The sequence below is a fragment of the Cervus elaphus genome, chromosome 5 (genome assembly GCF_910594005.1).
Source record: "Cervus elaphus chromosome 5, mCerEla1.1, whole genome shotgun sequence".
NCBI classification, from domain to species: Eukaryota; Metazoa; Chordata; class Mammalia; order Artiodactyla; family Cervidae; genus Cervus; species Cervus elaphus.
Window position 1 is genome coordinate 6,264,891 of NC_057819.1, and position 71,712 is coordinate 6,336,602.

Sequence of the window (71,712 nt, forward strand, 5' to 3'; positions counted from 1 at the left end):
ACAGGGCCAGCTGCAGAGGCCTTTCTGGAAGAGGCGAATAATGTGAGAAGCCAAGGTGAAAAGCCTAACTGGGAGCTGTTGGTGGAAGTGGGGGTTTTGAAGAGGAAAAAAAAGTGAAAGTATTAGTCGCTCTTTGCAACCCCATGGACTGTAGCCCGCCAGGCTCCTGGCAAGAAGACTGGAGTGGGTTGCCATTTCCTTCTCCAGGGGATCTTCCCGACTCAGGGATCGAACCTGGGTCTCCTGCACTGGCGGGCGGATTCTTTACCACTGAACCACCAGGGAGGGCCTTCCCAATTCCAGTCTCTGCTGGGAAGCTCCGGAAGCCACGGGGGATCTCAGACACCACAGTTTCAAAGCTACCAAAGAGATATCTCTGTGTATCCCCCAGGTCTGATCTCCTGTGAGCTTAGAAACATCCTCCGTCCTCCTCCGAGCCCCATTGTGAAGAGGGTGCGCCCAAGGGAATGGTCTCAAATCTCCAGAGTCAACAGAGACGCCAGTGTGGGATCTCAAGGCTGCTCCTGGGGAGTCCCTCCTGCCCTGACTGGTGACTTGCGTGCCTCCTTTTCATCTCCATTGCCTCTGCTCTCTCCCTCTCATCCCCTTCCCTCTTTGTCTGCCTGACAAGTAGCTGGTTGTGGGGGTGAAGATGGGAAACCAATCACCGAACTTAGAAAATAAAAACACCCTGGTCGGCTTTATTAATCTCCTGAAATATGTTCTCCAATTGCTGCTGAGCCAAAAGGGCTCATGTTTTCCCCAAGAACATCGTAAAAAAAAATTTTTTTTTAAGTAGAAATGTTTACAAGGATGGCTGGGAAGAAGTGCAGTAGATCTTCCTGGTAATGTACAAGGTGATGCAGTAATTGCTATGGAAACTAGTCATTATAATTCAATAAAAAGGGAGGGGGAAAAAGTTAACTTCATTGTGTTACCTATGACTCTATAGTCATGTTCTTTACATATATTAGCATAAAATCAAGCCCCACTTTTATTCTCAGGGTTTTCACTAGCTCTGCCTTCACAAAAGGGTGTGTAGGATTCACCACAGATGAAGCCTTAAAGAGGAGATGAAAACTCACTTTGCAAGAAATCTCTCTCTATTTTATTCCCCTGGGTACAATATTTAATGTTTCTGCATAATGTGTGTGCAGGTTCTGGAAGAGAATACAGCCGGTACATGAGGAGTTTTGCCCAGTGCATTAGAGGAAGCCCCTTCTCTCTCTACAGGCTCTGAGATGTGACAGAAGGGGAATTCTTCTTCTAGGAGAGACGCAACTTGAAAACCATCCGCACTGTCCCCCAGGAGCTTGCAAATCTCTCTGTAATTGGGAGTCCAGGAACAGGGCACCAGAGTTAGAAGGCAGGGGGCGCTCGTCCAGCTCCGGACAAGTCGCTTGGTGACTTGGTTCTTCTCTCTGAGCAGCCCACAGGGTACAGGCTATTAAACTATCATCTCTCCCCTCCACACCTGCCCGTCCGTCCTCTGCCTTCTGGGGCCAGAGCTGGAGGCTGCACGCCGCACTTCTGCTTTGCCTGCTGGACTGATGATAGCCTCTGCCCATAAGGGGCGCCAGTGAGAAATGGTCAGCGGGAAAGTGAAAGTCGCTCAGTCGCATCTGACTCTTTGCGACCCCATGGACTATACAGTCCAAAATTCTCCAGGCCAGAATACTGGAGTGGGTAGCCATTCCCTTTTCCAGGGGATCTTCCCAAGCCAGGGTTCGAACCCAGGTCTCCCACATTGTGGGTGGATTCTTCACCAGCTGAGCCACCAGGGAAGCCCAAGAATACTGCAGCGGGTAGCCTGTCCCTTCTCCAGGGGATCTTCCTGACCCAGGGATCCACCCGGGGTCGCCTGCATTGCAGGTGGATTCTCTACCAGCTGAGCTACCAGGGAAGCCCTCACCTCAGTGGTGGTTCCAGGGCAGGTCTTCCTCACAGTGATAACCACCAGCTTCTTATCCCCTTAGGCAGCTAAGTCTGTGCCCACGCTCTGCCTGGTCCCTCCCAAGAGCAGAGTTCTGGTCCCTCCTCCAAGTTTTTGGGGTTTTTTTCCCCCCAACTTTTCCCCTTGCTCCCTGAGCTCAAGGATGATTGACAGCCGCTTCCTGCAATCACTGCCTCTGCATTTCTTCAGGGTCCCCTTTCTGCCTTTCCAGTTTATCAATGCCAGATTGACTGATTTTCTATACTCGGTTCTCTCTGCTACAATACCTGGCACGGTTTTTGTCTCTAGCTTTAGATCTTGCCCTTCCTAAATCCAGCCTCCGTTTGGTCGTCCAAATGAACTCTCTTCCCATGACTTTGATCAGGATACTGCTTGGAGGGGGTGAATTCCTGGCCTTGAGGCTGTCAGAGGCTATACTCGATCCACAGCAGAAACCCTCTGCCAATCACATTTCTCCTGAGCATGGACACACCCTCAGAATCCTTCTTAACAGTTCGCGTCAGGACAGTACTAATCATGGTTCAAAGTGTGTGGAAGTGAAGGTGTTAGTCGCTCAGCCGTGTCCGACTCTTTGTGACCTCGTGGACTGTAGCCCTCTAGGCTCCTCTGTCCATGGAATTCTCCAGGTAGGAAGGTGGAGTGGGTCTCCATGCCCTTCTCCAGGGAATCTTCCCAACCCAGGGCTTGAATTTGGGCCTCCTGCATTACAGGTAGATTCTTTACTGTCTGAGCCACTAGGGAAGCCCCTTCACGGCTCAAAACTGGCATGTAACATGAAATCTGACCTTGAAGGGTACGTCCCATCTCTGAGATATGAGCCATATGAATAACGTGTTACTTTATCTCACATTTATAGAGTGCTTGTTATCAGGCATTCTCCATCGCCATGTAGATTCTTCAAAGAGAAATTCATCCAGTTAATGTAATCTCTGATAAGAGTAGTTTTATATCTGTTTTTAATCCAGAAGGACCCACCTTGCATACTTGGATCCACTGTAATAGCCAGACAAATCTTTAACTGAGACTTAATAAAGTCACCACAAAGAATTCTTTGAGAATGACTGAATCTCCTCCCTGGAAGGGGAACTCTACTGACAATTTCATAATTACACATAACAAACTGTAAGTCACATACAGTAGAATTCTGATATGAATTGCTAATTGTGTCCACATTAGGGCATAGATGGAAATCCTTATCTGTTTGTGGCTAAGGGTCACAGGCTCTCTTTTGGGTAACCTGGAGTCTTTTCCCCAGGTTCTGCATTTGGCAATGTTTGAGGACATTTTTGATTGTTGAAATCGAGGGTGGAGTGCTTTTAGCATCTAGCGGCTAGAGACCAGGGATCCAGGGATATTGCCCACAATGTAGAGGCCAGTCTACAGCAAAGAATTATCTGGCCCCAAATGTCAACAGTGCTGACAGTGAGGACTTCCCTCCAATTTTGACCCATGTGCTGGCTGTGGCTTCCTGGTGTCAGGATCCCCCCTTTTTGTGTATCTATAGGGAAACTTCCCTATTTATGGATGCAATGGCCAAAAGTTGGCACAGAGTATTTGCAGTGACAAAGCTGATAGGAAGTGTTCCCTCCAATGCACTGTGCAGAATGTCTGCCCCTCGGTGCCCGAGGGCGTACTTTCACTCTCAGCCCCGCCACCTTCTCTCTCTCCAGCTTGGCACTCTGTCCCTAGCCAGCTGCTTCTGTGGCCCATCCATGCCAGGCCTAAAGGCACTGGGGAGAGTCACCTCCAACTTCAGACTGAACTGGAAATCTGTCTCCTGGTGGCCTGACTCATGGATACCATGACCTTTCCAATGTCATGCTCAAAGGTGAAATGAAATCCTCTCATGCCCCAAATCCTTCCTTCCACATCCCTCATCCTGAGGTCACACTGCCTGTAATCTATTCAGACTTTCTGTTCAACACAGGTTCTCTTTCATTAAATACAACCCGAAGAAAGGATGAGTATAAGGTTAACAAACACACAATCCCTACAGTTTGTTTCTAAACTCGGGGTATTTACATATTGGCTTTGTTCAAAATGAGACGGAGACTTCCACATCTCCTTCTTGGTGGCACCGATCTTATTAGGAAAACGAAGCAGCAGTCACATCAGATTAACTGGTGGAAGGAAAAGCCCCAACCCGCCTTGTAACAGGACGACAACCAGACCGCCTCATTAGTCAACTATTGTTCGGTTAACTGTTGATTAGCTTCTCCCTGACTTTGCAGGGTAGATAGTGACCGGATCATGGAATCACGAGGTCTTGGCACTAGGGAGCCATAGCATTCCAGTGCTCTTCCTTCTCAGCAGACTTGTCCTCCCCTCGCTTATCCACGAGGGACAGACAGCCAGAGAACGTCTGAAACCACAGGTAGCACTGAGCCCTACATATGCTATGGTTTTCCTAAAAAACAGGCGGGGCAGGTAGCATGTGTAGCATAGACACGCTGGACAAAGAGATAACCACATCCGGGATGAAGTAAATTTTCATCACACTCTTCAGAAAGGCACACAGTTTAAAACTTACGAATTGTTTCTTTCTGAAACTTCCCATTTAATGTTTTCACATGGTGGCTGACCATGGGTAACTGAAACTCGGGAAACCAAACCACAGATAAGAAGGGACCACTGCATCCCATTTTCTAGAAAGTGAGTACACTTGAATCATGAGATTTTGGGATCACAGAAACATTGCAATAGTTTGAGTTTGAAAGGCATGAAATACTAGAATTTAGAAGAGGTCTTAGAACTATCATCTACTTGGATCGCAAAATCTCAGAATTTCATAATTATAAATTTGCTTTCAAATTTGATATTTTTCAATCACAGCTTTTTGGAATTATCAGTGGAGGACCGTGGAAATCCAAAGCTGACAGAAGCTTACTCTAAGCTCATCTCAAGGGCCTGACTTACCTCTAGATTCCTTTGTTCTATCCCCTCCCATAAAATTAATTGTTCCTTCCACCTATGGTGCTACCCACAGAGGGGACCCTGCCTAGAAAACCACAAGAAGGAAGACTTCTGCCTCCATAAACAAATTCTTGCCAGCCCCAGTGTTAGTCATTCAGTTGTGTCCAACTCTTTGAGATCCCATGGACTATAGCCCACCAAGCTCCTCTGTCCGTGGAGTTCTCCAGGCAAGAACACTGGAGTGGGTTGCTGTGCCCTTCTCCCTTGGGGATCTTCCCAATCCAGGGATCAAACCTGGGTCTCCTGCACTGCAGGCAGATTCTTTACCAACTGAGTCATCAGGGAAGCCCCCCCATTTTCTCTTCTTTTTTTTTTAGTTACACATGTGAACGCTTAGTTGCAGCACACAGGACCTAGTTCCCTGACCAGGGATCCTGCCTGGGTCCCCTACATCGGGAGGAAGGAGTCTTAGCCACTGGACCACCAGGGAAGTACCACCCACAGGAAGGGGCCAAAGGTTGAGATTCCCCAGGGGCTAGGCAGGTGATGTTTGTGAGGGCAATGGGTGGATGTAGTAAAACAATACGGAAATGGACTCTGAACGTCTGTGTCAGGAAGACAATAGGGAGCGGTGTGGACTGGAGTGGATGGGGGATCTTTGTCATGTAGGTACAAGAGCTTGTCTTCACCAAAGCATCTGCCAGATGTTGGAACTCTATGTTTTCCTGTAGAATTCCCGAGGTTCTTTTTCAGCATTGGCAACTGATTCCATTTCAAACACAGGGCAGCCTGACCCTGTGTAGAAATACCAGTCAAAAATGCTCTGTGGGCTGATTTTGGCCTGCCCTTGATGTTGTACTTCCTCTAGAAGGAGACATCAAAGAACTAGACACAGCCTGGGCAGAGTTTAGGAGCCAGGACTCAGCAGCCAGAAGGTGAAGTTCAAACTCTTTCTCTGCTGTGTTCTGGCTGTGCAACCTTGGCCAAGTTGCTTGGCCTCTCTGGGCTTCTTATTTCTCCCATCTGTAAAATGGGGGTGTCTATAGTAGTACGTCCCTCGTGAGGTTATTGTGAGGTTTAAATGAATGAGAATATGCAAAGCCTTTGGTAAGCATACATTAGTTTTGATAAAGAACTTATGTAAAGAGCCTGATACACGCAAGCAATAGGCAAGTCTTATCTGTTATTCTTGCTGGGCTGTGTTAGGTCACTTCAGTCATGTCCAGCTCTTTGCCGCCCCGTGGACCATAGCCCGCCAGGCTCCTCTGTCCATGGGATTCTCCAGGCAAGAATACTGCAGTGGGTCACCGTGCCCTCCTCCAGGGGATCTTCCCAACCCAGGGATTGAACCCCCATCTCTTATGCCTCCTGCATTGGCAGGTGGGTTCTTTACCATTAGCGCCATCTGGGAAGCTCATTTATTATTCTCAGTGTTTTGCAGATCCTCATTTTTCTTAAAACTTAGGTCTTCCCCAGAAGTCTTGCCAGGACAGGAGAAGCAGGGAATGAGGCTGGCATTAATATCTCCATTTTGCAGATGAGAAAACTGAGGCAGAGAAGGGTCCTACTCACTTGCCCCAAGGCCCACACACAGCAAACACACGACAGGATCTGGCTCAGGAACCAGCTCTCTGATTCTGACTTTATCGCCTGTGACACTGTCTGCCGTCGGAGCCCAAGGCCTGGCCTGGCCTGGCCGCGGATGCCACCCCCTCCCAACCAGCCAGCCACTCTGCTACATTGCCAGATGTCCCTTGCCACACTCCAGACGCAAGATGACAATGAAGTGGGGTTTAAAAAAAAAAAGAAAGAGAGAGAGAGAAGAGAGCAGAGGGTGGGAGAAAACTGTTCTCATCACAAATTTCTCTCTGGCCCTCTTCCCAGATTTGAAGATTCTGGCACGGCTGGCAAAATCGGGAGCAGGAGAGGAGAGACTGCTGGCTGGCAGCGGGGTGGCTAAGGGTCCAGAGCGGGCTGCCCCAACTTCTCCGTCAGACCCGCCCCCAAGGACAAGCTGCATGATTGCAACGCAGATACGCAATAAAAAGGCGGGACCCCTTGGGCAAAAATTATTAAGGATTTTCAGAGGGTACGAGTCAAGCATAAAGCCAAGCGCGGGGCCCTTCTGAGCACAGGGTCCGGTGTGGCTGCAGAGGTCACGTGCCCTGGACACCTCCCCCCTCATCCAAGGGATGCCCCAGTGTTACACAGCAGGGGTGCAAAGAGGGTTAACAGGCACCTCCCCTCTCTCTGTGTCCTGGTGAGATAAAACCACCATTGGGAGACCCAGGACAATTTTTATATAGGATTAGAAAACAAAAATCAATATTTAATTATCTGTAAGCTTTTTGTGTCACTGAATCTTTAGCACCCTAACGGGGAACACAGGCTGCCACGGCAAGAGTAAGTCATTAAAGACGCAACGTGGCTGGACATCCCTTTTTAGAGTCGGGCCATAAATAGAGTACATTATCGGTCCTCCCATGCTGGTATTGTTATTTATCTTTACAATCTCTATTTACCTCTATTTATAGCAGATTTCCCCCATATATTACGAAGCCAGGTTAACTTTAACGGACTTCATGAAAAGAGGTACTTAAAACTTTGGAACATGCTTATGTGGACAGATGGTGAGGTTTTCAGAAGCTATGGGGCCCAGAAGGCCGATTTGAAGGGTGTTGATTTTTTTTTTTTTTTTTCTTCTTTTCTCATTGCCTATGCTCTTTCCCATGCAGGCTGCTCAGAGTCCTCCATCCCCAGCTTGGTAGCCGCATCCAGGGTGCAAAAGGAAAGGAAATAAGGGGAGCTGGAAAATCCTGGCCCTGGACCTCCAGGTCTTACCTGTAAACGGGTTTTTTAATTTCCCGGGCTGACAGCAAAGCCATCTTTCCAGAAACTGGAAGCCTTTGCTTTGCCAGGGAAACCCTCACCAGGGTTTGGACTTCACCATCATATTTTAGCCTTTGCTAAATACCGGATTATAATCTTCTGTTCAACGACCTGCCTCCTCCATTAGACTGCCATCTCCTCTGGGCAGAGACAGAGTCAGGGCCACCTGGGGATCCCCACACCCTAGCACAATTTCCAGCACAGAGTAGAGCAGAAGAAATGTGAGCAATTGCCACGCAAGAGAAGCAGCCAAGTTAGAGCTGAAAGCACCACTAGGCTAACCCGGGTTGAATGTCTTCTCTGAAACTTAACTACCTAGGGGATTTGGGGCAAGTTAATCAGCCTCTCTGAGCCTCAGTTTCTTCATCTGTAATGTGGGGCTAAAAAGAGTGCCTAGGGACTTCCCTGTGGTCCAGTGGTCAAGAATCCACTTGCAATGGGGAGGACGTGGGTTTGATCCCAGGTTGGGGAACTAAGAATGGGGATTCTTTGGTGCTCAGCTTTCTTTATAGTCCAACTCTCACATCCATATTTGACTACTGAAAAAATCATAGCTTTGACTAGACGGACCTTTGTCAGCAAGGTAATGTCTCTGCTTTTTAATATGCTATCTATGTTGGTCATAGCTTTTCTTCCAAGGAGCAAGCACCTTTTAATTTCAAGGCTGCAGTCACCATCTGCAGTGATTTTAGAGCCCAAGAAATTAAATTCTGTCACTGTTTCCATTGTTTCCCCATCTATTTGCCATGAAGCAATGGGACCAGATGCCATGATCTTAGTTTTCTGAATGCTGAGCTTTAAGCCAACTTTTTCACTCTCCTCTTTCACTTTCATCATGAGGCTCTTTAGTTCTTCTTCACTTTCTGCCATAATGGTGGTGTCATCTGCGTATCTGAGGTTACTAATAGACTGGTTCCAAATTGGGAAAGAAGTACGTCAGGGCTGTATATTATCACCCTGCTTATTTAACTTCTATGCAGACTTCAGTTCAGTTGCTCAGTCAAGTCCATCTGTTTGTGATCCCATGGACTGCAGCACATTTTACCTGTCTTTCCCTGTCCTTCCCTGTCCTCAGAGATTACTAAAACTCATGTCCATTGAGTCAGTGATGCCATCCAACCATCTCATCTTCTATGCAGAGTGCATCATGCAAAATGCCAGGCTGGATGAAGCACAAGCTGGAATCAGTATTGCTGGGAGAAATATCAATAACCTCAGGAGCCAGTGAGCCACAGCTAAAGAGTCTGTGTGCCACAACTAAAGTACTCACATGATGCAACCAAGACCTGATGCAGCAAATAAACAAATAAATGAAAATATTTTAAAAAATTAAAAAATAAAAGGAGCGCCTACTTCAAAGTAGTCACGTATGGATGTGAGAGTTGGACTATAAAGAAAAACAGCACCAAAGAATTGATGCTTTTGAACTGTGGTGGTGGAGAAGACTCTTGAGAGTCCCTTGAACTGCAAGGAGATCCAACCAGTCCATCCTAAAGGAGATCAGTCCTGGGTGTTCACTGGAAGGACTGAAGTTGAAGCTGAAATGCCAAATCTTTGGCCACCTGATGCGAAGAGTTGACTCATTGGAAAAGACCCTGATGCTGGGAAAGATCGAAGGCAGGAGAAGGGGACGACAGAGGACGAGATGGTTGGATGGCATCACCGACTTGATGGACATGGGTTTGGATGGACTCTGGGAGTTGGTGATGGACAGGGGGCCTGGCGTGCTGTGGTTCATGGGGTCACAAAGAGTCGGACACGACTGAGTGACTGAACTGAACTGAACTGCTTCACAGGATTGTTGGGAGAAGTCAGTGCATTGGAGCAGGTAGCCTGCAGAGCTTCGTATGACTGTGTGTCATGAATCCTGGGACTGACACACCTGTTTAGAACTCATGGGAAAGAGTGAAAGTGTGTGAGTGTACGTCCAGATGGATGAACGAGTGAGTGAAGAGGGAAGGGCCTTCCTCAGAAGCAGAGCTGAGACCAGGAAATGTAACCGAGGGAAGGTTAGAGGCATTTCTGCTTATTGATCTAAAAGACAAGACGATCTAGGAACACACGAGGATTTGTAAAAAATGTGCACATACTTGTCATGCAGTTGCTAAGTTGGGTCCAGCTCTTTGTGACCCCATGGACTACAGCGCAACCAGGCTTCCCTGTCCTTCACCATCTCCTAGAGTTTGCTCAAACTTGTGTCCGTTGAGTCGGTGATGCCATCCAACCATCTCATTCTCTGTCACCCTCTTCTCCTCACACATGTACTACAGGTAGCTTTACAACTCAGTTGGGAAAAGACTGTCCCACAAACAGTGTTTGTATGATTGTTTGACCATAAGAGGACAAAATTAGAGTTAAATTGTTGCTTCACAGCCATTCAGCAAAATCAATCCCTGATGGATTGAAGTTAATAGTAAAACATAAAACTCTATGACCCCCCAAATAAAAATGTGGATTAGCAATCTGTGACCTTAAGCAGAGAGAATGCTTTTAAGTATTAAAAACAAAATAATGAGCTATAATAGAAAACATAGATTGATTAAACTCCATAAAAATGAAAATATTTACAGTTTCAAAAAATACAAGACATAAAATACACTGGGAAAAATTACTTGCTTCATATACACTGGGCAAAGGGTTAATAGACAGATTTTACAAAGAGTTCTTGGATGCTATTAAGGAAACAAAGAACAAAAGTAAATAGGGGGAAAAATGGAGCTACGTATGTAAATGTGAAATTAATCAAAGAAGGCACAGCGATGGCCAAATAGGCACATAACACAAGCTAAACTTCACTCACAATAAAATAAAATTTACAAGAACAGAGACAATTTTAAATGGTCTGATCAGCACATTTTTCCTTAATGATAACACCCATTGCCTGTGAGGATGTTGCAAAACAGGCACTTTTGAACACTCTGGGTATCATCTTTATAGTGCATAAGAGTAAATACTTTTGTTGGGAAGCCTTAGGATTCTGTGGTCATTTATTATGCAGTATCTGTGTGTGAGTGCTGAGAGATATGGTTTTGACACAGTTTCCCTGTATCAATTTATTCTCACTGGGAGTATACATGGATGACTTCGCTTTTCTCAGAGAACACTTGGCAGCACACATCGAATTTTTAAATAAGGTCCACCCTGTGAGCAATACTTGCACAGATGCTAAGAGGCTCGTCTTCAGTGAGGTCCACTGCAATATTGTTAAGTGCAGCCTGGAAGAAAACTGGGGGAAAGCCTGATTACCCATCAAGAAAGGTTCAGTAAGCCAGAATGGCTATTCATGGAAGGCAAAAATGGTGGCATGTCTACAATTTCAACTGAATTCATCTAATATTCTTCTAATAGAACATAATGCAGCCATTAAAAAGAATGAGACAGTGTAACGGGTGTGGTATCACAGGGAAGCGTTTGTTGTAAATTGTCAAGAGAAAAAAGTTATTTCTAGAAAGCGTATAACATCGTGCTCTAAGCTATGTGGCTACCTTACTGATGTACGTTACAAAGGCCTCAGACAGGGTGGCTTAGGGAGGTGTCTCCTTTGACTCTGGATCTCTGCAGTAGTTAACTTCAGGCTTCATTTCATTAGCATTAGCTACAGTGTCTTGTGCGCCTGCCTGCCCAGCCAAGTTCCTGTGGGTCAGCCTGTGTTTCTGAACACAACCTCAGCAAACACCCTTTGAGGACATGCGGGGTCATCAGGGCATCACTGCACAGCTCAGCCTGCTGGTGAGGCCGCCTGTGTGCTGGCCCCTACGTCTCACCTGTGCCTCTGCCTCCGGCCGAGCCCCATATCAATAGTTTTCCACATTTTCACGTTGTCTGTGGCTCCAAACTGTCCCCACGCTGTACCCTCTACCTGGAATGCCCTCCCTTGCCTTGCCCACCTGGAAATTTCCATGGAGACTCGGGTAGCATCTTTAATGGGAAGTCTTGCTTAATGTTCTAGTCTGTGGTGTGTAACCCACCGGAGTGATTTATTTTCTTTAATCAAGATGAAATTTACGTAGCATAAAATTAACCAGGTTAAAGTGTCTGGTTCAGTAGCATTTGTAACATCTAGATTCCCAAGCCTTGACCTAAACTGTCCACATTGAAAGCTCTGGTGTTGGCACCAGCAATCTATATTTTTAATAAAGTTCCCAGATAATTCTTGCACACCTCGAAGTTTAATAACCACTGTCGTGCTGTCCTCCTATCAGCAAAGGACTGTTTGTTTTCCTGCCTGTTAATTTATAAGCCAGAAACTGAGAATCTGCATAAGGATGTCGATAGAGCAATAGACAGATATATGTGTAGATATGTGTTGAAAAAAATATGTATATGTAATTATTATTATGAGGGCTTCTGTGGTGTCTCAGTAGCAAAGAAGCCTCCTGCAATGGAGAAGATGTGGGTTTGATCCCTGGGTCTGGAGGATCCCCTGCGGAAGGAACTGGCAACCCACTCCAGTATTCTTGCCAGAACTGGGAAATCCCATGGACAGAGGGGCCTGTCGGGCTGCAGTCTATGGGGCTGCAAAGAGTCAGACACGGCTGAGTGACTGAGCACACACACGCGCAAGGGTTATTATGACGATACTGAGTACACCGTACTGGATCCCCATAATAACAAGTTTCGCAAACTATAAAGCTCTATCCAGGTAGAAGGAGGAGGCAGGAAAAATGCCGCTGCCTCTTACCCCACTGTCAAAGTGAGCCTGGAGCCAGCAACCAGTGCCTCGGCCCTCTCAGAAACCTGAGACACACTCTCAGCTGAGATGTGTTCCTCCCTCTCCCTGGCACCGGATGGTGATGCCTGTTGCCAGGAAGAAACGGTCTCGGGCAACCCCGCGGCCCTGGCTCCAGAAGATCAGAGCTATGCCTTAGGTGTGGGGGCGTCTGCTTTCACTGCTTTCCAAAATCCCATGCAGGGATGCGGCTGAGCTGAGCCTGGAGGCCCGGGATGTTGGCAGATCCGGCGTGGCTCCCTGGACAGAGGGACCGGGACTGTCTCTGATGTGGAGGCTCACTCTCCATCTCAGGAGCCTGTCCATCTGGCTGCTCTCCACCCTCAGCCAAGGACCCGCTGCCTTCTGGGGGCCTTCGGGGTACGAGTCAGAGAAGCAGAGGAAGGTGACAGCTGGGAATGGGCCGGGGCGGGGGGTGGAGATGGGGCCCCTCTCCAAGAGCCACTGATTCATCTTGAAACTGGGATGCTTTCGTTTCGCTGCAAACTGGGGCTCCATGTATAGGGAACTTCGGCATGCACAACGTGGGCAGGAGGGCATCGTGCATAAGAGCATCGGACCCAGGCAGGATCGGGTTTGGATCCCAGCTGTACCACTTCCTGGCTGTGTTATCTGGGGTGACTAACCTGCCCCCCGAGTCCTCTCTTTGTCCATGAAATACACCGCGCAGAATTTCTTTGTAAGGTTTAAATTACAAAATATCGGTGAAAGGTTTTGTGCAGTGCTTGGGGGAAAAAAAAGAAAAAGAAAACAGCCAGATCGATACATGCTAATTATCTTCGGGAGCATCTCTCTCCTTGAAAGCACGGCTTTGTCTTACAAGACGGTGAAATGCCCAAGCAAGACAACGCGGAAGCAGCTCTGAAGGCTGAATCAGAGACCTGGGCTCCGACTCTGGACGTGCGCTGCCACCCGCGGCAAGTGCTTTCCATTCCTCCTTCTGTAAACGCAAGGAAGAATCCAGTGTGGCAAGGAGGACCACAGGCCAGTGTCTTTCAAGGGTCAGATCTACTTGCTTTTAAACCCCCTCCTGGCATTTTAGCCCCACTTCCCAGATGGGTGCCCTGAGCCTCAGAGGCGAAGTTAGTCGCGTAAAGCGAGGTGACACCAGAAGCAACTGGGATTCCGCCCGGGAGTGTCATCAGGGTCAGGAGTCATCTTTCATCCTCGCTCTTTGAACCTCCGTCCCTTCCATCTTTCAGGGATGATGACAATCATCTCTACCATGCTGATAGCACTTTACCTGTGTTCAGCGTTGTTTTAAAAGACTTTGTTCATCTTCTTTCATTGCCACAAGCCTGTGAGTCAGTCTCTGTGTTTCCCCACTTCCTAGATAAGGACATGGAGGCTCAGCCTCTGAGGAGGGGCAGGATTTGAACCCAGGTCTGAGTCTGTGTCCAGAAAGGTCACCCTGTATTCATTTCTCTCCTCTACTTCTCCTGCCCCTACTGACTCACCAGCTGTTAACACAGCACCCAACATGCTGAGTGAGTCAATCCAGGCAAGAAGTAGCTGCATCTCCCATCCTTTCTGCAGACAGGGAGGGAGAGCAAAGTGCCTGTGGAGAGAAACACGCACCTTATCACATGCTGGCCGCGGCCTTGACTTTTTTCTTCTTTAACCAGCCACTTCTCTCGTGCTCCCCCGGTCATCCCAGTCAGGAACGACCACCAGAAGCTTACACCATAAATAAGTCGCACAAATTTCACAGACGCCCCCCCAGGAAACTCGAGCTGGGAAATGGCTCAGCATATGTCTAAACGGTTAATTGACTTAATTGCTGGGAGCTGGGCGATTAGCTCACTTGATCCACCCCAGTGGCCACAAAACGCCGTTAATGCCGCTCAGTTTATTTGTATGTTAAGCTCTAGTTACTATTATGGGGAACTTTTCTGTTGCTGATTACCCCATAAATATATAATGTGCTTGTAGGATGGAGGCAGTCTGGCAGCCTTGCATGAAAGGCTCTTCAGGGAACCAAGGAGGGCACTCTTCTTTCACTCACTTGACAGGTACTTATTGAGCACCTACTGTGTGCCGACTCCTCCGCGAGGCCCAGGAGGTGGAGTCCTGAGCAAACCAGACAAAACCACTGCCCTCACTGGGTATACATTTCAGCAGGAGGACACATGGAGTAACCAAGTAAATACGTACACACCTACAATAATTCTGCGCTTCCCTGCCGGCAATGCAGGAGATCCAGGTTCAACCCCTGGGTCGGGAAGATCCCCTGGAGGAGGGCATGGCAACCCACTCCAGTATTCTTACCTGGAGAATCCCCAAAGACAGAGAAGCCTGGTGGGCTACCGTCCACGGGGTCGCAAAGAGCTGGACACGACCGAAGCAACTTAGCCCGAGCACACAGGAAGAAAATAAAACCAAATAATGGGGTCGGATGAGCCAGGAAAGACTGCTTGAGTGAGGGTGGTCAAAGAAAGTCTTGCTAAGTTTGGCTAAGACATAAACGAGAAGTAGATGCTTTATCAAGACACGTGGCAACAGTGCTGGAGGCGGGTTTGGGGGGGGTCAGTGAGAGCAAAGACCCTGAGGTTGGAAGGGGCTTATCTTGCCTGAGGACTAGAAGTGAGGCCCGCCTGCCTGGAGCCCAGCGTGTGAAGGTGAGCCTGGCACAGGCGAGAAGCGGAGACGGAGGCAGAGGCCAGGCATGCGGGGTCATAGCAAGGAATTTGGATTTTTTTTTCTAAGTGCAACGGAAGGGCATCGCGTGATTTATGTCTTAAACGTTCCCTCTGGCTGCTGGGGTGAAGGGTGGATTATGAGCCGGGGCAGGGAGAGGCAAAAAGGGAAGAGGAAGGACCAGAAAGGAAGCTGGCAGCCAGCGGGAGAGCATCTTCAGCTCCCCAGGTGACAGAAGACGACTTGGAAGCAGGACAGACTGCAGTCAAAGGAGAACCGAGGCTGTTTGTGGGAAGGGATGTCTGGGACTGGGTTTGGAATACACAGAGCCTCCGGGGATTTTAGCTGATGCCTTGGGATACTGGTGGAGGAAGAAATGGCAATCCACTCCAGTATTCTTGCCTGGAGAAACCCATGGACGGAGGAGCCTGGTGGGCTACAGTCCATGGGATCGCAAAGAGTCAGATACGACTGAGCAACTTCACTTTCACTTTGGGATACCGGTGGTGCCATTTAGCTAGACACTGAACACCTGGGAAGGAGCGGTCAGGCAGAAAGATTCATGTTTTCCGAAAGATTCATTTGGTCCCAGCCAAAGGAAATATACCGGAGTCCAGGAGACCAGGGGAGAAATATCGCTGAGATGCAGACGAGAAGAGAGGGCAGGGTGGGCCGGGCCCAGTGTGGAATGGTGGGTTTTCACCACTTGGAGATTTAACCTAACACGGGCTGGAAGGTCTGCAGTCCAATCTGTGCAGTACAAGATCTGCAAGTAGAAACCTCGATTCTGTCACAGCCCCAACGATCAGCTGTGGCCCCATCTTAATCCTTCGTGAAGTTGGGTGGAGGTGAGGGGAGGGTGGATCAAAATTAGAATTATATCAAGCAGAAAATAATCTTCGGTCTGGGTTGCACTGATAAAAAAAAAAAAAACTAGGCAGAATTCATAATTACCATGTGAAACTGTTTATGTTTGTGATTATATGTTACTGCCACCTCCAGGTCCCGGCAGCAAATGACTTAATTGCTTTAGGCTGGAGCTGGGGCGCGGGGAGCAGCAGGAGGGCAAGCAGGATGGGCGGAGCAATCTTCCAGTCTCTACTTCCCGCCCCCCGCACCCCCCAGGGGGTCCTGGGTGTGGCCCTGGTTTCTGGGGGAGCCCCTGTCCAACGGGGGTCACTGCTGCCTTGGTCCTGGTGACCTTGTCAAAAGGCTGCTGCCCTGGGGCTTCTTGGAGTTGAGTGAGATGTCAGGTTCTGGGCTGAGAAGAGAAGGAAAAAGATGCTGGTCCCAATGCAGTAGGACATCAGGAACAGGCTCTTTAGATCATCATGTGTCGCAGTTGCCAGTGGTCCAGCCCTGGAGCCCGGGCGCCCTAAGAGGACCAGATCTCACCAGTTTGCTCACCAGCCTGTGTTGGTGCCTAGTGCCTGGCACAGGGGGCATGCCTGAGTTTGAGTATCCCTAGAGACAGCCCTGAGACAATGGCCCGAGTGCACGTGGGTGATTCCAGGAGGCACCTGCCTGGGAGTGGGGAGATGGAACAGGATGAAAAGGACCCCACAAGGGGGTTACCCCGGGAGCCCAACCATGCTGGGGACCTCTGGGAGACAGCATGGAACTGGGTGAAGAAGAGAGTAATTCTCAAACTGTGGGGTGAAGGCAGGGGCAGAGGAGGAGGGCTTGTTAATCCCTCATCCCCACATTCACGGGCAGAGAAAGCCTCAGTGCCCAGAGAAACCCTTGAGCAAAGAGACACACATGTTGGCAGTTGGAAATTGGGCTGGAATGCCCTGGAAAGGTCAAGCCACAGAGACCCAGGCAGGACAGCAGCTGCAGCTCCAACATAGCCTAATAAACAGTATTAAATTAAATGAGGGGACGGGAATAAGTGAACACCCTGTGAGTTTGGGACCATCCAACAATACCGCACCTAGTTAACTTATCTTTGGCAGCGCTGACTCCTAGAAGTCCCCACCTTTGGGCCCTTGGGGACATCTTTCAGCCTCTGTGCCTCAATTTCCCCGTTGTCAAAACGGTGGTTTTAGTGTTCACTTTATATGATCGTTAAGGACGTTCAGTAGGAGATGCCATTTCACTCATTCGTGAGTGTGACCCATTCCTTTTTATCATTAAACAACATTCCGTTGTACGAAAAGACCACGGTTTGTTTATCCATTCATCAGCTGACGGACATGTGAGCTGTTTCCACCTTTTGGCTACAGTGAAGAGTGCCGCTGCGAACATTCCCGTCGACGTCTGGAGATGGATCTGTGTCGTCATTTCTGTTGGGTGGATTCCCAGAAGTGGAATTGCTGGGCCATGTGGTAAGGTTAAGGTTGATATCCTGAGGAAATGCCAGGCTGCCTTACAAAGGGCTGTGCCATTCTACATTCCCACCAGCCGCATATGAGTGTTCCGATTTCTCTGCATCCTCACCAGCACTTAGGATTGTCTGCCTCTTGGATCACGGCCATCTTCATGGTTTTGATTTGTATTTTCCTACTGACTAATAATGCTGAGTATCTTCTCATGGTCTCACTGGCCATTTGGCTATGTTCTTTGGGAAAATGCCTATTCAAATCTTTTGCTCATTTTTCAATTAGATTGTCTTTTTCTCATGGAAGTTTTAAGCATTTTTACATATGCTAGATATAGATTCCTTATCAGACATATGATTTGCAACGAACTTCTTCCCTCTATGAATTACATTTTCACTTTATTTTTTTTCTGTTGCATTTCTTTTTTTTAATTGAGGTATCATTGACATAGCATTATGTTAGTTTCAGGTGTAAAACGGAGTGGTTCAATGTTGGTATAGATTGCAAAATGATCATGACAGTAAGTTTAGTTAACATCCATCACCATCTTTCTTGATAGTATAAAGGTCTTATGTAGTATATACTACATTTGTAGTATAAAGGTTCCAGTCTTGATGAAGTTTAATTTGTCTATTTTTAATTTTATCTCTTGTGCTTTTAGCATCCTAAGAAACAACTGCCTTGTCCAGGGTTATCAAGACTTACTTCTATATTTTCTCCTAGGCATTTTATAATTTTGAATCTTAAATTTAGGTCTATGATCCATTTTGAGTTAAGTTTTATTCTTTTGCATGTATATATCCATTTGTCCGAAAAGACTCCTTTCCACATTTAGTTTTCTTGGCATCTTTGTCAGATATAAATTGACCGTCAATGTTTATTTCAGGGCTCTCATTTCTATTCCATTGATCAATATATGCATCCTTGTGCCAGTACCATACTTTTCATATCTCTTTTTTTTTTTTCCTTTGGCCACACCGCACAGCACGTGGGATCTTCATTTCCCAACCAGGGATCAAACCTGTGCTCCCTGCATTGGAAGTACAGAGTCTTAACCAGCGAACCATCGGGAAAGGCTCCACCCTTTTTAAGTGGTGTCAGATCCTACCTCCAAACACTATTTTGCATGCCAGGATTTGAGCACTCAAATTAGACCATGAACGGGCTTCCCTGGTTGCCTGCAACGTGGGAGACCTGGGTTCGATCCCTGGGTCGGGAAGATCCCCTGGAGAAGGAAATGGCAACCCACTCCAGTACTCTTACCTGGAAAATTCCACGGGTGGAGGAGCCTTAGTAAGCTACAGTCCATGGGATCGCAAAGAGTCGGACACGACTGAGCAACTTCACTGGTTGCCCCCATGCAGGAGTATGATTGTCTTGGTCGTGAGTCATGATCTAGCTTCTCAGATGCTGGGTGACTCTGGGTCGTTTCCCTAACCTCTCTGAAACTGTGTTTCGCCGAGCTTTGTTTGTAAAAATAAGAATAGTGCCAGCTTCCTTCCTGCCTCTCATCCCTCTTCCTCCCTTCCCTCTCCCACCTCCGGAGGCAGAGTCTCTGCCTCATTTATCACTGTATCAGCTCAGTGTCTGACAGAGTAAACACCGAGGGCTCTTTCACAGAGTGAGCCAGTCCTCCCTCGTGCTGGGGAAGTGGGAGGACACGGTTTCCACTTTACTCACACCACTGGTTCTAAATAAACATAGACTTGGTGGCAGCTGAGAGACCGGGCTTCCTGCTCCTGCTGTCTTGTTCGCAAAGCATTAACCTCCCTCATGCATGTCTCAGTCCTGGATGGAGGCTCAGAGCTGCCTGCCTCCTTCCCTCCAAGCTTAGAGCCTTCTCTCGTGGAGCAGAGGTTCTTAGACTTTCTGGGTTTCCAGCAGTCTGAGTGTTCCAAATTGTTTCACCAAAAGAAAACCCTCCACCTTCTGTTTATTAGGTATTTAGGTGCAAACTTAATGAGCATGTATGTCCTAACTACTTAGCAGCAGTTTGAAAAAACAATTCATATAAGTTGATAGAAGAATAATATTTTTATTTCAGTCTTACATAAGCACAGTTACTTACTATTGAAATGTATATGCCTGTTGGGCTCTGCACAGCTTCTGAATCCTCGGAATCAGATTGGACTCTGGCAACCTCATTTCCTGTTCCACGCTGATTTTGGCCCAGTCTTTGCTTTTTATCACAAAACCCAGGGTCACAGAGATATGACATCATCAAAAGGAATGTGGCTTGCTCTAATGCTGGAACTGGGAATGACCTCAAGATAGTAGTCTACATGACATTGGAGAGGTGCCAAGTATTGCAAGGATGACCTAGACAATTAAAGATATCATGCAGCATATCTTGCAGCATGGTTGGGAGACAGCAGGGGCACCTAGGGTGCCTCAGTTCACTGTTTGGGAACTGCAGTCCCAGAGCAAAGAGTAGGGGAATTGGTTTTTGGTAATTTCCCTGGGATTTTAGCTCTGCTAGTGATTCCCTGGTGTGATCTTGAGCCAGTCACTTCCCATTTGGACTTCAGTTACCCTCCTTCCCTGCAAAACCAGACCTCTACCAGCTCCAGTACCTCATCATCATCACCAACATCCCCTCACCATCATCAGGGTAACCTTTAATGATGAGCTCTCAGTGTGTGTCAGGAAACTTCCTCCTCACGATCACTCTGAGGGAATCCCTCTCACTGACCCTGTTTTACAGATGAGGAACTGAGACTCCGGGGGTTTCAGGAACCCTGGCATCACAGCAGAAAGTGGTACCTTTTGTTTCCCTCTCCGCTGCCTGTCTTGGAAACTCTTCTCTGCCACAACGGGTAGGAAACACTTTAAGAGGAGGAATCCGAGTGACTCTACAACTTAAGACAAATTACATGTTACATATTGATACTCCAGAGGTGCAAACACATCCATCAATATTCAAGTCTGTGTTGCCTGTTCTGTGCTTTGAGATGAAGTTCTCAGAGACCAGAGCCTATATGTGAACTGAAAATTAAATCCCGTTCAGAACAGATTAGCTAATAATTGGATACTAGTATGGGTGGTTCACCCTTGTGTTCATCTGCAAAGACTAAATTGTTACTTTTTTTCCTTTCATTTGATTACATTAAAAACCTCCAGGACAAAGTGAAAACTCTTGTGTGTAATTACAAATCAGTCATCCACCTTTATCTCTTATCACAGTCTACACCCCATGCCCACCTCCTGCTTTTTTATAATTGGATCTTCTTCCTTATGAAACACCAATTGAGCCCAGGCCCTATGACAGGCACTGTTCTAGGCACCGGGGTTGTGGCAGGAAGCAAAAAAAAGATGCAGGATCTGCCCTCGTAGAGTCTGTAATCTAAGAGGGAAAGAGAGAGAGTGAAAAAGAAGATTCCAGAAGGGACACTCATTGCGTGATATTGAGAGTAATTCACGTAATCTCACAAGTCACTCCAGCATCCTAACTGTGAAGAATCGCATGGAAAAGAAGCACAGGGGCAGTGAGGTCTGAGCATGTCCCCATGGGCCTTGTCCCAACCTTGTCACTTTGCATAGTAATTGCCTTTTCAACTAGGCAACAACACATGTCTTGATCATCCTTGCACCCTCAGCACAGGACTGGCACATAATAGGCGCTCAAAAACACAAGCACCAAATGAGTAGATACTCAGTGTAGAGGCAACACAAAAGAGAAAAAAGAACTTTGCAACCTTGCCCCTCCCCTTCCCACATCCCTATGAGATATCACTTTCCTGCATTTATCATTTGCACTGGCAAACTTACTTTCTCTTTTGAAGAACTAGTTTATGCTGCACTTACCATCATGTTTCTTTCTGCTCAGTTTATATCATGAGCATTTCCTCATGTAACGCATTCAGTCTGATGTGCCAGTTCCCATCTGCCGATAGTATCTGGCTGGCGTGCTTTACTGGAAAAGACGCAAAGAGGGTAGTCAGGCTGTGATTGATTAATGATGTCTGCCGTGGGCAGGAAAGTAGGGCATTTCAGGGTGGAGATTTGCTTTTCGAGACAAGGCTAAGAGTTTAGCTAACAGCAGCTTGTGCGACACGACCAAGCAGAAGCAAGAGCAAAGGCTGGAAACCACTTCTCTGATAGTTTGGCACACAGTTCTGTCATGTTCAGTGGTGGCCTCAGAGCTGGAGGGACTGCGGCATTTACCCACCTCAGCCTTGTCTCCAGGCAGGGACTTAACTCGCTGGCACCTCCAGCCTGTCCTCTGTCGGGCAATGCAGGCTGCCAAGGCCAGGGCAGCAGTCAGAAGCAGAGAATCATGGGCATTCACAGCAAGGAGTATGAGAGTGGACAGGACTTGGGGAGGTGCTGACAATTTCAGTTCGCAGTGACCCTGCTCACTTTCTTATAGTAAATCCCCAACAGCAAAGAAGTTTTCCTGTAAAGGGATAGAATGTAAATATTTTGGGCTCTGCAAGCCATTCGGTCTCTGCTACAGCTGCTCAACTCTGCCCATGCGGTGCAAAAACAGCCAGAGATGATATGTAAATGAAGGAGCATGGATGTGTTCTAATAAAACTTTATTAACAAAAAGAAGTAGAGGGCCAGGCACAGCTCACATAGTTGGATGATTGATCCCTAAACTAAGGCTGGGATGGTGTCTGTTTATAACTTGGGTGCCAGTTTCAATTACATGTGTGTAAGTGCCAGGAGCAAAGAATCTTTCTCGGGCTCAGTACAAAAGAGGATAGTGCTCACTTAGTGATGTCTGTCTTGGCCCAGTGTGGGATTCAAGAGAACACATACTGCACATTTTGCATCCCTGTTCTCAGGAAACCTCAGCAATTAGAAAGAGCTCAAGCAATGTGGCACAAATAGCCTCTATTATTATGGAGAGGCCTCATCTGGGAAGCCTGGCCTCTGTCTAGACAGGTGGCAAACTTCTGGGACCTTCAGAATCTGTACCTTTGCCGAGACTGCTCCGTCAGCCCTCCAGACCATGAACAACTTGACGGTAGAAACCGTGACTTTGTTTCTCCAGGCCTAACAGAGGTTGGCATAGTGTTTAGTGAATGCCTCTGATGTTAATAAATGAATAAATGAAGTGGAGATTCAACAGAGGCACCTACTATATTAACAGGTTAAGACACTGCATACCTACTATCACATCTCCAACACAAGAATCACACAAAGCAGAAATCACCAAATCTGTTTTCCAGACTAAATGGCTTTCTGTATTATGACATCTTCATACCACTTACATTCACGGACTGGACATTGTGCCATGCATTTTACTTACATCATTAAATGAAACCTGTGAGAGAAGAGATGTCTTTAACTCTTGTTCCTTTTTTTAAAAATGTGTTTGTTCATTTATTTGGCTTCATTGCATCTTAGTTGTGACTCTTGGGCTGTCCCACAGCATGTGGGATCTTAGTTCCCCAACCAGGGATTGAACCCACATCCCCTGCATTAGAAGGTGGATCCTTAACCACTGGCCACCAGGGAAGTCCCTTTAACTCTCATTTTGTAGATGGAGAAACCAAGGCTCCAATGGGAAAGGCTTGCCTGAGACGAAGCCGTGAAATGTTACTGAGCCAAAATGTTGGCAGCACGTCCAACCTGTCTGCCTTTGAGGCTCGTGATCACGGCATTGATTCCAAGTGCTGCCTGCCTGCTGGGTCTCGCGTGCATCGATGGAGGGGGCTCTGCAGGAATGGCCTGGGTCCCGCTTCGGCTGGGACGGGTCACAGGCTTGAGCAGGACAGGGCAGCAGGGGCGGGCAAGTGTGGGCAGGGGCTGGCTGCCACCCCGCCTGCCGGGGTCCTGCCCCCCGCTCCTCTGCAGTGGCGGGCTGGGAGCCCTGGTGAGCCCTGTGCCCCGTGATTGGCGGCCTGCAGATGGCGGGGGTGCCCTGGATTTTATTATCCAAGCATGCCTTCCTGAGGGTGCCTCGCTGCCTGACACTGCTTTATCGGAAAGCTGGGAATGGTTAGCCGAGCCCATCTGTTAACCAAAGAGGGGAGCTCGGTGGGTGGGAAGGTCTGCAGCGTCATTTAAAAGGAATTTCTCTGATGCGGAGGCCAGGGTGGAAGGTTATCTGCCCGTGGGCCCGTGGGCTGCCTGGTTTGGAGGCTTTAGGGAGTGGTGCGTCTGGGTTGGGTAAAGGGGCTCTCCTTCCTCCTTCTCAAGCAAAAATTCCTGGGGTCCTTCCTCCTCCCGAGCAGCAACTTTAACCTGTGAGGCCTCATAGCTGAAACCCTCCACATTAGCATTGTCGGTGTCTCAGTGATGAATCTGGGACAGATGGGGATAAATGCGACAATCTGAATTAATACCGGGGTCGCTAATGAATCTGGGAGCTGGGAAATAATTAGGAGAAGTTACCGCTCCCGCCAGGGTGATGCTGTGTTGGCTGCTTTCTCCTCTGCCGCCTCCCCCCAGCCAGGGTGCCCCGGAAGAGAGCCGTGCCGCCACCCAGGGCACGTGGGTCTCAAGACTTGACCTTGAGCTTGATTTCTGGTGTGTCTCTGACAGGCTGGTAAACAGCAGGAGGAGGGTAGCTCTCCCCGGGACATGCAAAGTTCATCAGAGCTGGGACAAAGTGCTTCAGTAACAGCTGGGAGACCTGGGTTCAAGTGCGGACTCTTGGTGAGTGACCTTGGGGCAGACGGTTCCCCTCTTCTCAACAGACAAACCATCATTGAGGGTGACGCGAACCACTTGCCGACCTGCGCTGGACCCACACTAGGAGGTTCCACTGGCAGCATCTCATTTAATCCGCCCCTGTATCCCTAGAGCTCTGTTAGTCCTCATTCTTCCCGGGGAAACTGCATCCGCAACGTGTCCCAGCATCTACCGTGGACAGTAGAGTTGGTTTCAAACCCAGAAATCCAGCTCAGAGGTCGGAGCCCCAGATCACACCACTTCATGGCCTTTGGCCATGGAGATCAGGATGATCTTTGATATTTCTTCCAATGCCTGACATTTCTTAGGCCTGTAGGACTCGAAGGGCTTGCAAATATCTGCTTTGCAATATGGAGAGAGAGAGAAAGAAAGAGAGAGTTGTATTTTCATAATTGACTGTTTGTCAAGACCCGGGCCCTTTTTCTATGTGATCAGATGCTTACTCCTTCTTTCTGAAGCTTAGCACAATGGCAACTGAATACTTGAGTATTTAATTTTTTAATGGCTATCTACCCTGCTAGACTGGAGATTCCACGAAGAGGTCACCTGTTTTGCTGCTATATCCCAGCTACCGAGAAGCATGGCAGGCATGTCACATTTTTTTCAATGAGTATGAAATGAATGAATGAAGCTGGAAGGTCAGGCTCGACCCTTGTGAGCAGAAGCCTACTGATGCTGCTAACCCGTGGTGGCCAGTTCAACTCTCGAGAGCAGCTGCTTCCTGCTCAGGGAGCTCAGAAGCAGTCTTAGCATCCAGCATCCTTGCCAGGGCAGCGGGCTGCCAGGGGCTCCTCTGGTCTGGCGTGAGGGACCGTGTCCAAGGCTGACTCCAGCCCCCGCCTGTCCCCCTCATGGGAGCCGAGCTCACCAGAGCCGCTTCACATGGATATGCTTGAACAGCCACCAGGGCTGTCTGGGCGTCACATGACCACCACCCCCGGCTGCCAGGGGGGCTGGAGGCGGCCGGGGGTTCGGGGGTCACCCCCACAGTTAAGTCGTGTACCTGGCGGAGACTGTGTTTGTGGAGAACATTTCAAGGAACAAAGCGTTCTTCATTTTTCTTTTCTTCCCCCTTTTCTTCTCTTTTCTTGGCTGTCTGGACTCAGAATATTTCCATGCGGGGTGGCCAAGGTGAGAGGAGCTTTTGGGCAAGAGGAGGAGGAGGAGGATCTGCTTCCTGACCCTTAGGGCAGGACGTCTTATGGCTGAGAGCCGAGATGCTGAACTGGGAGTTCCGAGGTTCAAACTGTGGTTTCTCCCTGACTGGGCATGGAGAATGACCTCGAGCTACTTAATCAACCCCTCTGAGCTTTACTTTCCTCGTCTGTTAGGCGAAAGGCATGGTGGCTCCGAGGTTGTTTCAAGGATTCGAGAGAGAGTTCAGAGGAAATACTCAGTGCATCCTTCTCTCCCAGTTCAGTTAATGCAGCTAATAGAACAACAATAACCGTCATAACGTTAGCTGTGGAAACAGTAAACTAGTCCTGAGGTTTCTTCTTGCCAAGGATGCATGCAAATCAGACAGGAGACAGTGGCGCTTTTGCCACTGGCTTTTCCAGACCAGGGAGCAAAGAGGGATGAGTTGAAGCAGATGCTCCCGGGTCTTTACAATTATCCGTCCACAGCTTGAGCCTAGAAGATTCCTAGAGGTCACAGAGTTTAAGCCCCTGGAGATGCTGAGGACCAGAGGGGAAGGGACATGCCCAAGGTCACATAGCAGCAGATGGGCAAAGACTGGACTTCTCTTTCCTGAATTAATTAACTCAGTCTAGTTCTTCTGACACAATGTCAGCCTATGCTCTCAGCAGACGTGAGTGACTGGCTGGCCATGCTTGATGGAGACCAGGGGTAATGGTCACCACCTTCCACGCACCCAGCATGTTTACAGGCAAGCAGGTGGTCTGGTCCTTGTCCTTTCGAGAGGTGAGCACTGGCATACCGATCAGTAGTTTCAAAGTGGGGTCTCCACAAGTGTGCTGCTTGACCCAGGGTGGTATGTAAGTGGCCGGCTGGGTTGGTGGACGGAGCTGAGTCCCCTGCACATCACATAGGGTCCTCCAGGCAGGAAGAGCCCTCTCCTCCCAAGACCCACACGACCTTATATTTTGGTGTCTAGCAATGACTGACCTTGACCTTCTGCTCTTTGGGCCTCAGTGTTCTCATCTGTAAAACGGGAGACCCACAGTGTCTACCACACTGGCGGTCCTCTTTCAGATTAAATGAGTCCATTAATTTAAAGCTCTTAGCACAGCCTCTGGCACGTAGTAATAAACATGGCCCACTAAGTCGCCTAGATGTCACAACTCAGGCAAGGGGGTGATGCCACTCCCTTCTGAGGCTAGCACACAGGAATGCAAGGTGCATGACCCTCGGTCATGGACTCCATGGACGTGTGGTCATTCTCAGGTACGAGTGGTGAATGAGCACTGTGGTGACGTCTTGTGCCCAGATCCAAAGGCAGAAACAAGTCAGAGGCTTCTGCAAATGTCTGCCTGGTGCCCACAAATGAGGACCAGTGGCATCCAAACGCCTGGGCTTGGGGCCACAAGCACGTGCTGACCCTTCTTTCCTCAGGCCCACTGGCAAGTGGTCAGAGATGTCTCCAGATTCTCCCAGGACGTGGAGGCCAACTCTCTGCTTGTCAATAGAAGTTTCTGGGGAAAAGGGGGCTCCCCACCCCTTCCCCCTGGGAGAAGCGTCTGCTCTGGAGGGGAGGACAGACATACCCGATTAGAATCCCATCAAGGCCGCTGACCAGCTGTGTGATCCCAGCCAAGCCCCTTCACCTCTCTGAGCCTCGGTTGCCTTTGGGGCTTCCTTGAGAATTTAATGGGATGGGCTTCCTCCCGGTGGGTCATGCTTTGCGTAGAGCTAACCCCTTAGTGCCAAGCACAAAGCTTCACGCCAAAGGAAGGCTTAGCAAGCTGGTGGCAAATGGGTTATTAACAGCACATGGATCAAGAGCTTAACAAGAAGCCCGCCACTGTTCTAAAGCCTTCCCATATATCAGTTCTTTTAATTTTTATGGTGACCATCATGACCCTTGTCTCACAGGTGAGCACCCTGAGACTAGGCAAGAAGAAAAAAAAAACTGAATTGCTTCTCCGAGTTCGCCCAACTGCTAAGTGGCCGACCCAGGACTTGAACCCAGATGATCTGAAACTAGAGCCTGAGCTTATAAACACCGGGCCTCAGCTGAAGAGGAAGCAGGGGTCCAAAGGTGCGGGGGACGTGCCGATCGCTCCGAGTGGCACACCCCTGAGGGGCCATCTGTATCTGCAAAGCCTGTGCTTTCACTAAAAGCAGAGAAAGCATCTGACTGTCGCTTCTGCTTCCCATCTGCGAGCAGCGAGCAGCGTCTCCGGCATTCAGGGATGCAGAGAGGGCCCCGACCACAGGGAACAGAGACACCCCAGTTGGGACCCAGAGAGTCGGCGACTCTCCGGGAGACGCGTCTGGCAGAGGCCCCCACCAGTGGTTCTCTCACTCAGGCCGGCCCTCTGCACGGTGGCGTGGCCTGCGTAGAATGTTTAAAGAAATATCTGAAATGGTTTCCAGAATTTAAACAATGGGAGATTTCATATTAAAAAAAAAATCCATATTCCTGGTGTGGAAAATTGTTCTCCCTTTGGCTCTGTGCTGGCCACATTTTTTATTGGATGTTTCTGGCCTGCCACACCCCCCGCCCCGCCCCCACCCCAGGGACATCTGAGTTTGCATCTCCTAGAGGACAGGACTGTGGGATGCTGGAGACAGGGGCACGACCTCGCGGGCTGACGGCTCAGAGAGAGGCCCAGGCCTGGGAGGGCTTTCTTGTCCTCACTCGAGAGAGAGATGACTCAGGGGGCCGGCGTGGGCCTCGTGCAGAGCCAGCTCTCCTCCCCTGCTTTGTTTTTGTAAAGCAGAAATAGAAGTTTCCACAGCGTGGTGTGACTCCACCCAGCCCTGGCAGGCCTGGGGAGTCACTGCTGTTTGCGAGCGTCCAAGGCAGAGCTGGGGTTGGCAGCCTGCTGTGGCTCCTGGGTTCACAAGCTTCATAGTGGGACAGCATGTGCTTATCTGCAAGCCGGCGCCCCCTCCCTGGAAGACAGGGACTCCCCACTGGGTCCTCCCTGGGGGGGATCAAGGTCAAGGGGTCATGAGAGACAGGGGGAGGCAGGAGAACCAGAGACCTAGGCCAGCTTCTATAAGCCATCTATGCATTCATCTATCCACCCGTCCATTCACCCTTCCTCCCTTCCTTCCTTCCTTCTTTTTTTCCTTCCTTCCTCCATCCACCCATTCGAGGACTCTGAGAACTTGATGTACTCTAGACCTTCCATGCTATACTCCCAAGATAGAGAAATAGACAAAACACAAAAACAGCTCCGTCCACACAAAGCCTACATTCACTTCAGAGAGACAGGCATCCAAAAGGTAGTGACAGATGAAGAGTAGGAAAAGGGTCCTGGATAGATCTAGTTTGGCTCATCCCAGAATGGGACACCTTGCAGCCCCTTAAAGGAAGTCGGTGCCTATATAGTGACACAGAGCATCCTCTAGGTGAAAAGATCCAGGGCTTGGATAGTGATTACGGTGTGTCCATCCTTAAAGGACAGAGTCCTTGGCTGGGCTTCCGTGAACTTGGACTTGCCAAAAAAATCTCTGAGGGAATCCACGAGGAGTCGGGGACAACAGATGCCTCGGGGATAAAGCTAGGTGCTAGGATACAAGGAGGTGTGAGAGCTTCGGTGCGGAGTAAACATTTGCTTCTCTGAATGTGTAGCTTTTTTCTCCCCACTAAAAACGGCTGGGAAATGTAAGGTAGGTGGATGGATAGATTCACAGATGCATGAGAAGAGAGAGAGGGAAGAGGAATGGGAAGAAAGATGGGGAGGAGGAAGAAAGGGGAGCCAGGAGAAAAGAAAGACTCTTTACAAGTTTGGTGGTTTGATGCGGAGCTGGACAGGAAGTCCACGCTGCCACGCTTCCCCGCCGATGGGGTGCTTGGCCCAGCACACTGTGGATGAATAGGAGTTGCCTAATGATGGGTACCTTCCTGGTGGCTCAGCTGGTAAAGAACCCGCCTGCAATGCGGGAGACCTGGGTTCAGTCCCTAGGTTGGGAAGATCCCCTGGAGAAGGGAACGGCTACCCACTCCAGTATTCTGGCCTGGAGAATTCCAGGGGCTATACAGTCCATGGGGTCGCAAAGAATCGGACATGACTGAGCAACTTTCACTTTCTAAGGATGGGTACAGAGATGGGCAAAGACCTCTCAACACTGAAAGGAGCTATAGGTCCTCAGGCCCATCCTCTCCCCACCGCCGGACCTCAAGTGCTGCGTCTACAAAGAAAAGAAGACACCTCTCAGTCAAGGTCTGGGAGATTCTAGGAATCAACAGAGGCACACACGAATCCAGGCTGTCTTAACCTCTGTAGGCAGTAACCTGCTTCCCCGGGACCCCCTCCTGCCTCCTCCTATTCGAGTAGATAGAACTGGGCAGCACTGGGACAAGCAAGAAGAAGAAAGGAAGTCTGCCTGTGTATCAAACTTTGAGGTCTCTAAACTCTAAAGACGCTCTTTGCATCTCTCTAGTGGGTGGGTGATTCCTTGCCCCCGCCGCCCCCATCCCACCCCCTACCCCCCCGCCAACCTAGTGAAATACAGAGGTCAAGAAGCTTAGTTTATCTGAGTGGATGGATGTTGGCTGCTCCTTGTATGGGCATATGATAATAGTAACAGCACATATTTCATGAAAGTCAGGGACTTAAGCACACAAGAGCCCACTGTGTCCCCCAGGCAAGTCCATGAGATCGGTAGCCACGTGGCTATTGATCCCTGTTCGTGAGATGACAATCCTAGGGCTCAGAGAAGCTTAGTTATTTGTTCCAGGCTACAGAGGGAGTCTGAATCCAGGTTATGTTGACCCCAGAGTTCGTTCCCTTTACAGCCAACCTGCATTGCTGCCCATTCATGAGGGGGCCCTTCCTTCCCAGGCATCGAGGCCAGGGAGGGCTGCCTGGAAGAGGTGCTATTTGTGTGGTGTCTGGGGGGGCCAGAGGGCTCTAAACCTTCCCCCATACTTTAAGAGAATCAGCCCTCTTCCACAAGGAGATTTCCTTAAGTATAAAGGGCCCCGGAGACATTAAAAGGAAAACTCATAAAAAATTCATCTCTGAGTAGTAATTGCATCATAAAAAGTATTGAGTTGGAGTGCAAATGCAAATCGGGCCGTGTGAATTAATGATGTAAACAGTTGGGATGAGGGCGCGCATCCACAGACTGCCCTGCTCCAGGCTCCTCCATGTGCCAGGCAAAGCGGGCGGGGGGAGCGTGCGCCCTGAGGTCTGAAGGACATTTTCAGACCACCCATGACCACTGTCTCATACTCCGAATCATTCTTTAGCACCTCCCGGAGATGTGGGTGCGGCTCTGTGCCCCTCAGTCAGCACGTTCTGAGCACCTACTGTGTGCAGGCAGGGAGCAACACCCTGCCCTCTCCCAGTTCACCCCACATGAACTCGACCATCCTGGAAGATGAAGGCAGATGTTTGTGAACTTTGGGTCCACATTGCCATTCACGTCTTTCTTGGTTTGTTGTGGGGGCCGGGGGGAGGGGGGCGGGGGAGGTACATGCAACAAGCATATATGGAGCACCAACTGCATACAGCATGGCCCCCGACCTCAGCTCTCAGAGCCGGTCATGGGAGGTCGGCAGGAACCCAAGACAAGACTGGAGGGATGGGGAGCTGCTCCAGGCAGAGGCAGGCTGGATTCCATCCAGCCTGGAAACCACATGTAGTTGGAAATGGCTGGCAAGTGGGGGCTGAGTGAGGTGGCGAAGAGCCCCGGGGGGTTAGGACATACTGGAGGAACTGCTGCATCTCCCCAAGGAGCTGGGACTTGATTCCCACTTGGAGGAAACACGGCCTTCACTGTCTCCCCTCAAAACTCTGATTCTTGGACATACAAGAGGTGGAACCTGCAGTCTGTGTGTCTCATCGAAGTCCAGATGGGGTAACCAGTCCATAGCCTTCCTGTGGTTTTTAAAACTGTGTTTCATGGCACACGGAGGTTCTGGGAGATCCATGGTGGAGAGTAAGTGTGAGGTTTAGGCGGGCAATGTTCTGGAACCTCCCCTGCTTAAGCCAGATCAGCCCCACCTGTGTCATTTTTTTTGTGGTTTGAAATTCCACAAAAGATTTCTTGCAGAAAGGGATTCTGTTGCTTAAATAAGAATGACTCCCACTTTAAGCAGAGCAAAGTCCAGATTCTTCCCCAAGCTTTCATGATCCAGACCAAATCCATGTCTCCAGGCTCAGCTTAACCATTTCCCACTCCCTGCCTCTCACCGCCAGGCACCCCAGCCTCCGGCTATGCCTATACAGAAACTTAGGGCTCCTCTGTGATGCCATCCCTCTTCTCAACCTGGCCTTTTCCCAAGGCTGATTTCAAATCCTTCCTCCTCCAGGAAGCCCGCTCTGACCCTTTCAAGTGTAGCTAACCCACTCAGAGTCAGAGCCTCTTTCGACTGACTGCGAAGTCCCTGAGGGCGGAATCGTTGACCCGGTCATCAGTGGGGTCTGGTACCACTCTGGGCTTTTAGCAGATCCCCAGAAATTTGAGCAAATGGGAGTATGCAAATTAAAGGATGTAGGGACAGATAAATGGATGGGAGGGAGGGAAGGTGGGAGGCGGGGGGCAGGGGATGAAGGGAGGAAACAAGGGAAGAAGGATGGGAGGATGGAGGGATGGGAGGGAGGAAGGAAAAAGGGAGAGACCGCAGGACGGACGGTGGGCGCGTGCCCATGTGTGCAGCGGGCGCAGTCCCAGGTTCCACTCTCCCAGAAGGCCACAGCGCCCAGCCTCCCCCGTGCCCCCTCGGCCCTCACCGCCCGCCCCCCACCCTGCCTCCGTCACACAGCCAGCCCCTGACATGCCCTCGCCCGCACGGTGATTACTCCTTGAGCAGCCTCCCATATCCTGTTCCTGCTCTTCCTACAAGCAGAGAAGCAGAAAAATCCATCCTGATGAGGAGGAGGCCGCCCACCCCTGGCCCCCCTCCGCCCTCCGTCTCTGCAGCCTGTAACTCTCGAGCAGTCAGGCAGAAACAGGCAGTCAATTTTTTCCAGGGTCGAGCGCCGGCTGTAAGGCAGAGCCCTGCAGGGTGACAGGGGAGGCAGGGGGGTTAGGGGGGTGGTGGGCAGCACTGGGATGGCACGACCGTTTCTCCTCCATCCTGGGGGCAGCGCTTCCTGCCTGGCTCGCCCCAGATGCGGCCAGCTGTGTGATTCAGGGTGCATATACCACCTCCCTGATGCCCCCCCAACACCACCGGGCAACCATCTCACCTAAGACCCCAGCCCCGTGAGACATCATGGGCAGGGCAGAATTCCCTCCTGGCGTCCACCACCCCTTCCCCCCAGCCCGGCTTCCCGCTCCCGTGGAATGCAGCCTCCTGTCCCCACCTGCCTCTGCCCCTCGGTGCCTTCACGGTGGGCTCCCTGGCAGAGGAAAAGGTGAGCGATGTGCTTGGACCCACCCCGGTGTCAAGTGGCGCTCTGCTGCGGTGGCCACCGAGACATCGTCCCCGCTGCCGCAAGGGCAGACGGTGCCCAGCTGAGCCCCGGCCCCCGGCCACTGCCCTTTTGCTGGAGCGAGCGCTGCCTTGTCCAAGGTCAAGCCTCCTTCCAGCGTCTGCTCAGTGACGGGGGTCCAAGGGCCTGGCCTCCTTGCCTCTGGGCAGGATGACTTGAAGAGCCTTCTCAGCTCTGGAGCACCCATGGGATCAGCTGAGACCCTGGGGGAGCCTGAATTGCACCCCAACTTCTCTCTGCCTCGCTCTGCTTGTTCCCCTTCTCCCAGAGGTGTTGATCCTGAGGGTCTCCCCGATTGCATCCCAACAATCCCTGGGCATGCAAAGTCCTAGAGTCCCAGGGTCTGTGTCCGGAGGAGCCAAACTCCCACATTTGCCTATTTAATCTCGGTGGCATCTCTGCCTGGCACAGCCCTGATTCAAGGGTCAGGAGCCCGAGGCTCAGAGAGGCCGCCTGACAGGTCTTGGAAGTCCTGAGCAGGTCTGGGCTGCGATTCCTCCACAGGGGGTCAGGACAGTGAGTCAGGACGCTGGCTCTTGCTGTCTCTGCCCTTCGGAGACAACCTGAGGGAGATTCACCATTGCTTTCAGGCTTTAGGGAACCAGGGCACCCAGGTGGAGACATCCAGTCTTCGCCCCAGGATCAGGCTTTCTCATTTCCTACTCTGGATACTGTCATTCTCCACCTGCTACACCCGCCAGAGTCCAGGTGCCCAAGGCGGGACACGTGGAACAACCGGAAGGACCAGAGGCATCAGGCCTCAGTCCTTGGCTGCTGGTGGAACGAGCCACCCTGCGCTTCTCAGCCTCCACGTCCTCATCTTTCAAATGGGCTGCTGTGAGGATGGTGCGGGACAGTATATACCAAAGACTCGGCCCCCACCCTGGCTCACAGCAACCACTGAGTTGTCATTTCCTCCCTTTATCACTCGTGAGAAAATCTAGTCCGCTGAAGATCCGCGCCGAGCCCCGTGCCAAGCACGTGAATGGCAGCATCTCACTGCATCCTGGCAACACCTCTGTGCAGCGGGTACCGCTGGCATCCCCACTTCACAGGTGAGAACACAGAGGCTCGGAGGGATGCGGTCAAGAGTCCAGGGTGCTCAGGTGATGGACTGGACTGGCTGAGACTTGAACCCCGCTCCCCCCTGCTGCCCAGCTCCGAAGCCCACCTTCTTCACCACCTGGACTCCCCTCTCCTCCTTCTGGGAGCCTCTTGGACCCCCAGCCCTTCCACATGTGTCCCCCCATCCCAGCGGGGTCGCTGCAATCTGGAACCTTGTCCCCGGGTGTCCTGCTAAGAAAACCAATGGAAATCATGTGTTGTACATATCGGGTTGCTCACACCTTCACCACCCCCCCGGCTTCCGTGCTGAAACTGACCCTCCAAAAACAGGAAAACCCTGTCCCTGGGCTGGAGCTCAAGTTCTCACAGAGCCTCTGTCGCCAGGAAAGCCGCTCGCCTCCTCTTGCAGCTCTAATGCCTTCCAGCCGCGCAGAGGAGAGTGCTGGCCGGCCCTGGCGGCGGCCGTAAATCCATAATTGAACAATGTCTGGGACTACCAGTCTCCATAAAGAGGAACCAGAAGAATGTGGTAAAACCGTTCACAAGGCCACGGGGACTTCTGCTGTGGCTGGGCCAGGGGGTCCCCTGCCGCTCCACGCGGGCCCCTTTCCATGGCCGCCCCTGAGCCAGCTCCCGTGCAGGAAGAACTCGGGACTAGGGGTCGGTCAGCCAGTCCTGGGTTCGGATCCGGCTCTGCCTGCCGGGGGCCCTTGAGATGCCCTGAAACCTCTTCTTGCCTCGTTTCTGCCTTCAAACACAGCATCTTGCTCCCAAGGTAGCATTTTTGTGACAGTTCGGTGAGATGAAGTCTCCTCTAGTACACGTGGAGCAGTTCTAACTATGGTTATGAGCTTTGGAGACATCGCTGGGATTAACTAGCAACGTGGGGGACCAGGGACACGCAGATCAAACCTCCGAGGGGGTCTCCACGCATCTCTTCCCGATTCCATCCGGGCGGCGTATTTGGGTCTTTGGTCAGTTTCCTTTGCCCCGTCTCTGGCCAGCTTAAAAAGAGGCTATGGGATTTACCAAGTAGATTACCTGGCACTTAGCTGATGAAATAACACACTTCCCCCCACCCCACCGCCCCCCCTCCACCTCCCGCCACGATATCGATCAGCCACTGGCAACCGTGGAGCTTACAGCAGCCTCCGGACAGTTTAAAAAGAAAATCAACCATTAATAAAATTGAATGGTTGGGGGGCAGGGGGAAGGTAAAGAGGATGAGGGGGGAGCTGGAGGGAGGGGGCTGGGAAAAAGCTAACACACAAGGAAGAAAGCTGGGAGAAAAAGTGCCCTGCGGTTCAAAACCCGCATCGCAGAGGCACATGGGATAGTTCCATGAGACAAGGCCAGCCACACGCGTCTGCTGAATTAAAAGTGAGGGGCAGACATCTGCATCACACAAAGGACACAGGTCACAAATGCAGGGCAGTCCCACAGGGAGGTTTGTTTGTTTTCTTTTTTTTTTTGGTCCCACATATGCTTTATTTAAAAGGAATTTGCTGCAATATGTTTAAATGGGAGCTTTCATATAAAAGTCTAGATTTCTGGCATTTCTTGGAAAATGGGAACATGTAGTAACGCTGAGCTTGCATTCCTGCGAGGCAGCAGCCAGGCAGAGCGATAGCAGCTGTCCCCGCGGGTGGGACACGGGGAGCCCGGCTTGCTCGGCCCCCGTAGGGCCCCTGCACTCTTTCCTGTGAGCTGCCGGGGGCTGTCAAGTTTGAGACCCTGAGTCGAAGTCAGAACCGAAGGATATCAAAATATAAATGTGTAGGACTTCCCTGGCAGTCCATTGGTGAAGACTCTGTGCCTCCAATGAGGGAGGTGTAGGTTTGATTCCTGGTCAGGGAATTAAGACCCCACGTTCCACTTGGCGAATCCAAAAAAAATTTTTTTAAATACATATATATGCGTGGATGGTGTGTGTGTGAGTGCTACACCCTGGGTAAGTCCATGCCAAATATTAACACAAGTGCCTTTCCTTAAATGGGACTTGATCGTCTCATCCTTTTGTACTTACTATCCTCATCAATAGAAAACAATAGACTTGGCTTTAGGGGAAAAAAAATCAATATATGCAGAGCCGAGTGCTCTGTTTGCTCACAATGATGGCCATCGTTACCGAGAAGGAACAAACAACAAAATGCCAAACCGCGCTCTTCTCCAAACAGGGGAGTCGGGGGCAACTGGAATCACCGTCTCTCTCTTCCACCACACAGCCCTCTCTTAATTCTGCTCAGGCAACTACAGGCCAGGTACGCGTAAACTTCAAAGCAAATCGTGGTTCACTCACCTTAACAGAGATGCGAGTCCGCGGGAAGAAGTCCTGTTGGAGGCAGGGCCTGGAGCCTGGTGGGAGGGCTTTGTTGGGCATTTCTGAGCCCTTTCCTCCAGGATCTGGAACCTGGCACCGAAGCCAATGCTGTCAGATAGCTGAGGCATGTGGTTTCAGCCCCAGACCACAGAGTCCCATCTACGAAGGCAGAGGAACAAAGTGAATTCCTCAGAGGAGGGAAAAGGGGAGGCTAGCCTTTTTTTTTTCTTAAGATCCTAAGCAGTAGGCACACAGATGGACACGATTTCACATTTGTGTGTTAACTAAAGAGCCTAGGGGTTGCTAAACTAGGCTCTCAACTCCATGTCCTCCTAGCTGTGTGGCCTCATGCAGGCCACTTAACCTCTCTGAGCCTCATTCTTTCTATAAAATAGGGATCAAACGAACCTCGTAGGCTTGCAGGGCAGATTAAGTAAGGGAAGAAAACCATATAAAGAGCAGTAGACAGTCAAAAATAATTATAGGTTATCAATGAGCCTGTATGCATTTACGTTATACTATCGATGCTATTTTTTTTTAAAAAAACACCTACCGTGTGCCTGCCAGTGATGGGAAAGGTTCTCATTCATCTCCAGTCAGCCTCCCTCGACAACCCAGCAAGTCTGAGGCCACTTTGCCCCACTCTAAGTAGAGGAAACTGAGCCTTGGTAAAGGAGGGGGGTCCATCAAGGATGACCATCCCCACGGAGATCAGGTCTGTGTGACTCACAGAGGACTCGCTAGCTCTGACCACCGCCCCCTCCCTCTAGGAGCATCTGGTCTACGTGGCTTTTAAACTGAGGTCATCCGGAATGTCTCCTGCATGCCAGTGTAAAACAAGAGCAGGAATTCTGGAAACAGACCGGATTCAAGCAATTCCCCCCATCATCACTCTACAGCTCAGGCCAGCGCCTTCCCCTCCAAGCCTCAGTTTTATGGTCTGTCCAATGGGCATGCCCTTGGGATCCTCATGAGATTTCATTAAGACGGTTAATGCGTGTAAGGACCTCACGGAACAGAGGGAGTGACAGACTGTGGTGTAGCTATCCCCATTTTACAGATAAGGAGAGCGGGACACTGGGCCGTCCTCACTCCCTCACTCACCCATCTGTTCACTCATTCATTCATTCCCTCTTTCACCCCTTAGCTTGTTGACCGGAGCAGCACACCCCTCTCCCCAGGTCTCCCGGGGTGTCAGCACCCCTGAAATGCATGCGGGGGAGAGGGAGGCGGGGAGCAGGTCTCCCCGCTCCCCAGGCCTCCTTGTCTCTCCCTGCCGAGGAGGCAGCTGCAGCCAGACATTTGGAAACCATTACGAACATCCCCGTCTGACTCTGTTCCCCCCAGTGCGTAGCTTAAAGCAACAGATTCCAAGGAATTTTGGCTGCGTTCCTTGGCAGAAGGAGATCCAGGAGGAATGGTGGAGAGAGCTGTCTCCTCTCCACCCCGTCCACACATGGTCCTCTTCATATGAGGGTCCGGGGCGGCGCGCAGCAGACCCAGAGCGGGGCGGGCAGGAACCGACGCCAGGAGGAGGACTCGGGTCTCCGCCCAGACTTGGCCAGGTCCTGATGGAGCCCCGGCTCTGAGCCTCAGTTTCCCCATCTGTACATGGAAGTCATCCCGGCATGAAGATTCCCTAGCCTTACTGCGAAGAATCCACCATTCGATGTCAATTAAATGCCCGACGCATAGTAGGTGATGGAGAAATCCTATGTCTTTCCTGTTCTCATTTCAAGGTTGCTTGCTGATGTGACTAAGAAAACAGGAAGGTGGATTAAGTGAGAGCCTGGTGCAGCAGTGAGGTCCCCAGACTGCCGGATGCTCTTGACAAAGCCACTTCCCCTTCTCCTGCCACCGTCTCCCCAGTCTTCCAGCTCTGGCACCCTGACTTTCCCAGGTGGGCACCCTGCCCACCTCGGGGGCTCCCAGCATGACCCTCGCCTGGATGGCCTTCCAAAGGCCCTCACATCTTCCTCTCTCCCAGTCCTCCCTCCGTCACTTTCTCTCATTTCTCCCTGTTTCCTTGTTCTCTCTCTTCTGCTCCTTTGGTTACATCTTCTCATGAGTTTCCTTTGCTCCTCTCTCTCTCTCCATCCCTCCCCTCAATCCCCGTGTGTTTCTGTCTCTCTGTCTCCTTGAGTGTCTCTCTCTCTGCCTGTCCTTCCTTCCTGTCTGGGCCTCCCTCCCTCCTTCTCTTTCTCTCCCCCCTCTCTCTCTCCCTCTCTCTGCCTCCTGCCCTCCACTCTATCACTTTGTTCCCTGCCCCTCCACACCTCTCTGCCTCTCCCCCCCACCCACTGCCTCCTGCCTACTTCCATCCGTTTCATCCACAGAAGCCCATTCATCCCAGAAGCCGCCAGGACTCTGTCGGGAGCCCCAGCGTTGCCTGATGAGGCTCCCGTGAGTGATTTCTCTCCCCACTGAGTCTCTGAGCTCTGTCAGACTGCTTGCTGCAGGGCTGCACTGTTTGTTCCCCGTCTGCCCCCTCCAGCTTCTCCCCAAGCCCGCCCTCTGCTCCGAGAATGGACCTTCTGTAGGCATCATCACTGGTTCGCTCCACCCTGGCTTCCGGACGCAGGTCCCGAAGGGGCTCGGGGTGCAAAAGGCAAGGTCGGCTGGAGACTCTGTGGTCTTGACTCCACCCCAGGGTCCAGGTCCTAGTGGGCGCCCAACTCCTGCAGCCACGCCTGTCTCCAGGACCCAGGCGCTCCGCCTCCTCTTTCCCAAGCATGGGGCCCCGACGGCTCCCCACTGTTGCCAGCCCAGAGGCGCCGCGCCTTGCCTTTGGCTCCCCTAACCCTGGCCACACTCTGACCACTCTCGCCTTCATTACGTGTCCCCTGGGTCACCTCAGGCTGAATTGCCACTTGTTTCATGATGCGACCAAGATGGATGCAAATTTCCCCCTTCTGCCAAACCCCTCCTGCCATCTTCTCCTCCTCTTCTCTCCTTCACCACCCCTCCACCCCTGTGCTCTCACCCATCCTCCTGCACAGGGCCCAGATCCACTTCCCAGACATACTGGGAGCGCCGCAAGGGGCAGACTTTGTCTAGACCTCCAGGGCGCCCCTGCCCAGGGCCCTGCATCTAGGCAGCTCTCAGAGGCTGTTAACGTATCGCCGAATGAGTCTGGGCAGTGGAGGGGCAAGACTGTGGCCAGCACACCAGCAAGTGAGGTGTGTCTGCAGCACTGCGTGGGATGCTCAGAGGCGTCCACTCTGGGGCTGTCCCTCCCCTTCCCAGGCGTCCTGTCAGAACCCCTGCAGCCCTGTGGTGGGGAGGGGCATCCCCGACAATGGGATGCGGCCATGCTCCGGCAGCCCCAATTCTGCAGCACCTTTCTGCACGCCCTGAGCTCACGGATGGGAGGGCTCCCCTGCTCCTGGCGCCCGTTCAAGCTGCCTGGTGAACTAAATTGATTTTTTATCGTTGCTCTGGAGCGAGCTTAATGAATCTGTTAGTGACGGCTGCCTGCCCCAAATGCCTCCCAATGCCTGAGCCTCCAGAACCGCTCTTCCTACGAAAGAAAAGGCGTTATTTAAGGCTCAGCCTCCTGCCCCGAGAGCATCCGGGCATCAACTGTGCCATGTCTCATCCTTCCCGGGTGTTTCCTGTCCTGGGGTGAGGCTCTAACATGGGTTAGGAATGGAAAGGCAATTGCAGAGGTTAGTACACATGTGCCTAGGGACCAATGGCCCATCTGTACATCCATCCATCCATTCATCTCTCCACTTATTCACATGTTTATCTACCTGTCCACCCAACCATTCATCCACCCACCCAGCCATCTGTTTATCTATTCACCCATCCATTCATGCATCCATACGTCCATCCATTCACCTGTCCTGCAATCCATCCAAACATTCCTGCATCTATCCATACATTTATCCACCTACTCATCCAACCATCCATCCATACATCCTTCCATGAATTAACCCACCCATTCATCTATCCACGTGTCCACCCACTCATCCATCTATCCACCCATCCACCTTTCATCCATCCATCCATTCACTTAACTATCTATCCATCCATTTAGGCATCCACTCATCCACTTATCTTTCAATCCATTCATCCATTCCTTCATCTAACCATACATCTATTCATTCATTCACCAAACCACCTGCACATCCACTCTTCCATTCATCCATCCATCCATTCACCTATCCATCCATCCATCCATAAACCCATTCATCTCTCCACTGTTTCACTTCTTTCTTCGTTCATTTGACTTTATGCATGCTTATTATGAAACCCAAGGTCCTTATGGTGGTCTGCAGGGTAACAGAGAACGGCCCCTCAAGCTATCTCCCTCTGCTCTCCCCTCTTCCCCCACTCCAGTCTCTCTGACATTGATGCTGCAGGCCCTATGTATCTGCTCTCCTCTCTACAGAAGCCGTCTTTCCTGGACACCCCCGTGGCTTATGCCCTCCCTCAACTAGGCCTCTGCTCAAACATTATCACCCAATATGTTGCTCTTTATCCTTTGTGCCACATGTGCTCAGGTGTGCCCAACTCTTTGTGACCCCATGAACATGTGACCCTGGTGGGGTCACTCTTTGTGACCCCACCAGGCTCTATTGTCCATGGAATTTTCCAGGCAAGAACATTGGAGTGGGTTGCTATTTCCTCCTCCAGAGAGTCTCCCCAACCCAGGGATCGAACCCACGTCTCCTGTGTCTCCTGCATTGCAAGCGGATTCTTTACCCTCTGAGCCCCCTTTAAATTTCCACAGAGTTCTCCTTGCCCTCTGACATTACACAATAAATTACTTTATCTTGTTCAGTGTCTCCGGTCCTCCACTGGAAGGAAGATCCGTGAAGATAAGGGCTGTCCCAGTTCTCCTGGCCACGGCATCCTGCATCCTAGAACCGTGCTTGGTCTGTAATCAGTACTCAGGACAGTTGATTTATTGAATCAGTTATTTCATTAGCTAACACATGTTCCATTACTTCTGTCACATATGAAGCCCTGAAATGAATGGTCAACGAAACCAGGCAGAGTCCTTCCCCCTACAGGACACCAGCTCCCCAGAAACACAGGATGGAAGAGGAGACTGAGCCAAACAACCACGCACGTGATTGTAAAACCCCTTCTGGGCTAATGGCCTTGATGAAAGTCACATGGGGTCTATAAGCATTTTTAGGTTGTTTGCTGAAGCTGAAACTCCAGTACTTTGACCACCTCATGCGAAGAGTTGACTCATTGGAAAAGACCCTGATGCTGGGAAGGATTGGGGGCAGGAGGAGAAGGGGACGACAGAGGATGAGATGGCTGGATGGCATCACCAACTCGATGGGCATGAGTTTGAGTAAACTCCAGGAGTTGGTGATGGACAGGGGGGCCTGGCGTGCTGCAATTCATGGGGTCGCAAAGAGTCGGACATGACTGAGCAACTGAACTGAACTGAACTGAGTTGTATTTCTTCTTTTTTTTTTTTTGGGCTCACACCCATGGCATCCTATCTGCCCACATCACCCATGTAGATGCTGGTTGAAATTAGAACCTGCTCTTCTCAAGGCTGGTCTCTGTTGCTCCAGACCCTCCGTCAGCAAGGAAACAGGACACAGAGGGACGGGGAGGCTGCTCCTGCCTCTCTGAGTTGGTCCTGGGCCTGGCTTAGAGTGTGGATACGATTGGGTTTTCTCCCTCTTTTCCCTTCTTCCACCCAAGGCAGGAGCCAGGCCCGCGGTGCTGCCCTGCCCCAGGGAAGAGGTGTTTGAATAAGCCAGGGGCCCTTCCCATGTTTCATGAAGTGTCTGCTTGCATTAGTCGCTCAGTCACGTCTGACCCTTTGTGAGTCTTTGTGACTGTAGCCGGCCAGGCTCCTCTGTCATCGGGATTCTCCAGGAGAGAATACTGGAGTGAGTAGCCATTCTCTTCTCCGGGGCATCTTCCTGACCCAGGGATTGAACCCGGGTCTTCTTCATTGCGGGCAGATTTTTTACTCTCTGAGCCACCTGGGACAGTGTCTGAGTCCCCCTAAATGTGATCCTGGGTTGCCTGAAGGGTGAAGGGACTGAAGCCCACCTTTGGTGACAACAGGTATGCAGGAGGAGCACCCCAAGACCAAAATGAGGTTGGGGCTAGATGGTGGGGATGGTGGGGACCTGAGGGTATTGAAGATGTTACCAGACCTCAGAAGGCACAATTGTGGGTGCACCAAGGGAGGTGTGATCTCAGCCACAGAAGCTCCCTGACCTCCTTCCCCAAGACCCCCATGCCTGCAGCTTGAGGATGGGGAGTCATGGCTTTAGCAGCTCATATTCCTCCAAAAGAGCCGTGGCAACATTTCTAGTCCTCTCTGTTCTTCAACAGCCTTGCCACACCCCACCAAGAAGCAGAGTCTATTCCCCTTCCCCTTGACCCTGGGAGGGCTTGTGACTGCCCTGATAAGTAAAGTGCATTAATAGTGATAACATGTGACTTGATGGGAGCAGAGGGGGAGGGTAGATCTAAAAGAGCCCAACATGCTGCAGTCCATGGGGTCGCAAAGAGTCGGACACGACTCAGCAACTGAACAACAATAACAGTGACACCAAAAAAGACACCGCTTCTACCCAGTCCTCTTTTGCTTGGGATGCCCAGGCCGCCATGTTGTGAGGAAGCCCAGGCTCCATGGAGAGGCTGTGGATGGATGTGCTGGCCTGTGGCCCCAGCTAAGGTCTCAGCTTACAACTCTCATCGGCCATCAAATAGGCAAGTAAGTGAGATTTCAGATGACTTCAGTTCCTGGCCTTCAGGTCTTCCAGTTGAAGTCCTAGATAAGCCATCCCCACTGTGGCCTCTCTGAAGTCCTGACCTACAGACACTGTGAGCATAATAAATGTCCAGTACTGTATGCCACTGAGTTTGGGGGAGATTTTTTCTTTTTAACACAGCCAGGTTAACTGGGAAAGCAAGTACATAGACTATAGCTCCCGGTGGGCCAATCACTGTGCTAAGCATTTTGCAAATATTCACTCACTTAGTCTTCAAGGTGTCTCCTAGAAGTCCTATTCACATCTCCATTTTACAGGTGAGGACCTGAGGCACAGAGACGTAAAGTAACTTGCCCAAGGCCACGGAATAGAGGTTGAACTGGACCTGAACCCAAGCAGTTTGACTCCAGGTCTCATACTCTTAATGACTGGCCAGGGCAGCCTAATGCAATTTTCAACCTTAGGGAAGTAGTAGAAATTTAAAGGTGATCAATGGAGTTCCACCTTGTGGATGCACAACCTCAGGGAGATGCTGTCTCTTGTGATCAAAACTGGAGATCTTTCCAACTCTACAGGATAAGACTTCACTGTTGAATGCAAGTTGATAAATAGAATCTAGAAAAGTAGGGATGAGTGAATGGATGGATGGATAAATGGATAGATGGATGGATGAATGGATGTATCAGTGGATGGATAAATGAACAGATGGATGGAAGGATAAATGAATATATCGATGAATTGATGGATAAATGGATAGATAGATGAATGGATGGATGGACGGATGGATGGATAAATGGACAGATGGATAAATGAATAGATGAATGGATGAGTGGATGACTGAATGGATAGAGAGATGAATGGATGAGTGGATAGATAGATGGATGGATGGATGAATGGATGGATAAATGGACAGATGGGTAAATGGATGGATGGATGGATGAATGAATGAATGGGTGGATGGGTGGATAAATGAATAGATGGATGAGTGGAAGGATAATGGATGGATGCATGGATAGATAGATAATGGTAGTCGGTGGTGAGTAGTTTATTTTTTGTGGGTTTTTACATTCAGTTCAGTTCAGTTAACTCAGTTGTGCCTGACTCTTTGTGACCCCATGGACTGCAGCATGCCAGGCCTTCCTGTCCATCACCAACTCCCAGAGTTTTCTCAGACTCATGTCCATTGAGTCAGTGATGCCATCCAACTATCTCATCCTCTGTTGTCCCCTTCTCCTCCCACCTTCAATCTTTCCCAGCATCAGGGTCTTTTCAAATGAATCAGCTCTTCGCATCATGTGGCCAAAGTACTGGAGTTTCAGCTTCAGCATCAGTCCTTCCAATGAACACCCAGGACTGATCTCCTTTAGGATGGACTGGTTGGATCTCCTTGCAGTCCAAGGGACTCTCAAGAGTCTTCTCCAACACCACAGTTCAAAAGCATCAATTCTTCAGCACTCAGCTTTCTTTATAGTCCAATTCTCACATCCATACATGACTACTGGAAAAACCATAGCCTTGACTAGACAGACCTTTGTCAGCAAAGTGATGCCTCTGCTTTTTATATATATAGGAGTTATAGCTTAATGACAAGGCTCAGTCTCCAGGATCTGAGAAGGACAAATGAGAGATGCAGTCCCAGCTCCATGTTTCACCAACTCTCTCAGGGCCTCAGTTTCCGCATCTGTAAAATGGTCGTGACCTTATCCCTCTCAGGGGATGTGACAAAGACCCATGGAGATAACACTTTTAAAGCACTTTTCACAACGCCAGCACCTCATAAATGCTAGATTCCTCCTCTGGCCCCATCCCCTTGTCCATACCCTTTCCTCACCCTGTCCCAGCTCCCACAAGCCCCCAGCTGGCCTGCGGCTCCCTGAGATGTCTCAGGCAGCAGGGGTCCCTCCCCAGCCCCCGCTCCCCTCAAGCTCGTGGTCACAGAAGCGTGTCTCCCTCTAACGTGCGATGCCAGGCTGCTGGCAGCCTCCAGCGCCGAGCACAGCTGCCAGGCCGGCACGCCTCCTTCCACACAGCTGCTGGGATGCGACCTTGTCTATCAGGCCGCCCCGGGAAAACCCGCTGAGTGCGCTCCCAGCTTGGGAGGTGACATAAATATTTTCCAACATGCAGGCAACAGTCTGATTGGTGCCTTCCCCAGAGTGCCAAACTCCAAGCTTGGGGCCGCAGAAGCAAAAAGGGAAGAAAAAAAAATTCCTTTTGCCAGTGAAGTCTGGCTCCTTCCTTCACTGAAGTGTTTAACTCTTTCTATCTCCCATTTGTTTCCTTGTTTACTCCAGGTCCTAGCCCAAACTGCTGACATGCAGCAGGATTCGGCAAAATACTCCCAGTGACGAGGACAGCCCTGGCCCTCCCCTCACGGAGCCAACACACCATCTAGGGCAGCGTCTCAGACCTGGGTGTGCATTAGAACCACCCAACATGAGAGTAACATGGTGGCTTAAAATTTAATTTAAGACATGTTTTAGAGTCCTTGTCTCTCAGAGGTAGATGCAGGGCAATCCAAAGATGTCATGACAGGGTGTCTAGATCTTCTCCAAAACAATACAGGAGGCAGTCACTCAGGGAAAGTAGGATTATTGCCTTTAAATTCCAAATGACAAAACTGAGGCTTGGAGAGACTGGTGCCTCAGCCAGGGAGTGCAGGCAGGGCACCTGAACCCAGGGAGAGCCTCTAAACCCTGAGCTCCTGGTGAGACATTATCTCAGCGTCTTCACTGACCGCTTCCCCAGGCGACGTGCTCCTGGAAACCAACCCAGAAAGTCACACGCAGGGAGTTCTGTAATTGTAACCACCCAGGAAGTCACACGCACAGAGTTCCATAATTCTATCTCATGTGCTTATCCGACTCTGTGCGACCCCATGGACTGTAGCCCGCCAGGTTCCTCTGTCCATGGGATTTTTCAGGCAAGACTACTGGAGTGGGTTGCCATGCCCTCCTCCAGGGGATCTTCCCTGGAGGGAAGACCCAGGGATGGCACCCACGTCTTATGTGTCTCCTGCATTGCAGGTGGATTCTTCACCCTCTAAGACATCGGTGGAGCCCCAATTCTACCTCATAAACAGACACAAATCAGGTCCTTGAGTGAGACGGGAATGTTCCTGCTTTGAAAATGGAAAATAGTGGTGTGGTTTTCTTTGCAGCTACCATCTCCTGGGCAATGGTGTCGCATCTCGGCAGAGTGCGATCCACACCTGTCCTGTCATCGGAGGCTGGCGACTCCTTCAGGGAGATATGCAGCCCTCAGCAAGGTGCAGGAGAGCCCGGCCTGAGGTCACACACAGGCATCTGAGGGTGAAGGCAAGTCGGCCTGACAGCCAAACCCACCCCGATCCCCTTCTGGCCACCAAGCTGCCTGGAGATGAACATGGCCGCTCACCCTGAGGATACCCGACACTGTAATGAAGAACGTGGTCAGTGCATTTTTTTACAGAAAAGCTCAGAAGGTGCCTCACCAAAGCACCACCTTGCATCCCGCTTGATCTGATTTTGAGGGCAAAGCATTCCAAAAGTAAATGAACATAGGCAGGACTACGGCGCATACCAGCTGAGGAGTGCCGAGCACCCGATCTTTCGTTGGCCTGATCTGCTACGACGTGAACCTCACGATCCCCTGGAGGAGAGAGGCCAGTGAGCATGCTCCTCACCCCCTGGGGCCCCTGGGATGCTGAGCCCTCTCTGTCTTCTGAGAAGACGGGGAGGGGTCCCAGTGGATGGCCCAGAGAAGACCCATCCTGTGCTTTGACACCCTCCCCCAATAAGAGTGGCCTTATTTGGGGGCGGGGGGAGGGAAGAATATCAACATAGATTCTCCCTTTATATGACAAAATTAATTCCAGATGGATCTTATGACTGCAGAGCCAAATGTAAAAATTAATAAAAATTTGAAGACAAAAATGGAAAGTTAATGACACTAGGGAAGGGAAGGTATTTCTTAAGCAGAAAAAAACAAAGAAATGAATCACAAAGGAAGGGAAAATTGGATAGATTTGTGTACCTGAAATGAAACAGAAGGAGAAAAAAAGGTGCAACTAAAGACATCATAAGTGAAATTAAAATCCGGCTGACAAATGGATGAAAAATATTTGCAACCCCCATGATAAACAAACGGTTAGTGCCCCATTTTTTTTTTTTTAAACCAGGCTCTTGCATATCAAATAGAAAACACTAAAACCCTAAGAGAAAAAAAGTCAAAGGAAATAAACAGACAGTTCCGAGAAGAAGAAATGTAATTGACAGATGAACCCATGGGAAAAAAATGTATCTAGCCAATCTCACGAGGAACAAATTGTTGGTTGGGCAAAGATTTGAAGAAGTGGATTCTGTACTGGTGAGAGGCAGCTGAGCGAGGGCCCTGGACCACTGCTGGAGCGGGGACTCACCCTTCTAAAAGGCATCTACTTATGTGGCTTCCCAGGAGGAGCTAGTGGTAAAGAACCCACCTGCCAATTCAGGAGACAGAAGAGCCGTGGGTTCGATCCCTGGGTTGGGAAGATCCCCTGGAGTGGGGCACGGCAACCCACTCCAGTATTCTTGCCTGGAGAATCACGTGGACAGAGGAGCCTGGTGGGCTACAGAGAGGGTTGCAAATCAAGAGACCTAAACCTTCAATTTCTGGCCTATTAAAACCCCTTCCAAGAACCTATCCTCAGGGAAAATCATGTGTATAAAGCTCAGAACCATCCCAAGTATTCACTCCACACTACGGATTGTACATATGATGGGATTCTGTATGCCTCTTTAGAAAGTAGTTAAAGACTCACAATTAAGACAAAACATGGTAAAATATCTCGTACACAAAAACTGCATTTTCAAAATGACCTTGAAGTCGGTGTGAGCCTGTGGCTGTACGGACCTGTGTAAATGCAGAAATACTAGTGGAAGGATATTCACCATGAAACACCATAAAATTAACAGCGGGTTTGGGAATTGGGGATGATGTTTAATTGTCTTCCTTATATTTTTATATGTTACAATGTTCTATTACAAGCACATATTATTTTTGTAATAGGGAAAAATTTTCAGCCAATCCAGTAAAATTAGAAAAGCTGCCCTCTACTTGGGGCCATCTGGGCAGGTAGGGACCTCAAAAGATGTGTAAGGTAAGGAAGGGTTTCTCGGCCTTGGGGCTGGTGGAATCCCAGGCCAAATAATTCTTTGTGGTGGAGGCTGCGCTGTGCATTATGGGATGTGAAGCAGCAGCCCTGGCCTCTACCCATCAGATGCAAGCAGCAAACTTCCCAAGCTGTAACAAGCAAATATGTCTCCAGACATGGCCAAATGGTGGGGGGGGGTGGGGCGTGGAGGAGGGCCAAAAATCACCTCTGGGTGAGAACCACTGCAGCCAGGAGTAAGGAAGGAGCAGTTTGTTTTTAAGGTATTTATTTCTTTTTGGCTGTGCTGGGTCTTCATTGCTACGCAGGCTTTTCTCTAGCTGCAGCGAGTGCAGGCTACTCTTCCTTGTGGTGTGGAAATTTCTCATCATGGTGGCCTCTCTTGTTGCAGGGCTCTGGGGCACAGACTCAGTAGTTGTGGCACACAGGCTCCGTTTGTTGCTCCACAGGATGTGGAATCTTCCCGGACTGGGGATTGAACCCGTGTCTCCTGCATTGGCAGGAGGATTCTTTACCACTGAGCCACCAGGGAAGCCCAGGAAGGAGCACTTATCATCTCTTGGTTCTGGGGACGACACTCACGCAACCCTGTGTTCACTCATTCATTCACTTAAGGGACATTTTCATATCCTAGCTCTGAGTGCCGGGGGACCACCGTGCTGGTGCCACATCATAGTCTCACGGTGTGGACTCAGGAAAGTCACCTAAGGATTCTGTATTAGTAAAAGCGTCCCTGAGCCCTTCCTGAGCCCCTAGTCCAGCCACGAGGAGCACGCAGCCAGGGACAGTGCCATGGGACTCCAGGCTCTGCTCGCCGGAGGTCACAGTCTGGCAGAGACAGCCACAAGTCCACTACACAAAACAGTTATGTTTGTGGAGAGGGATGGGTGTCAACAGGTGATGTCAGTGGTGACGGATGAATGGAAGAGAGACTGTCAGGGAGTGTAACAATGGTGCCCACGCCTTTAAAGAGAGCCCTTTACATGTGCACCCCACTTTACAGTTTATAAAGTGAGACAGTGTAATAAAAGGCAGAAACATCACTTTGCCGACAAAGGTCTATATAGTCAAAGCTATGGTTTTTCCAGTGGTCATGTATGGGTGTGAGAGTTGGACTATAAAGAAGGCTGAGCACCAAAGAACTGATACTTTTCAACCGTGGTGTTGGAGAAGACTGTTGAGAGTCCCTTGGACTGCAAGGAGATCCAATCAGTCCATCCTAAAGGAAATCAGTACTGAATATTCATTGGAAGGACTGATGCTAAAGCTGAAGCTCCAATACTTTGGCCACCTGATGTGAAGAGCTGACTCATTAGAAAAGACCCTGATGCTGGGAAAGATTGAGGGCAGGAGGAAAAGGCGGTGACAGAGGGTGAGATGGTTGCATGGCATCACCAACTTGATGGACATGAGTTGGAGCAAAACTCCAGAAGACAGTGAAGGACAGGGAAGCCTGGCGTGCTATAGTCTGTGGGGTCGCAAAGAGTCGGACACGACTGAGTGACTGGACAGCAACAATAAAAGGAGATCCTCAGGGTCTTAGCAGGAAACCAATAGAGCATTTGGTGGAGTTACCTACAAGAGTTTATGAATGGGGTACTTTGAAAGCAAGGGGAGGGAGAGGAAAAGCCGTCAGGGATGACGCAGCAGCACTTGAGGGTGACCAACAGCCAAGAGCCCGTCCATCCCTCGGCCTAAAGGAGCCACGGGATGGTGCTGGCTCCTGGGGAGAGTTGTGGCTGCCCCCGGGGAGACAGCCACCCTGCAGAAACAGAGGGAGCAAGGGGAAGGAATATCTCAGTGTGACCCTCCTCCTGCCCTCCAGTTTCCTGACATCACCTCCCACTGGCCAGACCCTATAGGGCACCCGAGAGCAAGGGAGCCTGAGGATACAGGTGTGAGTCAGTCACGTGAGTCAAACCACAGACAGAGAAGGTAAAGGAGATCGAGAGCGGCGTACGGAAGAAGTCAAGGGCAGAAAGCACTGTCTCTCGTCTTCTCGTTCCACCGCCACAACAGTCCTGCAAGGTAGATTTTGTTATCTGCCTTTTACATAAGGTTCAGAGAAGTATAGTGATTTTCCCAAAGTCACACAGCTAAAGGGGATGGAGCCAGGACTGAAAGCACAGTTTGCCTGGGTCTCTGAGCTCCAGGTTTTATTGTTAGGAGAAATCTGGGTTCAAATCCCCACCCCTCCACTTATTAGCCTTTGACCTTGGGCGACACCTGTGTATCACTGAATGTGGATGCACCTACGAAGCAGGGCTAGTGGCTCCTACACCAGTGGGCTGCTGAGGGCTGGATCAGAAGTGTAGGCTGTGGGGCCCCTGCTGGGAGGGAAGGGAGCTGACTCAGGCAGAGGCCTGCCCACTTCCCACTGGGCAGCTATTAACCAGAGCATCAGACTCTGCATTAGGCAGGGGGCAATTTATCCGCCTTCTCCTCCACCTGCAGAATCGATCTCCACGCTCAGCTGCCTCATTGAGATTCAGGTCCTCTGCTCTGGGACTCCATCCCAGTGTCTGGTCAATAGCTTATATTTTTAATTTGTCAATAATCAGTCGGGACCTTGGCCAGTGCCCCACGGAGGGAGGGCTCAGCAAGATCACTCCACAGTAGGGGGAGAGGAGGGCAGAGTGCGTGAAGGGGAACAGATCCTTGAGCTGGACTAACAAACCCATGTGGGGATGGCAGACAGCTGGGGTACCCACAGCAGCCATGGCCTGGGTGTCGCGAGACCTCAGACATGATCCTGAAGTGGACAAAACCTGGGTTCAACTCCAGCTCTGCCCCTCTAAGGACAGGTGGCCTTGACCAAGGTCAAAAACTGGTCAAGGTGGCTCTGGCCAAGAGACTGACCTCTCAGAGCCTTCATTTCCTCATTTATCAGGGAGCCGCCATAATAATAACAATAACCCGCAGGGTGCTAGAATAGCCAGTGACTTCATACGTGCAAAGTTGCCTAGGAAAATGCCTGGCACATTATACACATTAACTACAGTGATTTTTTTTAAGACAAACAAAAGACACAGTTTATAAATAAAACAGTAATTATCAGTATCCTTGCTGATTCTCAATACAGATGGGGAGCCTGACATCCACAGAGCAGAAATGATCGTTCCCGTTTTACAGACGAGGAGACTGAGGCTCAGAGAAGACAAATTATTTGTCCCGGGTCACACGGCTGGAGGGTGGTAGGGCTGCAGTTGCAAAGCCAAGCCTCCTGCTTCTAATTATCATGCAAAAGTCAGAGTCCGCAATATAAGTGCCCAGAACAAGCGCAGCCTTACCTCCCTCCCTCCATTCTTGCCATGTTTTCTCCCACACCCCTGTTTTGTGTGTGTGTGAATAAGTACATTGCTTCCTTCTCTCTGAGGAGCAAACATGGTGCCCACCAGAGGACAGGGACAAGAGAACAGCAGGAAAATCTGTTTTTTTCACGAGTCTTTACCCATCCTGTCACCTAAAAAAAAAGAAAAAACCCAGCTCCTACCTGTCCTGTGCCCCTCCCAAATAAAGAGCCCAGGAGAGACCAGGAGCACTGGAATGGGGGTTGGGGGGGGGGGGTGCTAAAGAAATCAGTACTGCCCCAGAGGGAGCAGGGGTCTTCCCAAGGTCAAAGGGCAGACAGTGTTAGAGCCAGGACGTGAACACAGCACACCGATGGCCAGCCCTGGGCCTTCTTGGCTGTCCGTGTCTGCTGGCCTGGTCCTTTGCCTCTAACATCATGGGAGCCTGGGTCCCCATCGCTGTTGATGCCTCTTCTTATGGACCCCACTCTCAGGCTCCACGGGACAGGCAGATCCCCTAAGACAAGCCAGGCAGACACTCCAGTGTTCTGTGGGCTGTCCAGCAGGCTCACAAGATACATGTGCCTGCCCAGCTTTCCCCTCTGCAGCCTCTGGGTCCCACACAGCCCTGGAGATTTCCCCCCTCTTCATCCTGCCAGGCTCTGCAGTCTCCAGAGAACCCACCCTCCCGAGTCTGCATCTATTGAAATGTGCTTTCCCACCAGAACACTCCCCAGACACCAGCAAATCCCCCAGTGGTAGCATCCAGAAGCTGTTAAAGGCCCCCCAGGGACTCCCAGAGCTCCTGGGACCCACTGTGAAGTGTCGATTACAGGCAGGATCTCAGAGAGCCCCAGAACATCAGTTTCTCAGGAACCTCTGTGGCTGCCTAACCCCCTTCCTACTGAACAGAGGGGACACAGAGCCAGCTGGCAAAGAGCCAGGATTCTGCTGAGTGCGGCGCCCCTCACCTCCTCACCAGTACTGGGAGTGGTGAGTGGGTCAGAACCAGCCCATCCTCAGGGCTGCAGACAACTCCAAGGGAAACAGGCTCTCTTGAGGGCCTCCAACTGGGCTCATTGTCTCAGGCTGGTGGATGGAGTAAGGAGGGTGAGTTTGTCTACACTTTGCTGTGTGAACCCAGGGAAGTCACTTTCCCTCTCTGAATTTTAGTTGTTCCAACTACAATGAATCATAACAAGTCATCCAAGTGATCAGGAGGATGAAGCATCATCCGCAGCATCATTTTCCCCCCCACCCCACCTCCTCTTTCTTCTTTTTCTTTGCAGCTCTCATTTACTAAACATTTGCACCATACGCAAGACATATTTCAAAAAATGTTTGTAAGAAGCTTAGGAAGAAGTCATTACCCTGTTTTCCAGGTGATGAGACTGAGGGTCAGAAAGATTTATTTGCTTTTCCTGCGTCACTATAAGGTCCCCAGAGAGGCAACCAGCATTTGGACCTGGGCGGCTGGAAAGTCGGCGACCTGAACCCCTGCCCATCCCTCCTCCCACACAGAAGAACTTGGCTGAGGAGACCCTGCAAACACCAGTGATGATTCTTCGCCTGGTGTTCTTTTTGGTTTCACAATCCAGAGCAGTCATGTTTGAGCCCAAGCAGGAAGCATTTGGTCACCATCCCGGAAGGCCCAGCTTTAATTCTTGCTGCCTTTCCCCTGGCTGGGACCGAGGACGGCAGGTGGGTTTGCTGAGGAGCAGTCAGATGTGAAATGGGTCAGAGAACAAATGGAGAAGGAGCATTTAGCGTGTTTGGGTTCCTCCATTGCTGGGAATCATCCATGCAGGAAGTGACTTGAATCTACAGATTTCCCCTGGGGCTGGGGGTGTCAGCCAGCCTGGTGACGGGGAGGCCCTCGGGAAGGGAGGGGACGCTGCTAGGCCTTTGCACCAGCAGAAGGTCCCTTCCAGATTTTCTCACTGTCTGACATGCCTGCTCCTCTAGCTGTGTGGTCTTGGGCAGGCCATGTCCCTCTCTGGGCACAAGTTTCTCTATCAGCGTAACATATACATTGGGGCTGAGGGATAGCGGTGCCGGCTACTGCTACTTCTTCAAAAGTTCCTATCCACTGGTTAGAGCTTCTAACTTCTACCATCTGAACATTAGAATTACTCAGGCTAGGGCAGCGGGGCGTCTAAGAAATGTCAATGCCCAGGCCCTGTCCCAAAACACCTGAAGAAATGTACTTGGGGATTGGCTCAGCCATCAATATTCTCCAAGACTCTCCCTGTGGCTCTAGCTAGTAGCTGCTCTGTACCATCCCCCCTGGAGCAATGCCTCTGAGTGGCAGGTGTTAAGTAGCGGCATTTGACTGCTAGGACGTGGAGGCCCAGACAGGGAAATGAGCTGCCCAAGGTCACAGGTACACAGGCGAGGGTCTCTGTCCAGCGTGCTGAAATGGGAGGTCTGGGGATTCCGGCCTGAGTCTAGTGCGTGCACTCCTGGGACTTCACGCTCACCTTCGCACAGATTGCTTGTCCTATAAAAGACATTTTTCTCTTGTCTTCTCTCTTCCTTTCTCTCCACAGATAATTTGCTCTCTCCCTCAGTTCCCCACCTCTATCTTTTCATAGATGTATCTCTTCCTCCCTGGGGAAGCAGGGTGTGCTGCTGTCCGTGGGATCGCAGAGTCAGATACACAACTCAGCAACTGAACAACAGATCTCTTGCTCCTCCTCTCTTTTTCTGTCTTCCTCTGCCCTCTCTCTCTCTCTCTCTTTCCCTCCATCTCTTCCTTGTTTTATCTTTCTCTCCACCTCTCTGTTTCCTTCTGCATTTCTCTCTATTTTCTCTTCATTTTGCCTCTCTCTCCTCCTCCCCCTCCATCCCTTTCTCTCCCTCTCTCTTGGCTCAAATCTCCATCTTCCCAGCTGCTCCCCAGGACCCTTGACTTGAATCTCTTCCTCAGCCAGTCCTTGTCCCTCTGCCTGCCTCCCCAACAGCAAACACTGACCTCCAGCCCAAGTTCTCCTTCCCTAGCCTTACCCAGCCCTTTGGAGAACCTAGCTACTCCATATGATTCTAGAAGGGGATTGGGAGCTAGAGATGTCCCTTCCTTCTCAACCCTCCACTGTAGAACGATCACTGGGGAAAGTGGCCTTCCATAATCTAGTGGGGCAATGGCTTCCCAGCAGCCCCTCCCAATGGGGACACATTCCTTCAATCAAAAGCCTCTTGCTGACCATCTGTGTCCAAGATTCTGGGAATGGAGCAAACATGAAGGTGGCCTGACCTCTTCTCCCCTCTTTCCAGTGAGGGGGACAAAAAATAAGCAAAGAATTTAGACACTGATTTTAATTCTTTGTCACTAAGATAATGGCCAAGATATCAGGATAGAAGATGACTTGGAGGGGAACAGGGTTACTTTAGGTTGAAAGATCAGAGAAACATATCTCCAAAGAACTGACATTTAAACTAAGACCTACAAGATGAGAAGGAATCGGCCATGCTGAGGGCCAGGAAAAGAAGATTTCAAGCAGAAGGCACAGCAAATGCAAAGATCCTGCCCCTGGAAAGAACTTGATACAGTCAAACAACAGGAATAAAGCTCATGTAAATGGAGTAACAGAAATAAGGAATAAAAATCAAGAGATGAGGTTGGAGATATCAACTACCAGACTCTGAATGCCCTTGGAGTAGGCAAAACAGGATTTGTATTTTATTTTTTATGTCATGGGTTTGGGGTTGGGGCATGCCTGTCATCTTATTTGCATGGTCATTGGTCCCTGAGTGCAGGAGGATGGTGAAGAGTGGACATGAGGACACAGATCATTTCATAGTTGTGGCTTGGATTTAGAGGTTCATTTAAAAGTGGTACCTTTCCCCTTCTCTTCTCCAACTCCACCCCACCAGGGCTTCAGCAATTCTGACTCACCTAGTCCCCCTCACAGGGCCCTACCTCAGGTATGGTGGCTATCATCACTACAGTCACCATCACCATCATCCTCACTTCTGGGGCTCTAACTGACATAGGGATGCGTGCAAGGAGCAAACCACAGTATCCTTAAAGGTCTAGGTCAAATTTTTGCCATGAAGTCAAGGACAAGTGTATTTAATCCCATAAGTGCTTACAGAATGCCTACTGTAAGCAATGGAGAGAAACAGACCCCCGAGTGAGCTAATATGGATGCTAACATCAAGAGCTGCTAACATTTATTGGACATTTGCTAAGGGCCAGTCCCCTTGCTAAGGGTTTTACATGAATTATCTCCCTAAATCCTTATGATAATCCTATGAGCCTTTCCACTTTTCTGATGAGAAAATTGAGACATGGGGAGTTGAAGCAATCAATTAGGTGAACTAAGAGCTGTCTACTCCATCCCTACCCTGGAGGCACCTTTTGGTTACTCGGCTTGCCCCCAACCCCCTAAAACTCTGTTCTAATGGATTGACACGTTACCTTAAAGGGAACATTATAGTTCAGCCTGGGGGAATAAGAGGTCAATTTTCCCAAGCGAATTCCAATCTGAGCACCTCTAATTTATTTATACTTGTTTTCTGTGACACTCTTTCTTTATGCACAAAAAAAGAAAAATGAATCATTGCTCAAAAATTGGTGACTAGTGGAATAGTAATAGTAGTTTTAGAACTCATATCTGCGTCAGCCCTTATGGATACCTTCTTAAGCCCAAGAAGGATGACCAAATTAATGGCAGAGTTTCAGGCGTGTTGTCAAGAAGCATGAGTGTGTGGTTAGTTGCTCAGTTGTGTCTGATTCCTCATGGCCATTTGGACTGTAGCCTGCCAGGCTCCTCTGTCCATGGAATTTTCCAGGCAAGAACAGTGGAGTGGGTTGCCATTTTCCTCCTCCAGGGAAACTTCCTGACCCAAGGATCGAACCTACATCTCCTGTGTCTCCTGCATTGCAGGCGGATTCTATACCCAGTGAACCATCAGGGAAGCCCATCATCAAGAAGAGGGGATAGTATATTTTTGAGTGAAAATCTGGGAGTGATGGCTGACCCAGGAGCAAAAGGTTTCAGTAGGGACAATCTGTCCCTTTGGGCTCAGTGTTCTTCCTTCTCCTTAGTGATACCAAAGGGGAACCTCCTCACTGCACCCCAACACTGACAATCCTCTCCCAATAGCCCTCCCTCTGAATCACAAGCTATTTCACCCCTTCTGGAATGCATGACTAATCAGCGCCTCATCGAAAGCAATATTCAGTCGTGCTGTGGCGTGAAGGGACTCTTGCACCATATATCACCCCAGCTGCTCTTACAAGCAGGAGATCAATAGTCCAGCAATAGACATTTCATAATTAAAAGTAGATGACGAAGAAGATGAAGAAGAAGGGAAGGAAGAGGGAGGAGGAGAAGGAGGAGGGGAGTGGGGAAGGCAGGGACCCTGGCAGATGGTCCTGCCTGTTCCCTAGCTCTCTGGTTCCCAAGGCCCTGGCGGATTTGCTAGAACAATAAGTCCTGTTTGGAGCTGCCCCAAAAGGCTGGCTGGGGAAGGACTTCAGTAAACTCACGTGGTCCATCCCCCTGCCTGGAGGCAGGCTGGGGGATAAATGCTGCCATTTTCAGGCTTGCTGAAGTGCCCTTTAAGAGCCTCTCAATCCTTTCTTCATTACCTGAAGCTGGCTGGAGTGGACGTCCATTCCTACTCTCTACCCACCAGCTCCGTCTCCATCCTTAAGTTAAGCTTACAGCTCTTCCTCTGGGAAAAACTTCACCTTAGGGTCACTTGGTCCAGCATGGGATGAACATGACCTCCCCAATCCAGAGGTGGTCATGTGGACAGATCTGACCAGTAAGAGCAACCTATTCATTCTCAAGACCAGAAGGATTGGCTGATGGATGCACATGTGACCTGAATTAAGTCAATCTGGGTAAATTCTGGGACTTTTGCTACAACTGTTCCTCTCTTAGCTGGGGATGGATGACAGAAACCTGAATCTACTGAGGACTATCTTGTCACTGTGGATTTAAAAAATGACTTCCAGCCAGCACGCTGGAAAACAAAGCTGAGAAATGGAAATGCGGGGGGAAAAAAGGAAATCAACCAAGTCTTGGCAAAATCGGTGGGCCTCTGAATACAGCCACACAAAAATCCAGGTTAGGCTCTTAATTATAAGACCTCATAAACCCCTCTTTTGCCTAAATTATTTTGAATGAAATTTTCTTCCTTGTATATTAAAGAGTCCTGAAAAATTCATTTTGTCCTTCTGGGTCCACCCTTCCAATCAGTGAGTTGCTTAATGTAAAGGGAAAAGGCACAGATGGATATGGATTCAGAGTCCAGCTTCCAACTCCACTGTCTATGGGCTGTGTGATCTTGGGCAAATTGCCTCAGCTTTTTGAAACTCAGTTTCCTCATCTGTAAAGTGGGTATGGGGCCACCACCATAAGAATTGTTGTGAGGATTAAATAAGACAGTATCTAAATGTCATTGCAAAGACCCATCACTTACCTTCATCACCATTTGCAAGAGCAAACGATCTGCTAGCCCGCTCCAGTGTGGAGAAAAAAAGATGTGTGGCAGCGTCAACTGGCCCCATCCTGCAAAACAGAAATTTATGAAGTTTAATTGAGGTAACAGTTTTTCTTCAAGTACCGAATTAGCTGGAGGGAATCATGATGCGAAAGTGCAAGTGTTAGTCACCCGGCCGACTCTTTGTGACCCCATGGACTGTAGCCCACCGGGCTCCTCTGTCCTTGGAACTCTCCAGGCAAGAATACTGGAGTGGGAAGCAATTCCCTTCTCCAGGGGATCTTCCTGAACCAGGGATCAAACCCGGGCCTCCTGCACTGCAGGTGGATTCTTTATCATCTGAGCCACCAGGAAAGTCATGATGCTAAAGTGAAGATAAAACTTTTGTTGAACAGCCAAATGCCACCATCTCCTTTCTTTGTGTTATCTTACATAATTTTCATAATTCTATGAGGAAACCAAGGTTCAGAGATGTGCAGCAACTGTCCTACGGTCACACAGCTGGCAAACCTGAGTCCAGAGTCTGGGCCCCTTCTGGCACTGGGCTGAGCCAGTTCCTATAATGAAGCCCAGGTCTTGGATGCTGACCACGTACTGAGCAAGCCTCGCTAAGCATCTCCCCATTGAGCCTTCTTACCATCCTTTTGAAAACCGCACGGGACCCATTTCATGGGGGAAAAAACAGTAGAGCTAGGTGTCAAGTATGCTTAGAGCGGGAATCCAAGACCCCACTGCTGAATTTGGTGTAAATTGCAATTTCGTATTACATACATTTTACCACAATGTAAAAATGGTAGGAAAATAACATTTTAAGAGCGCAAATGGACACATCCTTTGACCCACTGCTGGAAGGTACCCTGAGAAAAATCAAGCTGATGTCCTCAAACTGGAAAACAGCTTAGCAGGTCTACCAATGTGGTCCTGATTTTAAAATAAGGGACATACACGTTACAAGAAGCTATTAATTGTTCCCAAGAACTGAAGTAGAACTGTTCACGTTCACTATGAAAAGATATCCAGCTATGTTAGCAAATGAAACGAGATGCAGAACAACAACAAAACACCCCGAAGCAAAAACCCCTCCACGGTCCACCACCTCCTCCCTGTCAGTTTCATCCACACCCCTCTCCCACACCCCAGCCCTGGGAAACCCTCCTCATCACCCAGCCCCTCTGCTGGAAATGCCCTTCTTTTCCACATTCTTCAAAGGAATCCTCATCAGACTCTCTGTCCCAGCCCCCAGTCCCGCCTGGAACAGAGGAGGGGTGCAGTGGACCTGTTCCGGATGCCCAGTGGTGTGATCGCTGGGGACTGTGACCAGCGTCAGTCCCTGACCTTGAGTCTTTTCCTTGGTCGTCCTCTGCTGACCCTGTGCATTCTTGTGGGGTGGGAGGGTGAGGGGACAGAAGTGACGTGGTCACGCGTCTCCTTGGTTCCAGATGCTGTGCTGGGTTATTTCCCTTTGATGTGTTTTCTCTGAATCTTTCGTTTTGTCCTTGTATTCTCCCATTTTACATGTGAGAAAAACTGAGGTCTTGGAAGAGAAAGGATTTACTCTGATGAGGTTGCCAGCTGCTTGTTGCTGGGTTCAGCGTACAAACCTAGACTGGGAGAAGAGTGTAGCAGAGCAGCTGGCACGCTCAGCAGTACACCACGCCAGTAGCATTGAGACCCAGTGCCGTGGCGGAGTTCTTGCATCTGATCTATAATGTGTCACTCAGGCAACGCCAATACACAGGCACTGGTCGCTGGCAAACTGACCCTGAGATGACTCCTTGTTCACCATTGAAAGGGACGCCCACTTGTTAAGAAGCCTGTGGGCTGTTCCGAGAGCTGTCACCCTCTGACAATATTGACAGAGCCTGTGCCCCCACCTCGTAAAACCCCAGTGTACACACTTGGGGAAAGCAAGCCCATCCTCTCTCGCTGAGAGAGTAAGTGTAAGGCATTAAGGAGACTCTGATTAAACAAACAGATGTTTTTAGTCGGCAATAGAAGTGTCAACACGATCCTAATTAATGAATGTGTTAATGGCTGTTCTCTGTTGGAAGACAATAGTCGCCGCCTTCTAGATGTATCCACAATGACTCACGGGGCACACACAAAGATGCGCGCATGGAGACTGCACGGGGAGGGGGGTGCAAGCTGATAGGCCCGCAGGCGGCACCAAGGAGCATGCCCTGAGCTCACGAAAGGGACACACAGTGGTTAAGAGTCACATGCAGAGAACGTGCACCCAATCTGCAGGGACTGGGCGAGACGCTCGGGGTGCAGGCTGTCGGAGGACACGCGTGAACACACTTTACACAAAATGCACACACAACACACAATACTTGGGCCATTACAATCCCGTACAGCCACACACAATGCACACAGATCAGCCACATCACCCACACAACATCACACAAAACACATACGCCATATATAATGTTCACAGGGCCCACCCACCTCAGTCATGTAACACACATGCAATGCACACAAAACTTCCATACCTGCAGCACACACTGAAGACAGAACACACTTGATGAGCATACACCACACACACACACACATGCACACGCAATTCCAGAATAGAGCTCACGGTTCCCAGCATTCTAGCCTGACACACAGCACACACACCATGCATGCACATACTTTGTGTCAATAGGAAAAACACTCTGTGTATCCACCAGGTTTCAGACTCTGTAATAAGACATGAAAACAGAAATGAAGAGGGTCGAGTCTCTTTCCTCCAGGCTATCTTAAGACCACAAAGCCTTAGTACCTCCCTGTGAGATGCAGCAAGAGAACTCCTCTCCATCATTTACATGCTTGTGTTTTGGCATTTATGCATATTTTCATGTGTTTCAACAAGGTAAAACATGGGAAAGAGCTTGGATGCAGAAACAGTACTGGAGAATATCAAGGTAAGCAGCAGCCACTCAATGATCTTTTTAACAAAGATGTTGAAGGAAAAGGTATTCTGTAACTCTTATTGTATTTGTCCTTAGCAACAGTGCTTTTATTTATCTCAAAGGCTACAGATAATATATAACTGAACAGCTCTTGCTTTTTACCCTGGCTGCTAGGAAGCTCTGAGCTGTATTTCTGACCCACACATAGTAGGGATGTTGGTTTTCATAGCACACATTCCTGAGTGTTATATCTGGCACTATCTTATGTCCTTTCATGTGCTTTTCTTTCCTTCTATTTTTTTTTCCTTCTATTTTTAAAATATATATATTTAAGTGAATACATTCTTTCTGGAACAATATAGGGATAGGAAGAAAGATTTTAACTAGATAGCTATGTTAGTGCAATTTAGCTGCTGTAACAAAGCGCCTCTAATTCTCAATGGCTGAGCACACCAAAGGTTTATGTCTTGCTCACAGCACAGTCGCATGAGTTGACATGATCCAAACCATTGTTCCACACAATCAGGAACCCAGGGCTCCTTTCATCAAGTGGCATTTAAAGAAAGTAGGATCACGTCCTGTAAGTGTAGCTGTATCTTTATCCCCAGCTCACAGTAGGACCTCAGGAATGGCAAGTACTAGGACCCAAGGTCTTGTCCGAAGGAAGAAGAGATGGCCTTCAATGGGCAAGAAATAGAAGATCTCAGGTCGGGTCAGTCTCTAAACTAGGCATTAAGGACAAACCAATTCTGGGTCTGCAGGGAAGGTGAAAAGCAGATGGGCAGACAGATACCTGGACAAACCAACAGAAAAGAGAAATGGTGGGAAGACTGTGGAGACCAGAGGGGACTCCCTTCTAGTCAAAGAGTAGGACGCAAGATGCTGGTTGAGGGCCCTCGTGGTGGAAAGAAAGGCAGAGCCTGGCTCAAGAAAGCCTTGAGTGTCAGACACCAAAACCACCTCTTTATACCCCAAGCTTCTAATAACCCAACTTCTCTTGGGTGCTGAGAACTACATTGAGTGCTTTGCTTGCGATCATGGTATCCACTTCCATAGTAGCACGGTATGGCTCCATACAACCATGACCCCAATTTTACCACAGTGGACAGTGAGGCTCAGAGAGATGAAGAGACTCACCTGAATTCACACAGGCAGAAAAGAGCACCGTCAGAGGCTGAAACAGTGCACCCTCCGGGGCCCTCCTCTGTGCTGTGATCATTGCTGTGGTGGGCTGGGCTACATGGGTTAATCAGGGGGCAGGGGTGACCAGCCTAAGTCTCAGAGTCAGCCACGTATCATAAGCTCAGTCCCCAGCTCTCTGTAGTGCACCAAAGCTTGGAGCCTCATTTTTCCCACCCGTAGAATGGGGCTAATGATGCTTTCCATTGCAGAGCTCCACAGGATGGAACATCATCTACCCAGTGCCTAGCACACAGTAGGGGGCCACTGTTAATATTATTGTCGTGTTGTTGTTGTCGAAGGGATGGAGGAATCAAGAATCAGGCTGCTATCCCCAGCCAGGAGACAAGTAATTTGGGAATGCTGTAGCAGAGGCCGTGGAGAGGGACAGCTGTGAAGGAGATTAAGGAAATTCACGCGGAATATATGTACGTCTGGTACGTATGGCACTTTGGCAAAGGCAGAGTGGGGATGGATGCGCTTCTCCCCAGAAAGATGTGAACGGCATTTGGCATCGCGCGTTGTTCAAGCCAGGAGCAGTCCTGCGTGTGTTTCTGTGTGTTTCATGCAAATGTGGGCGTGTGTGGATGTAAATTGCACACAGCTCGGAGACACAGGGGTGGGTGGGGAACAAAAGAAAAGGACGGGCGCTCACCTCCCCCCACACACAAGAAGCCAGGCCAGTGGGAGCCCTGAGGGGCTTTAACACGGATCTCAGTCCCCTCTTATACTGTGGCTCAGAAGCGGGCACTTGGCCTCCATGGACTTGTCTATAAAATGAGACTGAAATCACTTTGCCTTGACGCTGGGGCTGGGTTATATCTACCGTGGAGGTCCCTTGTGGCTCCAGATCCAAAGCCAATGAGAGGGGAGGATATGTCCAAACAGGAGAGGAAGAACAAGTTCTAAGAAGGGATCATGGCTCCTCCATATCAGAGGATGTGGGAGAGAAAGAAGGTAGACAGTGGCAAAAATATCCAATGTCTCAAGGAGATGGGGAAAGAAAAAGGAAGAACTCTAAGAAATACTGAGAAAAAAGTACTAGAGCTTGGAATATCTGTAGCAAGTCTTTCACCTGTAACCACGCCCCAATCTCTGAGGTCTCCTACCCAGAAAGTATTTAGTCCCCAGAGACCCATCCCCCTTGCAGAGGGGATGTGAGCCTTGCAGTCAAAGTGATCAGCAAAGACAACGGGAGAGGAACCAGAGACAGCATCTCCGTCTCCAAGATCCTCCCCTTGAGAGGGGAACCCCTGCTTTAAGCACCCTGTGTGCATGCGTGCTAAGTCACTTCCATCATGTCTGACTGCTTGGGACCCTATGGACTGTAGACCACCAGGCTCCTCTGTCTGTGGGAGTCTCCAGGCAAGAATACTGGAGTGAGTTGCCATGCCCTCCTCCAGGGGATGTTCCCAATCCAGGGATCAAACCCGGGTCTCTCATGTGTCCTGCATTGGCAGATGGGTTCTTTACCACTAGCAACACCTGGAGAGCCCATTTTTAAGCCCCTTAATGATCCCCAAACAAAAGACCAGCATCAAAACTCAGGGAAACTAATCTGGAAGCTGAAGGAAGGACTCCAACATCAGCCTGGCTTGGGTCCTGGGATCAACTTGTGCAGGTCACATATCTTTGGCCCAGAGCTTTCGTCTCTTGGAGCCTCAATTTCCCCATCTGTCAAATGGGCCTGAAAATAGAACCTACTCCTCAGGATGAACGTGAGGATCCACAGCCATAGTTTTTGTCAAGTGCCTGCCTCAGTGTGTGGCAGAGAGTCAGAATACTGTAATGGCCATTCACTGCCAGCCCCCTGGCTTTTGTTGGAGGTCAGGGGGGACACAGCCTCATTCAAACTTCTTTGCCACATCTCTGATTTTACGAACTCAGAAATGTCCTTAAGAAATGTCCTTAATGTCCTTAGGAAAGTCCTTCCTTTAGCCAAACACACCCAAACATTTTCTTTTTCTAAAATGTTTGTCTCCTCCAGCTGCCTTTCCACTTATGTATTGATTTAGAAGAAGATCAAAATAAAACCTGGGAAGCCATAAGCTGTAACACTATTTTTTTTTCCCCTCAGTACACTCTGATTATGTGTAAACAGCAAATTGCAAATTATTTCCTCTTTATTTGTCAACTCCTCAAGCCACCTCTGGGTCCCTCAGAATGACTAATGGGCTCTGGGACATCGTGTGACAATTGGCTTTGTGTAGATATTTATCTCCAGGGAGTCTGCTTCCAGCTCTTGGGTATTCCAGCAGAGAGAGTACTGGGTGGGGGGAGGTCAGACCTACATGATTTGGGGGCTTTTTACTCCCTCTGCGGAGTCTCTTTTGGGGAGAGGGGTGGCAGAGAAGACCACAGACATGTGATACAAAGAGAGACTAGTTGAAAAAGCTCAACTGGGTTGATCTTTGAGTTTCATTTGCTATCTCAGAATCTCTCTTCATTCCTATTACACAGAGCAGAGAATACCTGCTCCCAGGAGCCCCCAAACCTTGCACCCCCAGATTCCATCCTTAGAATCTTGTGAAACGCAACAGTCTTTGGGGACGGGACAAGGAGTACAGGTGGCTGTGTGTTAGTCGCTCAGTTGTGTCCAACTCTTTGCAACCTCGTGGACTGTAGCCTGCCAGGCTCTTCTGTCCATGAAATTCTCCAGGCAAGAATACTGGAATGGATTGTCATTCCCTTCCCCAGGGGATCTTCCTGACCCAGGGAGTGAACCCAGATCTCCTGCACTGCAGTCAGATTCTTTACCATCTGAGCCACCAACTGCAAATTCTAAGCCGTGGAGTTTTACAACCTCCGGTTCAAATCTTGGTTCTGCCACTGAAAGAGCAGCAGGATGCTGGGCAAGAAATCTAACTTACCTGTGCCTCTGTTTCTTCATCTTTAAAATGGATACAACCCTAAAGCTACCCTGGAGGCTGTGGGAGGATGCAATCACATATGCAGGCTGGGTAGCAGTTTGCACAGAGCACATTTGTGGGAATTAGGAAAAAGCAGCCCTTTCTGGCAGAGAGATTAGAGATCAGCAGCCCCTCCTCCAAGTGAATGCAAACTTACCCCAGGGTCTGGGGAGCAGGGTAGACTGGGTCAGCTCTCCCTAGTCCCTTTGGCTGGGAGCTCTTCTGTAGGACACACCCCGCACAGCTGGAGCTGGCAGCCCGGCTTGGAGAGCTCCCACAGGAGGCCAGGTTCAAGGGCTAGCACTCAGTATTGGGTAGCAGTTACGGTCACTGTCATCATACATTATTATCTAAATCATTATGACTCTTAAGATTCACAAAAAGCTAAGCACTCTGAAACTTTGTCATCTCTTTAACATGTGGAGAAAAAAGTATTAGCCACTCGGTTGTGTCCAACTCTTTGTAACCCGATGGACTGTAGCCCACCAGGTTGCAGTGTCCTTGGGATTCTCCAGGCAAGAATACTGGAGGGATTGCCATGCCCTCCTCAGGGGATCTTCCCGACCCAGGGATCGAACCTGCATCTCTTATGTCTCTTGCCCTGGCAGGCGAGTTCTTTACCACTAGGAAACAATCATTCCCAGCAGGTGCGGGATTCTGGTTAGACAACGCATGTGTCAAGTACCCACAGTTCAGTGCCTGGCACAGGCTAGGTGATCAGTAAATGTTAGCTCCTGCACAGCAAGCAAAAGGAGACCCTCCTCACCGTGGCTTTTTCCCCTTTAGCACAGGCCTCCATGGTCAATGTACTTAGAAGACATAATGAACCATTTTGAGGAAAATATTCATCAGTGTGAGGAACAACATGTTTGCAAGCCAAAGCATCAAGTTTGGAATCAGGACACTGGGGGTCTAACCCCGGACCCTCCCGCCCAACTCTGCGACTCTGGATAAGTCACAGGCTCTCTGAGATTTTATTTCCCTTTCTATGAACCCAGGGGCAGAGAAAGCAGGGGTTATTGAATATTTTGTACAGAAGTGGCTGCCTTAACTCCAAACAAGCCTGTGTATAACCACAGTATACAAATCGTGCAAAGCAGAGATGCTCTGATTGAAGCAAGGTCCATGGAAGAGCCAAACATCCCACCACCCCCACCCCCAAACACACACACTTTTTCTCACCCTGCAGCACCCTCTGATACTATTTTGAGGAAGAACAGGGCTCTGGGAACGCAACGTGGCAGCCATGAGACTCAGACCCCCTTCCTGCTGGGATAGTCCAAGATGATGTGTTTGTGCTTTGACAGTCACTGCCTGGCCACCCAATTCATTCTGACCTGGAGTGGGGTGTGTGTGTGTGTGGGTGTGTGTGTGTGTGCATGCGCACCACAAACAAATGCTCAGAAAGGAAGCAAAAAGAAGTTCCACCAGCCATTAAGGGGAAATTACAAATGCATTTTTCTCTGCCTCCGGCACATTAATAAAAGAGATTACAAAACTGGAAGTGAGTCGAAGCAAGGCAGCCTCACAACAATTGGAAGGCGGGAGGCAGGGCGGGGGTGGGGGGCATGGGAAGGCTGCTTCCTGTACAGTCATCTGATTTCATGGCCGTTCCCATGCTGAGAGAATCTGTCTGCGACGGCCGCAGGGAGGACAAGGCGCTCATGCATTAAACATCAGGGGACCCTCACAACAAGCGCTGTGGGCTGGGAGAAGGACAGGGAGGAGGGCCAGCTGGGGGCTGTGCTTGTGACATGCCCCGGCACAGCAGTGCCGATGGGCAGAGACCCAGAGATTGTTTAGGGTGGCCTCCAGAAAAACTGCTGAAAACTGCAGGGTGAGAGATGCAAGAGGGTGTCAGATACAAAAAGTGCAGAGATGTTTTAGTGTCATGAAGATGGAGGCGGATCACCATGGTCACTTTGTCTCTGAAGTCACAGGGAGGGGCATCTGTGTGCCATGAGCTCAAAGCTAGATGCTGGAGGTGGTCACTGGAGTAGACAGATGTATGGACCCTGATCCTTCACCCTTCGATATATCCATACCTTCTACCCTGACACTTTGAAACCTCTCCTCTTAGAGGATACATCCTTGTCCACTGACGGAGCTTGACCGCATGCCTAGCTTTGGCCAATGATACTGGAATAGAAGGGCCAAGGTACTAGTTCTGGGATGAGACCTTAAGAAACCATGTGTGTTTCCACTTTTCCTCTTGTACCTCTGCCCTCCCTATATTCTAGTTAGGTTGCAGGTCCATAGAGGATGACGCACATGTGGAGCTGAACTAGACACCATCTGTAGCTCAGAGCTATCCCAGCTGACTCGCAGGATACGGCTAGATGAAAAATAAATGCTTATTGTTGCATGCCACTGAGATTTAGTGGCTGTTTGTCACACAGCGACAGCTGACTGATACAGGTATATATGTAGTCATGCGTTTGAGTTACCTATTCATTCATTCAGTAACCATTTCCTGACCATGTCCATGCCAGGCATTTGGTAGGCTGCAGGGATAGAATGGTTAATAAGAAACCTGTGAAAATGCGTAGAGATTTCAGATTTATTAATTCAAGGATTAAACACCTACCACGTGCCAGGCATGAAAATAAAGAGCAGCAATTACAGTGGTAAGCAAAAATATATAAGGCCCTGTACTCAAGATGTTTATAGACAGCAGATCAAGAAAACAAGAGGACAGAAAAACTCCTAAGACCCCTGATTAAGAGTTTATCTCTTTCTTTTGAGCTAGCCACTGTCCGGTAGAAAAAGCAAGAAAGGCAGTAACTTTTACACTTGAAAGCGTGAAGTACCAGGACGAGATACCTCCAAGCAACTCAGAGGAAGGACATCCAGGAGCCTGGGGTTGGAGACAGGAAGAAGGTAGGTGAGGGAAGGTTTCTCAGGGCCCAACATATCTGCGTTGAGCACTGAAGTTCAACTAGTTTACAGACAAAGAGAGAAAGGGCAGGGGCGGCGCGCCAGGCAGAAGTCAGCAAGAATGAAGTCAGGAAAGGGCATGATTCCTGAGGGCTGACACAAACTTGTGCGTTTTACAGGAAAACAGAGTGTAAGAAGGAGACACAGGAGATGAGGGGCTGAGAGGAACCAGAGTGTGAAGGAGTTTGGATGCCAGGCTGAGATGCTTAGACTTGATCCAAAGAAGGGAAATAGCCACCGAAGGGTTTGCGTATCAGATTACCCTCTGAGACTTTTGACAAAGTGGAGCTAGGGCGAGACTGGAGGCAAGGAGGTCAGGAGGAGGCTGAGCAACAGTCCAGGAGAAGGAGGACAGCCATGCTGGGGCAACATGGGGGTGAGAGATGGCCCCACCTTCAGAAGCATAGAATCGGAGATGGTACAGCTGGGCGTGTCCTGGGACCACCAAGCTCCACCCACTCTTTTTGCAAAAGCTGGGTCTTAGAGAAGGGGAGTGTCCTACGCTCAAGTCTCATAGCAGGCATGTTTAGAGCTTGGGACTATACACAAGATCCTCATTCCTATTCCCACGCTCACTCCACGACCCCACTCTATGCCCCAGTCTCCACCACCCGATCAATAACGAGAATTAAAGAACAATAATGACGACTATAATCCAGTGACTGAGCCCCATCTGTAGTGCTAGGCTCTGTGCCCAGCGCATTGTGCGTAAAATCTCACTGAATCCTCCCAACACTCTGGTCACAAGTCCCCATTTTACAGATAAGAAACCTGTGGATCCGGAGGTGAAGCCACTTAAACTTGAGCCTCAGCGACGGTCTTTGTCTGTTTGTGCTGCTACAACAAATACCAAAGGCTGAGTGGCTCAAAGGGTAAGTTTACTTCTTGCAACTCTGGAGCCTTGGGAATTCAAGATCAAGATGTCGGGAGATTCGGTCTCTGGTGAGGGCTCTCATTCCGGCTTATAGACGGCTGCCTCCTGATTGTGTGTGCATGGACAGAGAATGTGTGTGCATATGTGTGTGTGTGAGACAGGGATATCTACCTTCCTTACCATTATTAGGGCACTAATCCCATTATGGGGTCCCCGCCCTCGTGACCTCATCTAAACCTATTTACCAGGACTTCCCTGGAAGTCCAGGGGTTAAGACTTTACCTTCCAATGCAGGGAGTGTGGGTTCGATCCCGGCTTGGGGGAGCTAAGATCCTATATGCCTCAAGGCCAAAAAATAAATAAATAACCAAAACATAAAACAGAAGAAATATTGTAACACATTCAAATAAATACTTTTTTAAAAAAGAAACTCAAATCAATATTTAAAAAAACAATAAAAATAAACCTATTTACCTCTTATAGGTTCCACCTCCAAAAACCATCACACTAGGGGTTATAGCTTCAAAGCTGGAATTTGAAGGGGGAACACAAGCATTCTGTCTGTAACAGTAACCTCTTTGGGAATAATTGTTCAGCTCCTGTGTAGAATTAGGGCCAAGGGCTAACTGAAGTAAGGAGTATATGTGCCTGGCACATGGAAAGCTCTCAACAAAGAGCGACAACCAAGATGATGACAGTGATAGTGATGATGATGAAAAAGCCAGCTCTGTACCCTGGTCTTGTCTCCACTGGGTGACTTGAGGCAAGTCACCTAACTCTTTGGGCCCCCGTCTTTCTAATAAAGACTTCAGTCTAGAGCAGTGACGCTCAGGGTGTCTCCCGGGGCCAGCGGCATCACCATCCCTAGGGAACTTGTTGGAAATGAGCAGTTCTGAGCCCTCCCTGGACCAACGCAGAGACTCTGGGAGGAGCACTCGGCAGTCTGTGTTTAACTAGCCCTCCCGGTAAGTCTGATGCATGTTCCAGCTTGATCTGGTCTACACGAATGATTTTTCAATTTTTTTAAAATGACGTAAGTGCTTTCCTGTAAACAAAGTCTGGAGAAGGCAAGTACCTAAAGCAGATAGAACGCGGCGGTGCTAGCCTGGAGCAGAAGCCAGGTCCACCCTCCCAGGCTTGCCCACGTACAGGCCAGGGGGAGGTGGACGCTCTGCCCACTTCGTGCCAGTTCTTCCTGCCAACCACAGCCCTCCGCTCCCCACTGCCCGCCTCCCTCCCTCCCGGCCTCCCTTCCTGTTGACATGCTCCGTGAAGTATGGATTTGTTGTGGCCTCGTGCAACCTGGTCTATTTCTCCTCTCCTTCTTTATTTATTTATTTTTTCTTTTTTTTGAAAATAGGTTTGAGCCTGTAATTCAGTTAATTATTTCCCAGAGCACCGGTTTGGTGGCTACGGCACAGCACGAGGCAGGAGATCAGGAGACCGGTCCTCGGAAGCTTCTTTCCAGAAAATCTAATTTCATCATTGAGAAATCTTCTGTCTTAAGCAGCCTCCTCCGCCACCGCCACCATAAATTTACATATTCTATATGCCGCTGCCGGAACGCACCGGGCCCTATTTGCATAATGCTGCGGGAGGGGCTGGCGCCTCTCTTGAACCCGAATGCAGCGAGAGCAAGGAAGCAATTATTAAGCTGTAGACACTGGCAGGGAGAGAGGCCTCAGATGGATTCTGAATCCAAACCTCATTCGCAGCCTAGGCTGCTCATTACCCGGGGCTGACCGTGGACCCGAGGGCCCGGAACACCAGTGAGGTGCTCCCTTCAGGTTATAGCTACAGCCAGGCGAGGCTGGGTGAGGATGACTGGCTTTGGCTTTTCCAGTGTCGGCGGCTGGAGCAGTCTGGACCCTTTTCCCGCAGGCAGATTTGTTCCTTGGGTGGTTTTGTGGAGTTGCCTTTGCCAACACGTCCCTGCCCCTTTCTGTAACACCCCTCCAAACAGCTTCAAGACGAGCTGGCAAGGGTTTGCCCAGCTCCTTGCGGACAGCCCACCAGAAATGATTAAGAAAATGATCTTCAACAAAATCCCAGGTGGGAAAGGGCGGGTGGAAGCAGGGATTCTCACATGACGCAGTGGTCCTGCTTCACATCTACCTAAACTCAGGCTGCCTGAGAAGGGGAGGTCTTCCCCACCCTTGGTCTCTGGTTGGCGCATAGTCCTGTATACTTGGGCTCTGGGTCTCAGACGAGGGGTTCTTCGATGTTCCAGGATCCACAGGCCACTCTCTGTAGTTTCGAGGCCTTCCAGAGCTCTGAGCGTGACCTCCAAGTCACTCCATGACCCACCACTCCCAACCTCAGTAGTCCGTGGATGAAAATGGCGGCTTCCGGCTGCGGGTCGCCACTTTGGTTTCACTCCGGCGTTGATGTGAAGGCTTTTCCTTATGTGCTCAGTGCTCAGAGAACAAGTCTCAAGCACAGGGCGATCTCTTGGTCAGACTTCAAACCCAGCCCTGCCCGACAGTTTTTTCAACCAGATTAATTCACAAAAACACCCAGACGGAAAACCACCTGCCAACTTCCTACGGGTAAATTCCACGGGCACACTCTTCAGGTGATGCCAACAAAAGCACTAGACTCACTTGATAAGTTTCCCGACAGAACCAAACACCATCATGAGGAAGGTGGAGACCTGACTGAGGACAGCCAGTGCTTTGCTTCTGATAGTTCATAATCAACCAGGCAACTTTAATTTTTTCCAGCAAACATCTGTTATTTCTGAGGAAGTGGAAATACATTTGCAAATACCAGTTTCACTCCTGGCTGCCTTGATGCTCAGTATTGGTGGAGTTCATCAGAAAAGCCATGACACCAGAGATGGCCCGTGGTATGAAAATCCCGCTCCATGCCAGTATTTGAACAGAAAGTCAGTTGTTGGAAATTTGAAACAGCAGGTTTTTCCGCTGAGAGGAAAAAAAAAAAACATCTCCACTTACTAAGAGGTACTGTCTCCTCAAAAGACCTCAACATTTTGTCCTCAGCCGCTGTCTCATTGCAAGAATTTGGAGGGACTCACTTTTTCCATGATTGCATCCAAAACTGAATTATTTCTCCAAGAAAAGGAGATTGCTCCTGATTAGCCAAACCCAGGACTTCAAAAGCACAAATGGTGACTTTTCCAAAGGAAACCATTTTGGCGCATAACTGGGGTTAGCCCTTCAGAGCAACAGATGGTCTCTAACAGGAGAGTCCAAGGTGCAGACATGGGTGTGTCCTCAAGCAAGTCCTTGCTGTTTCTAAACCCTCGGTTTCTGGATCTGTCAAG

The 71,712-nt window shown here is 49.8% G+C and overlaps 1 long non-coding RNA gene across 6 annotated transcripts; it reads right to left on the minus strand.

The window, feature by feature from the left end:
* Positions 1-14,909: 14,909 nt before the first annotated feature.
* LOC122693723 lies at positions 14,910-36,803 on the minus strand. 6 transcript variants are annotated; one of them, XR_006340991.1, is made up of 4 exons: positions 36,606-36,803; positions 36,032-36,211; positions 20,207-29,413; positions 14,910-16,383 (listed from the first exon to the last, which is right to left on the minus strand). It is a non-coding gene; the product is annotated as an uncharacterized LOC122693723 (long non-coding RNA). The 6 variants fall into 6 exon arrangements; XR_006340989.1 differs by lacking the exon at positions 14,910-16,383 and having other exon boundaries at positions 19,389-21,356; positions 21,612-29,413; XR_006340992.1 differs by lacking the exon at positions 14,910-16,383 and having other exon boundaries at positions 19,389-20,786; positions 21,248-29,413.
* Between the last annotated feature and the right edge of the window lie 34,909 nt (positions 36,804-71,712).